The sequence below is a fragment of the Balaenoptera borealis genome, assembly GCF_965194805.1.
Source record: "Balaenoptera borealis genome assembly, chromosome: 6".
In the NCBI taxonomy this organism is placed as follows: Eukaryota; Metazoa; Chordata; class Mammalia; order Artiodactyla; family Balaenopteridae; genus Balaenoptera; species Balaenoptera borealis.
In genome coordinates, this window is record NC_138863.1 from 127,147,214 (window position 1) to 127,219,302 (window position 72,089).

Genomic DNA, 72,089 nt, shown 5'->3' on the forward strand with positions numbered 1-72,089 from the left:
ATAGTTCATGTAGGATACCTCAAGGAATCTACAAAAAACAAAAACAAAAAAAGACAACAACAAAAAACCCTTCAAACTAATGAGTGAGTCCAACAAGGTAACAGGATATACTTTCAATATAAAAAAAAAAACTGGATTTCTGTACACTAGCAATGAACATATGAAAAAATAATATTTAAAAATACAATAACATTTAAAATTACTAATAAAATGAAATAGGTAAATATCGAAAAAACATGTATAGGTTTTATATGCTGAAAATTGTAAAATGTTAATAAAACCAATCTAAGATGTGCTAAATTATTAGAGAGATACATTGTTTTCACAGACTGAAGGATTCAACATAGAAAACAAGTCAATATTCTCAAAATTAATATACAGGTTTAATGCATTTTTTTTTATTTTTTTTATTTTTAAACATCTTTATTGAAGTATAATTGCCTTACAATAGTGTGTTAGCTTCTGCTTTATAACAAAGTGAATCAGTTATACATATACAATATGTTCCCATTTCTCTTCCCTCTTGCATCTCCCTCCCTCCCACCCTCCCCATCCCACCCCTCTAGGTGGTCACAAAGCACCGAGCTGATCTCCCTGTGCTATGCGGCTGCTTCCCACTAGCTATCTATTTTACATTTGGTAGTGTATATATGTCCATGACACTCTCTTACCCTGTCACATCTCACCCCACCCCCTCCCCATATCCTCAAGTCCATTCTCTAGTAGATCTGTGTCTTTATTCCCGTCTTGCCACTAGGTTCTTCATGGCCTTTTTTTTTTTTTTTTTTTTTCCTTAGATTCCGTATATATGTGTTAGCATACTGTATTTGTTTTTCTCTTTCTGACTTACTTCACTCTGTATGACAGACTCTAACTCCATCCACCTCAGTACAAATACCTCCATTTCATTTCTTTTTATGGCTGAGTAATATTCCATTGTATATATGTGTCACATCTTCTTTATCCATTCGTCTGTCGATGGACATTTAGGTTGCTTCCAGGTCCTGGCTATTGTAAGTAGAGCTGCAATGAACATTGTGGTACATGACACTTTTTGACCTATGGTTTTCTCAGGGTATATGCCCAGTAGTGGGATTGCTGGGTCGTATGGTAGTTCTATTTGTAGTTTTTTAAGGAACCTCCATACTGTTCTCCATAGTGGCTGTATCAATTTACATTCCCACCAACAGTGCAAGAGTGTTCCCTTTCCTCCACACCCTCTCCAGCATTTATTGTTTCTAGATTTTTTGATGATGGCCATTCTGACCGGTGTGAGATGATATCTCATTGTAGTTTTGATTTGCATTTCTCTAATGATTAATGATGTTGAGCATTCTTTCATGTGTCTGTAAGCCATCTGTATATCTTCTTTGGAGAAATGTCTATTTAGGTCTTCTGCCCATTTTTGGATTGGGTTGTTCGTTTTTTTGTTATTGAGCTGCATGAGCTGCTTGTAAATCTTGGAGATTAATCCTTTGTCAGTTGCTTCATTTGCAAATATTTTCTCCCATTCTAAGGGTTGTCTTTTGGTCTTGTTTATGGTTTCCTTTGCTGTGCAAAAGCTTTTAAGTTTCATTAGGTCCCATTTGTTTATTTGTGTTCTTATTTCCATTTCTCTGGGAGCTGGGTCAAAAAGAATCTTGCTGTGATGTATGTCATAGAGTGTTCTGCCTATGTTTTCCTCTAAGAGTTTGATAGTGTCTGCCCTTACACTTAGGTCTTTAATCCATTTGGAGTTTATTTTTGTGCATGGTGTCAGGGAGTGTTCTAATTTCATACTTTTACATGTATCTGTCCAATTTTCCCAGCACCACTTATTGAAGAGGCTGTCTTTTCTCCACTGTATATGCTTGCCTCCTTTATCAAAGATAAGGTGACCATATGTGTGTGGGTTTATCTCTGGGCTTTCTATCCTGTTCCATTGATCTATATTTCTGTTTTTGTGCCAGTACCAAACTGTCTTGATTACTGAAGCTTTGTAGTATAGTCTGAAGTCAGGGAGCCTGATTCCCCCAGCTCCATTTTTCGTTCTCAAGATTGCTTTGGCTATTCGGGGTCTTTTGTGTTTCCATACAAATTGTGAAATTTTTTGTTCTAGTTCTGTGAAAAATGCCAGTGGTAGTTTGATAGGGATTGCATTGAATCTGTAGATTGCTTTGGGTAGTAGAGTCATTTTCACAATGTTGATTCTTCCAATCCAGGAACATGGTATATCTCTCCATCTATTTGTATCATCTTTAATTTCTTTCATCAGTGTCTTATAATTTTCTGCATACAGGTCTTTTGTCTCCTTAGGTAGGTTTATTCCTAGATATCTTATTCTTTTTGTTGCAATGGTAAACGGGAGTGTTTTCTTAATTTCACTTTCAGATTTTTCGTCATTAGTGTATAGAAATGCAAGCGATTTCTGTGCATTAATTTTGTATCCTGCTACTTTACCAAATTCATTGATTAGCTCTAGGAGTTTTCTGGTAGCCTCTTTAGGATTCTCTATGTATAGTATCATGTCATCTGCAAATAGTGACAGCTTTACTTCTTCTTTTCCGATTTGGATTCCTTTTATTTCTTTCTCTTCTCTGATTGCTGTGGCTAACACTTCCAAAACTATGTTGAATAATAGTGGTGAGAGTGGGCAACCTTGTCTTGTTCCTGATCTTAGTGGAAATGGTTTCAGTTTTTCACCATTGAGGACAATGTTGGCTGTGGGTTTGTCATATATGGCCTTTATTATGTTGAGGAAAGTTCCCTCTATGCCTACTTTCTGCAGGGCTTTTATCATAAATGGGTGTTGAATTTTGTCGAAAGCTTCCTTTGCATCTATTGAGATGATCATATGGTTTTTCTCCTTCAATTTGTTAATATGGTGTATCACATTGATTGATTTACGTATATTGAAGAATCCTTGCATTCCTGGGATAAACCCCACTTGATCATGGTGTATGATCCTTTTAATGTGCTGTTGGATTCTGTTTGCGAGTATTTTGTTGAGGATTTTTGCATCTATGTTCATCAGTGATATTGGCCTGTAGTTTTCTTTCTTTGTGACATCTTTGTCTGGTTTTGGTATCAGGGTGATGGTGGCCTCGTAGAATGAGTTTGGGAGTGTTCCTCCCTCTGCAATATTTTGGAAGAGTTTGAGAAGGATAGGTGTTATCTCTTCTCTAAATGTTTGATAGAATTCACCTGTGAAGCCATCTGGTCCTGGGCTTTTGTTTGTTGGAAGGTTTTTAATCACAGTTTCAATTTCAGTGCTTGTGATTGGTCTGTTCATATTTTCTATTTCTTCCTGGTTCAGTCTCGGCAGTTTGTGCATTTCTAAGAATCTGTCCATTTCTTCCAGGTTGTCCATTTTATTGGCATAGAGTTGCTTGTAGTAATCTCTCATGATCTTTTGTATTTCTGCAGTGTCAGTGGTTATTTCTCCTTTTTCATTTCTAATTCTATTGATCTGAGTCTTCTCCCTTTTTCTCTTGATGAGTCTGGCTAATGGTTTATCAATTTTGTTTATCTTCTCAAAGAACCAGCTTTTAGTTTCATTGATTTTTGCTATTGTTTCCTTCATTTCTTTTTCATTTATTTCTGACCTGATCTTTATAATTTCTTTCCTTCTGCTGGCTTTGGGGTTTTTTTGTTCTTCTTTCTCTAATTGCTTTAGGTGCAAGGTTAGGTTGTTTATTCGAGATGTTTCCTGTTTCTTGAGGTAGGCTTGTATTGCTATAAACTTCCCTCTTAGCACTGCTTTTGCTGCGTCCCATAGGTTTTGGGTCGTCGTATCTCCATTGTCATTTATTTCTAGGTATTTTTTGATTTCCCCTTTGATTTCTTCAGTAATCACTTCATTATTAAGTAATGTATTGTGTAGCCTCCATGTGTTTGTATTTTTTACAGATCTTTTCCTGTAATTGATATCTAGTCTCATAGCGTTGTGGTCGGAAAAGATACTTGATACGATTTCAATTTTCTTAAATTTACCAAGGTTTGATTTGTGACCCAAGATATGATCTATCCTGGAGAATGTTCCATGAGCACTTGAGAAAAATGTGTATTCTGTTGTTTTTGGGTGGAATGTCCTATAAATATCAATTAAGTCCATCTTGTTTAATGTAACATTTAAAGCTTGTGTTTCCTTATTTATTTTCATTTTGGATGATCTGTCCATTGGTGAAAGTGGGGTGTTAAAGTCCCCTACTATGATTGTGTTGCTGTCGATTTCCCCTTTTATGGCTGTTAGTACTTGCCTTATGTATTGAGGTGCTCCTATGTTGGGTGCATAAATATTTACAATTGTTATACCTTCCTCTTGGATCGATCCCTTGATCATTATATAGTGTCCTTCTTTGTCTCTTGTAATAGTCTTTATTTTAAAGTCTATTTTGTCTGATATGAGAATTGCTACTCCAGCTTTCTTTTGATTTCCATTTGCATGGAATATCTTTTTCCATCCCCTCACTTTCAGTCTGTATGTGTCTCTAGGTCTGAAGTGGGTCTCTTGTAGACAGTATATATATGGGTCTTGTTTTTGTATCCATTCAGCCAGCCTGTGTCTTTTGGTGGGAGCATTTAATCCATTTACATTCAAGGTAATTATAGATATGTATGTTCCTATTCCCATTTTCTTAAATGTTTTGGGTTTGTTATTGTAGGTGTTTTCCTTCTCTTGTGTTTCTTGCCTAGAGAAGTTCGTTTAGCATTTGTTGTAAAGCTGGTTTGGTAGTGCTGAACTCTCTCAGCTTTTGCTTGTCTATAAAGGTTTTAATTTCTCCATCACATTTGAATGAGATCCTTGCTGGGTAGAGTAATCTTGGTTGTAGGTTCTTCTCCTTCATGACTTTAAGTATATCCTGCCACTCCCTTCTGGCTTGCAGAGTTTCTGCTGAAAGATCAGAGGTTAACCTTATGGGGATTCCGTTGTGTGTTATTTGTTTTTTTTCCCTTGCTGCCTTTAATATGTTTTCCTTATATTTAATTTTTGACAGTTTGATTAATATGTGTCTTGGCGTGTTTCTCCTTGGGTTTATCCTGTATGGGACTCTCTGTGCTTCCAGGACTTGATTAACTATTTCCTTTCCCATATTAGGGAAGTTTTCAACTATAATCTCTTCAAATATTTTCTCAGTCCCTTTCTTTTTCTCTTCTTCTTCTGGGACCCCTATAATTCGAATGTTGGTGCGTTTAATGCTGTCCCAGAGGTCTCTGAGACTGTCCTCAGTTCTTTTCATTCTTTTTTCTTTATCCTGCTCTGCAGTAGTTATTTCCACCATTTTATCTTCCAGGTCACTTATCCTTTCTTCTGCCTCAGTTATTCTGCTATTGATCCCATCTAGAGTATTTTTAATTTCATTTATTGTGTTTTTCATCATTGCTTGATTCCTCTTTAGTTCTTCTACGTCCTTGTTAAATGCTTCTTGCATTTTGTCTATTCTATTTCCAAGATTTTGGATCATCCTTACTATCATTATTCTGAATTCTTTTTCAGGTAGACTACCTATTTCCTCTTCATTTGTTAAGTCTAGTGTGTTTTGACCCTGCTCCTTCATCTGCTGTGTGTTTTTCTGTCGTCTCATTTTGCTTATCTTACTGTGTTTGGGGTCTCCTTATCACAGGCTGCAGGTTTGTAGTTCCCGTTGTTTTTGGTATCTGTCCCCAGTGGCTAAGGTTGGTTCAGTGGGTTGTGTAGGCTTCCTGGTGGAGGGAACTAGTGCCTGAGCTCTGGTGGATGAGGCTGGATCTTGTCTTTCTGGTGGGCACGTCCACGTCTGGTGGTGTATTTTGGGGTGTCTGTGGCCTTATTATGATTTTAGGCAGCCTCTCTGCTAATGGATGAGGCTGTGTTCCTGTCTTGCTAGTTGTTTGGCATAGGGTGTTCAGCACTGTAGCTTGCTGGTCATTGAGTGATGCTGGGTCTTGATGTTGAGATGGAGATCTCTGAGAGATTTTTGCCGTTTGGTATTACGTGGAACTGGGAGGTCTCTTGTGGACCAGTGTCCTGAAGTTGGCTCTCCCACCTCCGAGGTACGGCCCTGATGCCTGGCTGAAGCACCAAGAGCCTTTCGTCCACACGGCTCAGAGTAAAAGGGAGAAAAAATAGAAAGAAAGGAAGGAAGGAAGGAAGGAAGGAAGGAAGGAAGGAAAGAAAGAAAGAAAGAAAGGAAAGAAAGAAAGAAAGAAAGAAAGGAAAGAAAGAAAGAAGCTATAATATAGTGAAGTAAAATAAAGCTATTGTAAAGCAAAGCTATACAGACAAAATCTCCCTCAGAAGCATATACATATACACTCACAAAAAAAAAAAGGAAAAGGGGAAAAATTAATATATCCTGCTCCCAAAGTCTCCCCGCAAATACATCAGAAATACATCTACATGTGGAACAACTCCTACAGAACACCTACTGAATGCTGGCAGAAGAACTCAGACTTCCCAAAAGGCAAGAAAGTCCCCACGTACCTGGGTAGGGCAAAAGAAAAAAGAAATAACAGAGACAAAAGAATAGGGATGGGACCTGAACCTCTGGAAGGGAGCTGTGAAGGAGGAAAAGCTTCTACACACTAGGAAGCCCCTTCACTGGCCGAGACGGGGGGTTGCAGGGGGGAAGCTTCAGAGCCATGCAGGAAAGTGCAGCAATAGGGGCAGAGGGGGCAAAGTGGAGACATTCCTGCAGAGACGATCAGTGCCAACCAGCACTCACCAGCCTGAGAGGCTTGTCTGCTCACCCGTCAGGGCAGATGGGGGCTGGGAGCTGAGGCTCCAGCTTTGGAGATCAGATTCCAGGGAGAGGACTGGGGTTGGCTGCGTGAACACAGCCTGAAGGGGGCTAGTGCTCCACAGCTAGCCAGGAGGGAGTCCAGGAAAAATCCAGAACTGCCTAAGAGGCAAGAGACCATTGTTTTGTGGTGTGCGAGGAGAGGGGATTCAGAGCACCGTCTAAATGAGCTCCAGAGATGGGCACAAGCCGCGGCTATCAGTACAGACCACAGAGACAAGCATGAAATGCTAAGGAGACTGCTGCAGTCACCAAGAAGCCTGTGTGCAAGCACAGGTCACTATACACACGCCCCCACACCCCACCCCTGGAGCCTGTGCAGCCTACCACTGCCAGGGTCCCATAAACCAGGGAGAACATCCCCTGGAGAACACACAGCGCACCTCAGGGTGCTGCATCGTCAGGCTGGGCTCTGCAAACGCAGGTTTGCCCCACATTCCGTACCCCTCCCTCCTCCCGGCCTGAGTGAGGCAGAGCCCCTTAATCAGCTGCTAATTGAACCCCGTCCTCTCTGAGCAACGAACAGACGCCCTCAGGCAACCTACACGCAGAGTCAGGGCCAAATCCAAAGCTGAACCCCAGGAGCTGTGTGAACAAAGAAGAGAAAGGGAAATTTTGCCCAGCAGCCTCAGGAGCAGCAGATTAAATCCCCACAATCAACTTGATGTACCCTGCATCTCTGGAATACATGAATAGACAATGAATTATCCCAAAATTGAGGCAGTGGACTTTGTGTGATTTTATCTGTATAGCTTTGCTTTTAACATTTGTCCTAGGGTTCTGTCTGTCCTTTTTTTCTTCTTCTTTTTTTTTTAATATAGTTTTTAGCTCTTGTTAACATTGGTGGATTTGTTTTTTGGCTTGGTTGCTATCTTCTTTCTTTCTTTTTTTTATAATTTTAATTTTTTTTATTTTTTAGTAACTTTATTTTATTTTATTTTTTTCTTTCTTTCTTTCTATTTTTCTCCCTTTTCTCTAAGCCATGTGCCTGACAGGGTCTTGGTGCTCTGGCCAGGTGTCAGGCCTGTGCTTCTGAGGTAGGAGGGTTGAGCTCAGGACATTGGTCCACCAGAGACCTACTGGCTCCATGTAATATCAAAGAGTGAAAGCTCACCTAGAGATCTCCATCTCAATGGTAAGACACAGCTCCACTCAAAGACCAGCAAGCTACAGTGCTGGACACCATATGCCAAACAAACAGAAAGACAGGAACACAAACCCACAAATTAGCAGAGAGGCTACCTAAAATCATAAGGTCACAGACACCCCAAAACATACCAAAGGACATGGTTCTGCCCACAAGAAAGACAAGATCCAGACTCATCCACCACAACACAGGCACCAGTCCTCTCCACTAGGAAGCCTAAACAACCCACTGAACCAACCTTAGCCACTAGGGGCAGACAGAAAAACAACGGAAACTATGAACATATAGCCAGCGAAAAGGAGACTGCAAAAACAGTGAGTTAAGCAAAATGAGAAGACAGAGAAACACACAGTAGATGAAGGAGCAAGGTAAAAACTCAAAAGACCAAATAAATGAAGAGGAAAGAGACAGTCTACCTGAAAGAAGAGAAATCCAAAATCTTGGAAATAGAATGGAGAAAATACAAGAAATGTTTAACAAGGACCAGGAAGAACAAAAGTGCAAACAAACAATGATGAAAAACACAATAAATGAGATCAAAAGATTCTCTAGAAGGATTCAATAAAAGAATGACTGAGACAGAAGAACGGATAAGTGACCTGCAAGATAAAATAGTGGAAATAACTACCACAGAGCAGAATAAAGAAAAAAGAATGAAAAGTATTGAGGACAGTGTCAGAGGTCTCTGGGACAACATTAAACTCACCAACATTCGAATTATAGGGGTCCCAGAAGAAGAAGAGAAAAAGAAAGGGACTGAGAAAATATTTGAATAGAATATAGTTGAAAACTTCCCAAATATGGGAAAGGAGATAGTCAGTCAAGTCCAGGAAGCACAGAGAGTCCCATACAGGACAAATCCAAGAAGAAACATGCCAAGACACATATTAATCAAACTACTAAAAATTAAGTACAAAGAAAAAATATTAAAAGCAGCAAGGAAAAACAACAAATAACATACAAGGGAATCCCCATAAGGTTAACAGCTGATCTTTCAGTAGAAACTCTGCAAGCCAAAAGGGAGTGGCAGGACATATTTAAGGTGATGAAAGGGAAAAAGCTACAACCAATATTACTCTACCCAGCAAGGATCTCATTCAGATTCAATGGAGAAATTAAAACCTTTAGAGACAAGCAAAAGCTAAGAGAATTTGGCACCACCAAACTAGCTTTACAACAAATGCAAAAGGAACTTCTCTAGGCAGGAAATACAAGAGAAGAACACGACCTACAATAACAAACCCAGAACAACAAAGAAAATGGTAGGAGAAACATACATATTGATACTACATAAAATGTAAAAGGATTAAATGCTCCAACCAAAACACATAGACTGGCTGAATGGATACAAAAACAAGACCCATATTATGCTGTCTACAAGAAACCCGCTTCAGACCTAGGGACACATACAGACTGAAAATGAGGGGATGGAAAAAGATATTCCGTGCAAATGGAAATCAAAAGAAACCTGGAGTAACAATTCTCATATCAGACAAAATAGACTTTAAAATAGACTATTACATGAGACAAAGAAGGACACTACATAATGATCAAGGGCACAATCCAAGAAGAAGATATAACAATTGTAAACATTTATGCACCAAACACATGACCACCTCAATATATAAGGCAAATGCTAACAGCCATAAAAGGGGAAATTGACAGTAACACAATCATAGTAGGGAACTTTAACATCCTACTTTCACCAAAGGAAAGATCATCCAAAATGAAAATAAATAAGGGAACACAAGCTTTAAATGATACATTAAACAAAATGGACTTAATTGATATTTATAGAACATTCCATCCAAAAACAACAGAATACACTTTCTTCTGAAGTGCTCATGGAACATTTTCCAGGATAGATCACATCTAGGGTCAGAAATCAAGCCTTGGTAAACTTAAGAAAATTGAAATCATATCAAGTATCTTTTCTGACCACAACGCTATGAGACTAGAAATAAATTACACGAAAAAATCTGTAAAAAATACAAGCACATGAATGCTAAACATTACAATACTAAATAATGAAGAGATCACTGAAGAAATCAAAGAGGAAATCAAAAAATACCTAGAAACAAATAACAATGAAAACACGACGACCCAAAACCTATGAGATGCAGCAAAAACAGTTATAAGAAGGAAGTTTATAGCAGTACAATCCTAACTCAAGAAACAAGAAACATCTCAAATAAACAGCCTAACCTTACGCCTAAAGCAATTAGAGAAAGAAGAACAAAAAAAAACCCCCAAAGTTAGCAGAAAGAAAGAAATCATAAAGATCAGATTAGAAATAAATGAAAAAGAAATGAAGGAATCAATAACAAAACTAAAAACTGGTTTTGAGAAAATAAACAAAATTGATAAACCATTAACCAGACTCATCAAGAGAAAAAGGGATAAGACTCAAATCAATAGAATTAGAAATGAAAAAGGAGAAGTAACAACTGACACTGTAGAAATACAAAGGATCATGAAAGATTACTAAAAGCAACTCTATGCAAATAAAATGGACAACCTGGAAGAAATGGACAAATTCTTAGAAAAGCACAACCTTCAGGACTGAACCAGGAAGAAATAGAAAATATAAACAGACCAATCACAAGCAGTGAAATTGAGCCTGTGATTCAAAATCTTCCATCAAACAAAAGCCCAGGACCAGATGGCTTCACAGGCGAATTCTATCAAACACGTAGGGAAAAGTTAACATCTATCCTTCTCAAAGTCTTCCAAAATATAGCAGAGGGAGGAACACTCCCAAAATCATTCTGCAAGGCCACCATCACCCTGATACCAAAACCAGACGAAGATGTCACAAAGAAAGAAAACTACAGACCAATATCACTGTTGAATATAGATGCAAAAAATCCTCAACAAAATACTAGTAAACAGAATCCAACAGCACATTAAAAGGATCATACACCATGGTCAAGTGGGGTTTATCCCAGGAAGGCAAGGATTCTTCAATATACACAAATCAGTCAATGTGATACACCATATAAACACATTGAAGGAGAAAAAGCATATGATAATATCAATAGATGCAGAAAAAGCTTTTGACAAAATTCAACACCCATTTATGATAAAAACCCTCCAGAAAGTAGGCATAGAGGGAACTTACCTCAACATAATAAATGCCATAGATGACAAACCCACAGCCAACATCGTTCTCAATAGTGAAACTGAAACCATTTCATCTAAGATCAGGAACAAGACAAGGTTGTCCACTCTCACCACTATTATTCCACATAGTTTTGGAAGTGTTAGCCACAGCAATCAGAGAAGACAAAGAAATAAAAGGAATCCAAATCGGAAAAGAAGAAGTAAAGCTGTCACTGTTTGCAGATGACATGATACTATACATAGAGAATCCTAAAGATGCTACCAGAAAACTACTAGAGTTTATCAATGAATTTGGTAAAGTAACAGGATACAAAATTAATGCACAGAAATCTCTTGCATTTCTATACACTAATGACGAAAAATCTGAAAGTGAAATTAAGAAAACACTCGCGTTTACCATTGCAACAAAAAGAATAAAATATCTAGGAATAAACCTACCTAAGGAGACAAAAGACCTGTATGCAGAAAATTATAAGACACTGATGAAAGAAATTAAAGATGATACAAATAGATGGAGAGATATACCATGTTCTTGGATTGGAAGAATCAACATTGTAAAAATGACTCTACTACCCAAAGCAATCTACAGATTCAATGCAATCCCTATCAAACTACCACTGGCATTTTTCACAGAACTAGAACAAAAAATTTCACAATTTGTATGGAAACATAAAGGACCCTGAATAGCCAAAGCAATCTTGAGAAAGAAAAATGGAGCTGGAGGAATCAGGCTCCCAGACTTCAGACTACACTACAAAGCTACAGTAATCAAGACAGTATGGCACTGGCACAAAAACAGAAATATACATCAATGGAACAGGATAGAAATCCCAGAGATAAACCCACACATGAAGGGTCTCCTTATTTTTGATAAAGGAAGCAAGAATATACAACGGAGAAAAGACAGCCTCTTCAATAAGTGGTGCTTGGAAAACTGGACAGCGACATGTAAAAGAATGAAATTAGAACACTCCTTAACACATTTTGAGGTTATATACAATAATAACCTCAAAATTGATTAAAGACCTAAATGTAAGGCTAGATACTACCAAACTCTTAGAAGAAAACATAGGCAGAACACTCTATGACAGAAATCACAGCAAGATCCTTTTTGACTCACATTCTAGAGAAATGGAAATAAAAACAAAAATAAACAAATGGGACCTAATGATATTTAAAAGCTTTTGCACAGTAAAGGAAACCATAAACAAGATGAAAAGACAACCCTCAGAATGGGAGAAAATATTTGCAAATGAAGCAAGTGACAAAGGATTAATCTTCAAAATTTACAAGCAGCTCATGCAGCTCAATATCTAAAAGACAAAAACCCAATCCAAAAATGGGCAGAAGACCTAAATAGACATTTCTCCAAAGAAGATATACAGATTGCCAACAAACATATGAAAGGATGCTCAACATCACTAATCATTAGAGAAATGCAAATCAAAACTACAATGAGGTATTACCTCACGCCAGTCAGAATGGCCATCATCAAAAAATCTACAAACAATAAATGCTGGAGAGGGTGTGGAGAAAAGGGAACCCTCTTGCACTGTTAGCAGGAATGTAGATTGATACAGCCACTATGGAGAACAGTATGGAGGTTCCTTGAACAACTAAAATTAGAACTACCGTACGAACCAGCAATCCCACTACTGGGCATATACCCTGAGAAAACCATAATTCAAAAAGAGTCATGTACCACAATGTTCATTGCAGCTCTATTTACAATAGCCAGGACATGGAAGCAACCTAAGTGTCCATCAACAGATGAATGGATAAAGAAGATGTGGCACATATATACAATGGAATATTACCCAGCCATATAAAGAAACGAAATTGAGTTATTTGTAGTGAGTTGGATGGACCTAGGGTCTGTCATACAGAGTGCAGTAAGTCAGAAGGAGAAAAACAAATACCATATGCTAACACATATATATGGAATTTAAAAAAAAGGAGAAAATGTTGTTCTGAAGAACCTAGGGGCAGGACAGGAATGAAGACGCAGATGAGGAGAATGGACTTGAGGTCAAAGGGAGGGGGAAGGGTAAGCTGAGATGAAGTGGGAGAGTGACATGGACATATATACACTACCAAGCGTGAAGTGGATAGCTGGTGGAAAGCAGCCACATAGCACAGGGAGATTAGCTCCATGCTTTGTGTCCACCTGGAGGGATGGGATAGGGAGGGTGGGAGGGAGACTCAAAAGTGAGGAGATATGGAGATATATGTATATGTATAGCTGATTCACTTCATTATAAAGCAGAAACTAACACATCATTGTAAAGCAATTATACCCAATAAAGGTGTTTAAAAAAAAGAAAAAGAAGCATAAATTAGGAGGATCAGCATACCTGATTTCACAACTTATTGTACAGCTACAGTAGTCAGGACTTTGTGGTATTGGTGGAGAGATAGTCATAGACATCAGTGCAATAGAACAGAGAATCCAGAAATAGACTCACACAACTATAGTCAATTGATTCTTAACAAAGTTGTAAAAGCAATTCAATGGAAGAAGGATAACCTTTTCAACAAATGGTGCTAGATGAAAACTATACAAAATGAAATGCAGAGAGACAGCTTGGGTGTCCACAGGCAAAAGAAAAATGGAACCTTACACATCTTACAAAAATTAACTCAAAATAGGCCATATGTCCGAGTGTAAACTGTGAAAATATAAAACTTTTGGAAGAAAACATAGGAGAAAAATCTTATTGGTGAAGAATTCTTAGATATGATGCTGAAAGCATGATCCATAAAAGAAAAAAGGGATAAATTGGACTTAAAGTAGAAAACTTTTGCTCTGTGAAAGACTCTGATAAGAGGATGAAAAGACAAACTGCATTCTGGGAGAAAACATTTGTAAACCATGTATGTGAAAAAAAACTAGAATATATTAAGAACTCTCAAAACTGAACAGTAAGAAACATTCAGTTACAACAAGGGCAAAAGATAAGATATGATGAGACATTTTATCAGAAATGATCTACAGAAGGCAAATAAGCACATGAAGAAATATTCAACATTGTCAGGTGATTGGGGAAATGCAGGTTAAAATCACAATGAGATATCTCTACATACCTGTCAGAATGGCTGACAAAAAGTGTTGACAACACCGAATGCTGGAGAGGATGCAGAGAGACTAAATCACTCATATATTCCTAATGGGAATATAAAATTGCACAGTCACTCTGAAAACCAGTTTGGCAGTTTCTTAAACAACTAAATATGCAACAATCATGGAACCTTGAAATTGTACTCTGGACATTTATCACAGAGAAATAAAAACATGTTAACACAGCAACCTATACACAAATGGTTATAGCAGGTATATTGTAACAGCCCAAACTGGAAACAACCAAAACACCCTTCAATAGTTGACTGATTAAAAAAAAAATGATGCATCCATACCATGTAATATTGCTCAGCAATAAGAAGGAACAAACTATCAACTTATACAATGACTTGGTTGAATCTCAAGGGAATTTTTTTGTGAGCCAAAAGAAGCCCGTCTCAAAAGATTGCATACGTTATTATTCCATTTCTATAACATTCTCAAAATTACAATGTTTGAGAGATAAAGAACAAATTAGTGGTTTCCAAGGGTAGGTATATAAGGGGTATATAAGGGTAGTAAAAGGGAATTTATTATGATGATGGATTATTTCTGTATCTTGATTGTTATGTACCTACAGGAATCTACACATATAATAAAATGGTGTTATACCAATGCCAAGTTTTTGATTTTGATATTGTGTTATAGTTATGTAAAAGTGTATTTTATAAGTTATGTATGTTATGTAAGTTATGTAAGTTGGGGAAAACTGGGTGAAGAATTTATGGGACCTCTCTATATTTGTCACTTTTTGCAAATCTAAAATAACTACCAAATAAACAGTTTCAAATTAGAAGACATAAAAACCAACCTAGGGATAACAATCATAGAAATCAGAATTCAGTAGAAAAAGACATTAAATCAATTGTTTTCACTGTAATCCATATGTTCAATAAAAGAGAGAGATTTTTGTACATATTAGGTAGAGAGAGGAGGATATTTAAAAAGTCCCCAATCAGACTATTGATGAAAATTATGATGTGTGAAATGAAACATACACTGGATGAAATTAAGAACACATAATATATCGCAGAAGAAATGATTAATGAACTTGAAAATATAGCAATACAAACTATATAAAATGAAATCCAGAGAGAAAGAAGAATGGGGGAGTGGGGAGAACAGAGTACCAGTGAACTGCGGGAAAATTCCAAGTGCCCAGATTTACATGATTTGAATTACCAGTTGGGGGGAGGGGTGTAAAACATATGAAAAAATAGTGACTAAAGTTTATAAATTAATAAAATCTGTAATTTCCTGCATCTACGATCTCAGTGACTGAAGCATAAGAAACGGGAAAAGAGGGGCAGCAAAGCACATCATAATCAAATACCTTAAAACAAGGGATAAAGCAAAAAACTAATAATAAGGTGACCAGAGAAACACAACACATACACTTTGTGTACAGTTAAAACGGGAAGTGAGATAAGGATGGTAGCAGATTTCTCACTGGAAACGATGTAAGCTAGAAGACAGAGAGGAACAATATCTTTTTAATACTAACCAGAAAACAAAGCAAAATAAAACACACTTCTCAACGAAGAAATCTTTATCCAGAGAAATATCTTTCCAAAAGAAATATGGAATACTTTTTCTAAATATATAAACCTAGAAAATTTTATTATCAATAGACAAGTGCTATAGAAATATTAAAAGAGTTCCTTTAAGCAGAAGGAAAGTGATGCCAGGTAGAAATCTGAAGTTAATAAAGAAATAAAAGTACAAGGAATGGTAACTACATGTGTAAATATAGAGGAATCAGTTCTGTGTTTATTTAAGAGATAATTAACTATTTAAACCCAAAGTAATAACAATGTGTTGTGAGGTTTAGGACACATATATAAGTAAAATGTATAACAACAGAACAAACTCTTGAAGACAGAAGTGCATCATGTGGTAAGATACTTATGTTGATACTATGCATGAAATAGTATCACATAACTTGAACGTGGACTGTAATAAGTCAAAGATGTACAAACCCTAAGATAATCACTAAAATAACACATCAAAGAATCAAAGAGCCCACCAAGAAGATAAAATTAAATTATAAAAAATGTTCAAATAATTTGAAAGTAAACAGAAAAACAGGAAAGGGGGAATAAAGCACAGATGGAAATAAAAACAAGAAAATTGTGTTAAATGTAAATCGTATAGAAATCCAATTAAAAGGCAGAGAATTTCAGACTAAATAAAAAAGCAAGACTTAAGTATATACCACCTAAATGAAGCCCCCTTAAAATAAGGACTTTAATAGGTTAAAAGTAAAAGGATGAGTAAATGTTTATCATATTAATTTAAACAAAGCTATAAGATGAGATGTAACTGGATCTACAGCTCAGTCTAGAAACTTATGACAACCTCTCAAAGGTAACCTAGGGTCCCCCTGGGCCTTCCTCCTCTTTGAGGTTTGCTGCTGTTGCCGCTGTTGCTTTGACAACTGAGGGTTTCAGAAAATGGTGCACACACAGTGAGTCTGGCCCCTCCAGAGGGATTCTCGGCCTAAATGGCTGTCTTAGGTTTGAACCCATCTCAGACACAGACCCAAGGCTATGACCCTTCACTTATCTGTTAGCGCCAAAAATTAAAACACACTTGGAGTTTAATGCACACGATCATTTTATGAAATCTCTGAGGACTTGGCAGTGGGCTCCCACGCTGCCCTGCACAGCCTTCCTTCATCTTGCTGTGACAGCATCCTCTCTGTTTCCTTTGGCATTGGTATCCCTGGGCTCCTCCTCTGTCCCAGCTCTTTCCGGTATCATAATTCTCCCTCTATGTTCAGTGCCCCAGGGAGTATATTCAAGTCCCAAATGCTTCTCCTGAACTGAGCCATCCAGCCAGAATGGTCTGCCCTTTTCAGCTTCCTTCTGTCTTTACTTACTGCTAATTCTCAGAAATGCAAGGCAGAGTAGACTGGGACCATCAACTCACTTTGGGGCTCTAAGGTAGTTGTGTTCCCCAGTTGAGCATCAAGTTTCATCCCCTGCTATGTTTCACTGTCAGGCTTCAGCTCTCCAAGCAGTGGTCACCTTCCTGGTTGTCACCTCAGGCCTTGTTCCTGGTCATCAGGGCTACCTTGTGCCTGTCAGGTTTGCTGATACTGTTTTCCTCCTGAGACTGACAGCATGTCTTCTGATGCAACACCTGGGTGTACAGAGAAATGATCTTCCTGAGCTGTTGGGAATGTTTTTGGTCAATGAAAAGATATCAAAAGAGAGAGGGGGACAGGACTCATGTGCTGAAATTGTATTCTGTGATGAGCACTTTTCCTCAAGGCTGTGGTCTCACACCTGAAAGCCTGGCCTCACATGGAGACCTACTCCTTGTCCACACTGAGCTCTGACCTTGGAACTTTGGGGCCTTTTTTTTTTTTTATCATACTTCTATTTTCATTCCATTTGGATCTCAAACTCTTCCCTTGGCTTCCCTTCAGACTGCCTCTGTGCTGTCATGGTCTTTCTAAGGAAGTCCTCCCTCTTTTTCTCTGGAATAACTCTGCCAGGTGTAGCTGTCATTCCCAAGGTTGTAAATTGGCCCAGGACTCTGCCATATGGCATCTCAGCAAGGATAGAGCCCAAAGCTAAGATAGAGGATCTCATTCTCACACTGAGATCTGTGCAGAGCTTGGCAATACCATCCAAGAAAGGGGGCATCTTAAGAGGTATTGGAACAGGTGGAGGTAATTCTGATCAAGTCAGCACTCTGACCCCACTAGATTCTGTGATAGACACATGATATGGGGGCTTCCAGCTGTCAAATCAGAGCTACATGTTCATGAACATCTCTGGAGATCTTTGGTGCATTTTGTGTGATTTTTTAGGAAGAATAATATTTTGTTTTCTTATTCATTTTTTCTCTTTTGCAAAGCATGCCATGGCTTTTAGTGGTTACTTGGTTAAGGAGGACTACTTGAATAAGCAGATTTAGATTTTGGGTATTTTGATCATATTCCCATCCCCTCCCCATCCCTCTGAGCCCCACCGTAAGCATAGGCCCACTCACTGCCATATCACCTCACCCTCTTGGACTTGACTCAGTGTCCATATTAAGTTTTCACAGCTTTTGGTGAATTCATTGACTCTATAATATATCATCCACTGAAAACATTTTAGATTAAGCTACAATTTATGTCACTTCAGTGTGAATTACTATTGTATTTCCACTGGAAACAAGCTTGCAGAAAAATAGTCTGATGCAGGAAAATGATATACAAAGGCTTTTTAAAAATCACTTTATTGAGTAATAATTTAGATGTGATGGAATGCACCCATTTTAAGTGTAGTTAAATGAGTATTCACAATCTATTCATCCATTAATAAACCAAACCAATCAAAATAGAGAACATCTCCATCACACCATAAAGTTCCCTCCTGCTCTTTTGCGGTCAGTCCCTCCCACTCTAGACAACCACTGATAAGATTTCTGTCAACATAGCTAGGTGTTGTCTATTCTGGGTTTTCACATAAATAACATCATACAGTATGTACTTTTTTTTTTGGACTAGCTTCTTTCATTTACCATAATGTTTTCTGAAATGTTCCATATTGTTTCAGGTAACATATTTCCTGTCTTTGTATTACTGAGTAGTAGTCTATCATGTGTATTTACCACAATTTGCTTATGCATTCATGAGCTGGAGGACAATTGAATTGTTTCCAAATTTTGATTATTGTGAGCAAAGCTGCTATGAAAATTCATGTACAAGTGTTTGTGTAGATATATGCTTTCTTTTCTCTTGGGTACATATCTAGGAGTGGAATTACTGGGTTCTATGGTAAGTGTATAGTCATCTTTATAAGAAATTGCCAAACTGTTTTCCAATGTATTTGTACAATCTTATATTCCTATGAGCAATATAAGAGAATTCCAGTTCTTCAACATATGGCTGACACTTAGTATTAAAACTTAAGTTTTATTTTTAGCTATTCTTGTAGATGTGTCATTACATCTCACTATGGTTTCATTTTGCATTTCCTGGTAACCAATGATGTTGAGCTTATTTGCTATCTGTACCTCTTATTTGCTGAATCTATCTGTTCAAATGTTTTTCCTATTTTCAACTTTCCATCATATCATTGAGCCCGAAGAATTCTCAACCTATTCTAGATATAAATTCTTTGTAAGATATAATTATTTAGAATCATATTTTCTCCCACTTTATGGTTTGCCTTTCTAAGACCACAAGTTTTTTATTTTAATGAAGACTAATTGTCAAAACTAAAAACTGAAAAACAAAAAAAGCACTAACTTTGACACAAAACTATCACCTAAACTTTAGACTTTATTCCAATAATGTCTTTTTTTTCTGTGTCCGGATCTAATCAAGGCATTGATTGCATTTGGCCATTGTGTCTCCTTAGTCTTCTCTAATCTGTGACAGTTTCTCAGTCTTTCCTTGTGTTTTTGTGAACTTGACACATTTGAACCTTGACATAGGTATTATGTAGTATGCATTTCCATTTGTGTTTACCTGATATTTTCTCATGCGTAGACTGGGGTTATGGAATTTAGGGAAGAATACCATAGAGGTGAGATGCCCTTCATAGCTCATCACATCAGGGGGGATGTGATAACAGTATGACTTATTACTGGTGATGCTAAGCTTGACTTAAGGTGATATCTGTCAGTTATCTCCACTGTAAACAAGCTTATCTCCTTTCCACACTATTATTAGAAATAAGTCATTAAGACCACTCCACACTCAAAGAGGGGGGAATTAACTCCACATCTTGGATGGAGGCATATCAAATAATTTGTGGATATACGTTAAAATTATTAGAATAATTAATAAACATTTCAATAGCTTGAAGCTATACAAATATCCTGTTTCTCCTTAAAGTTTAGCTTTCTCATTTTAGAATTCATTAGCGGATCTTGCCTGCAATATTAATTACAGTGGTGTTCTAATGGTGATCTTCTGTTTCCCAAATTCCTTGTACATTTATTATTTGGGATTCTTCTGTAAGAAAGATCTGTCCTTTCCCCCAATTTGTACATTTAATCATTTATTTAAATTAGCATGGACTCATATACATTTATTTTCTATTTCAAGTTATAATCTAATAACACATTATTTACTTTGTTGCCCATATTATTTCAGCTTTGGTCTTTGGAACTCTTTCAGGGTTGGCATTATGTCCCTTTTTTTAAAGCTCTTCCTTAATTTTTAGCATAAGATGCTTCAGACTCATTCTGTATTTTCTAAGTCCCAGCCTTAGAATAGTTTATTTCTCCAGGAAGCCTAATTCCTTTTATTGGAACATGGTATTTAGAAATCAAGATCTGGGTTCCAGGTCTGCTCATTATTCCTGGAATGTCACTTCTTTGAGTTCCTCTCAGTAGACAGAGCTAGGAAATATGTATATACATTAATATATATATATGCATATAGGTGTAAGCATATGTGTATACTAATACAGTCATCTCTCAGTATCCATGTGGGATTGGTTCCAAGACCCCTAAAGTATACCAAAATCCATGAATGCTTGAGTTTCTTATTAAAATGGTATAGTATTTGCATATAAGCTACATCCTCCTGTATACTTTAAATCATCTCTAGATTACTTCTAATACCTAATACAATTCAAATGTTATGTAAATAGTAGTAAATACAATGTAAATGTTATGTAAATAGTTGCCCATGTGTGGCAAATTCAGGTTTTGTTTTTGCTTTTTGGAACTTTCTGGAATATTTTTTCAAATATTTTTGATCATAAGATGGTTGAATCCACAGATGCAAAGCCTGTGAATATGGAGGGCAGACTGTGTTTTTATATCTAGTTAAGTGTATACATATATTAAGATAAATTAGGTCTTGGGGCAAGGAATAGTGACTTTATTCAGAAAGTCAACAGACTGAGAGGATGGCAGACTAATGTCCTACAGAATCATCTTGGAATTAGAATTCAGGCTTCTTTTATACTAGAAAGAGTGCAGGTAAAGTCCTGGTTCCAATCAGTCTCTGGAGGAGTTAATTTTTTCCTTATTGCAATCATTCACCAGTGGGCTTGGTCAGGATATTTCCTGTGAGCCAAACAAAGGTATTTTACATTAGCTTTCATTACCTGGGAGGCAGGGTTCCCAGAGGTGGGCCATTATGTATAATCTAAGCTTATAGGCAACATTCCTCTAGTGATTAACTTGTAATAGAATACCAAGTTTCTTCCCAATTACATAAATGTGAGTTAATACTAATATCAATGACTGATCCAGCAGAGTAGGATTTATTCTAGTATTTCCTGCCCTTGCTTACTTGTAACTTTTTTCTTATGTACAGATGTTTGGTTTCAACTATATACAATTTGACTTCTTTTACAACTCTAATATACATGGAATGTAGTTTCAGAATTGCTTACCTGTACTTGTAAGAGAAACATATTGACCAACTAGAGTTCAGTGTTTATATAAATTATTTTTGTCTTTAATCTTAGAGTAGCCAGTCAAAACATTTTCCAAAGTTAACTTAGGTCAAGTCTGTTTTATCCCCCAAATCCTTGAATGGGATTATATCACACATTTCTAATACTGTTAGACTTATTTGTCAGTCTGCATTCCATCTGGGAGATCCCTAACATCTTCGTTAATGATATTTTCCAATTTGCATACAGGAAAATTCACTCTGTGGTGTATAATTCTATATTTTTTCTGCCATCAAGATTTTTTTAATTAAAATTTTTATTTTGAGATCATTGTATATCTACATACACTTGTGAGAAACAATACAGATATGCCTGTACACACTTTACAAGTTTTCCTCAATGTTAGCCTCTTGCAAAGCTACAGCACAATATTACAACCATGAAGTTGACATCAATCCAGTCAAGATAGAAAACATTTCCATCACAAGTATCATTCATGTTGTCCTTTTACAGTCATACTCTCTTCCCTGCTACTCTCCTCCACTAGTTAATGCTGGCAACCACTAATATCTTCTTCGTTTCTATAATCTATTATTCTAGAATTTTATGTAAGTGGAATCATGCAGTGTATCATTTTGAGTTTGGCTTTTTTTTAACCACAGTAATTCCTTGGAGAGTCATTCAATATTCAGTTTCTGTTTCTTTCTTGAGTATTCTGTTTTATGAATATAGCACAGATTGTTTAACCATTTGCCCATTGAAGTTCATCTGGCTTCATTCTAGTTTTTAGCTATTAAGAATAAAGTTGTTATAAATATTCACATGTTGGCTTTTGTGTGAATGTAAGTTTTAATTGCTCTGGGATCAATACTCAAGAGAGAAAGTTCTGGGTTGACAGTTGTTGCATATTTAGCTGTCCAAGAAACTATCACGCTTTAACAGAGTGGCTGTATCATTTTACATTCCCATCAGCAATGTATTAGTGATCTAGTTTCTGCATGGGTTTTAGGATTTGGCATTACCACTATGTTTATGTTATTCTGATAGGTGTGTAGTAATATTTCATTTCATTTTTCTATGCTCATTTTTCATCTGTACATTCTCTTTGATAAAATGACTTCATGCTTTTTGACCATTTTCGAATTGGATTGTTTTTTTACCATTGACTTTTTTTTTTTAACATCTTTATTGGAGTATAATTGCTTTACAATGGTGTGTTAGTTTCTGCTTTATAACAAAGTGAATCAGTTATACATATACATATGCTCCCATATCTCTTCCCTCTTGCATCTCCCTCCCTCCCACCCTCCCTATCCCACCCCTCTAGGTGGTCCCAAACCACCTAGCTGATCTCCCTGTGCTATGTGGCTGCTTCCCACTAGCTATCTATTTTACATTTGGTAGTGTATACCATTGACTTTTTGAGAATTCTTTATATAATTCATATACCAGTCCTTTGTCAAATATCTGGGTTTCAAATATTTTCTCCCAGTCTGTAGCTTCTATTTAATTCTCTTAAATAGGACTTTTACAGGGGAGAAGTTTTTAATTTTGATTAGGTCCATTTGTTTTTCTTTTGTGGATCATGCTTTTGGTGTTAAGTCTACTAACACCTTTTTTTTAAACATCTTTATTGGAGTATAATTGTTTTACAATGGTGTGTTAGTTTCTTCTTTATAACAAAATGAATCAGCTATACATATACATATATCCCCATCTCTCCTCCCTCTTGCAACTCCCTCCCACCCTCCCTATCCCACCCCTCTAGGTGGTCACAAAGCACCGAGCTGATCTCCCTGTGCTATGTGGCTGCTTCCCATTAGCTATTTTACATTTGGTAGTATATATAAGTCCATGTCACTCTCTCACTTCATCCCAGCTTACCCTTCCCCCTTCCCCTGTCCTCAAGTCCATTCTCTACATCTGCATCTTTATTCCTGTCCTGCCCTACCTATCCTTCTCAAACTAAACTAACTCTTTGAATAACATAAGACTGTGATGATTTTCTCTTATTTTTAAGAATTTTATGTTTAAAGCCCATGATCTAATTTGAGTGAACTTTTGTATAGGTGTGAGGTCTAAGTTTCATTTTCTTTGTGTTTGCTTTGTTTTGTTTTTCTATGGATATCCAATTTCTCTAACACTATTTGTTGAAATGGCTGTCTTTCCTTCATTGAATTCCTTTGCACATTTGTCAAAAAAAAAAAACAAAACAGCTGGACATTTTGTGCTCTTTACTGATTCATTGGCCTATGTGTCAAGCTCTCCCTCAATAACACACTGACTTGATTACTGAAGCTACATAAGTGCTAAAATTGGGTAGATTTATTCCCCCCACTTTGTTTTATTCACAATTGTTTTTAATATTTAAGTTTGTCTCTTTTAATTTTTCAGTATTATTATATTTTATGGAGGTACCACAGTTTACTTATTCACCTTTTGAAAGTAATCTTGGTGGTTCCCAGTACTGAGACATTATGAGTAAAACTGATATAAATATTTGTGTACTGAGTTTTGTGTGTACATATGTTTATAATTCATTTGGGTAAGTACCAAGGAGAGGAATTTCTGGGTTGTATGGTGAATGTATGTTTAATTTTATAAGAATTGTTGTGGAACTTCAAGATGGCAGAAGAGTAAGACCTGGAGATCATCTTCCTCCTCACAAATACATTAGAAATACATCTCCATGTGGAACAACACCTACAGAACACTTACTGAACACTGGCAGAAGACCTCAGACCTCCCAAAAGGCAAGAAACTCCCCACGTACTGGGGTAGGGCAAAACAAAACAGAAACAAAAGAATAGGGATGGGACCTGCACCAGTGGGAGGGAGCTGTGGAGGAGGAAAGGTTTCCACACAGTAGGAAGCCCCTTTGTGGGCAGAGACTGCGGGTGGCAGAGGGGGGAAGCTTCAGAATCATGGAAGAGAGCACAACAAAGAGAGTGTGGAGGGCAAAGCGGAGAGATTCCCACAAAGAGGATCGGTGCCAACCAGCACTCACCAGCCCGAGAGGCTTGTCTGCTCGCCCGCCAGGATGGGTGGGTCCTGGGAGCTGAGGCTTGGGCTTTGGCTGGATCCCAGGGAGAGGACTGGGGTTGGCTACATGAACACAACCTGAAGGGGACGAGTGTGCCACAGCTAGCAGGGAGGGAATTCGGGAAAAGGTCTGGAACTGCCGAAGAGGCAAGAGAATTTTTCTTGCCTCTTGGTTTCATGGAGAGCGAGGAGAGGGGATTAACAGCGTTGCCTAAATGACCTCCAGAGATGGGCACGAGCCGCGGCTATCAGCACAGACCCCAGAGACAGGCATGAGACGCTAAGGCTGCTGCTGCCACCACCAAAAAGCCTGTGTGCGAGCACAGGTCACTCTCCACACCGTCCCTCTCAGGAGCCGGTGCAGCTCGCCATGGCCAGGGTCCCGTGATCCAGGGACAACTTCCCTGGGATAACACATGGTGCACCTCAGCATGGTGTAACATCACGCTGGTGTCTGCCACTGCAGGCCCGCCATTCACTCCGTAACCCTCCCACCCCTGGCCTGAGTGAGCCAGAGCCCCTGAAGCAGCTGCTCCTTTAAACCCGTCCTGTCTGAGTGAAGAACAGATGCCCTCAGATGACCTACACGCAGAGGTGGGTCCAAATCCAAAGCTGAACCCCAGGAGCTGTGCAAACAAAGAAGAGAAAGTGAAATCCATTCCAGCAGCCTCAGGAGCAGTGGATTAAATCTCCACAATCTACTTGATGTACTCTGCATCTGTGGAATACCTGAATAGAAAATGAATCATCCAAATTGAGGAGGTGGACTTTGGGAGCAGCAATATATATATATTTTTTCCCTTTTTCTCTTTTTGTGAGTGTGTATGTGTATGCTTCTGTGTGTGATTTTCTCTGTATAGCTTTGCCTTTACCATTTGTCCTAGGGATCTGTCTATCCATTTCGGTTTTTTCTTTAGTATAGTTTTTAGCAATTGTTATCATTGGTAGATTTGTTTTTTGGTTTGGTTGCACTCTTTTTCTTTCTTTCTTTCTTTTATTACTTAATTTTATAAGTTTTTATTTTAGTAACTTTATTTTATTTTATTTTATTTCATTTTATTTTATTCTATCTTTTTCTTTCTTTCTTTCTTTTTTTCTCCCTTATCTTGTGAGCCATGTGGATGACAAGCTCCTGGTGCTCCAGTGAGGCATCAGGGCTGTGCCTCTGATGTGGGAGAGCCAAGTTCAGGACACTGGTCCACCAGGGACCTCCCAACTCCAAGTAATATCAAATGGCAAAAATCTCCCAGAGATCTCCATCTCAACATGAAGACCCGGCTCCACTCAACGACCAACAAGGTACAGTGCTGGACACCATATGCCAAACAACTAGCAAGACAGGAACACAACCCCACCCATTAGCAGAGAGGCTGCCTAAAATCATAATAAGGGCACAGACACCCCAAAACACACCACCAGACGTGGACCTGCCCACCAGAAAAACAACATCCAGCCTCATCCACCAGAACACAGGCACTAGTCCCCTCCACCAGGAAGCCTACACAACCCACTGAATCAACCTTAGCCACTGGGGGCAGACACCAAAAACAACGGGAACTATGAACCAGCAGCCTGCAAAAAGGAGACCCCAAACACAGGAAGTTAAGCAAAATGTGAAGACAGAGAAACACACAGCAGATGAAGGAGTAAGGAAAAAACCCACCAGACCTAACAAATGAAGAGGAAATAGGCAGTCTACCTGAAAAAGAATTCAGAATAATGATAGTAAAGATGACCCAAAATCGTGGAAATAGAATGGAGGAAATACAAGAAACATTTAACAGGACCTAGAAGAACTGAAGAGCAAACAAACAATGATGAACAACACAATAAATGATATTAAAAATTCTCTAGAAGGGATCAAAAGCAGAATAATGGATAAGTGACCTGGAAGATAAAATACTGGAAATAATTACTGCACAGCAAAATGAAGAAAAAAGAATGAAAAGAATTGAGGACAGCCTCAGAGACCTCTGGGACAACATTAAATGCACCAACATTCAAATTATAGGGGTCCCAGAAGAAGAGCAAAAGAGAGGGACTGAGAAAATATTTGAAGAGACTATAGTTGAAAATTCCCTAATATGGAAAAGGAAATTGTTAATCAAGTCCAGGAAGCACAAAGAGTCCAATACAGGAAAAATCCAAGGAGAAACATGCAAAGACACATATTAATCAAACTATCAAAAATTAAATACACAGAAAAAACTTTAAAAGCAACAAGGGAAAAACAACAAATAACATACAAGGGAATCCCCATAAGGTTAAGAGCTGATCTTTCAGCAGAAACTCTGCAAGCCAGAAGGGAGTGGCAAGACATATTTAAAGTGATGAAAGGGAAAAATCTACAACCAAGATTACTCTACCCAACAAGGATCTAAGGTAGATTTGATGGAGAAATTAAAAATTTTACAGACAAGCAAATGTTAAGAGAATTCAGCCCCACCAAACCAGCTTTACAACAAATGCTAAAGGAAATTCTCTACGCAAGAAACACAAGAGGAGGAAAAGACCTAAAATAACAAACCCCAAACAATTAAGAAAATGGTAATAGGAACATACATATCAATAATTACCTTAAATGTAAATGGATTAAATGCTCCAACCAAAAGACATAGACTGGCTGAATGGAAACATAAGCAAGACGTGTATATATGCTGTCTACAGGAAACCCACTTTGGACCTAGGGACACATACAGACTGAAAGTGAGGGGATGAAAAAAAGATATTCCATGCAAAAGGAAATCAAAAGAAAGCTGGAGTAGCAATTCTCATATCAGACAAAATAGACATTAAAACACAGATTATTACAAGAGATAAAGAAGGACACTACACGATGATCAAGGGATCAATCCAAGAAGAAGATATAACAATAGTAAATATTTATGCACCCAACATAGGAACACCTCAATACATAAGGCAAACGCTAACAGCCATAAAAGGGGAAATCGGCAGTAACACAATCATAGTATGGGACTTTAACACCCCACTTTCACCAATGGACATAGCATCCAAAATGAAAATAAATAAGGAAACACAAGGTTTAAATGATACATTTAACAAGAAGGACTTAATTGATATTTATAGGACATTCCGTCCAAAACAACAGAATACACTTTCTTCTCAAGTGCTCATGGAACATTCTCCAGGATAGATCATATCTTGGGTCACAAATCAAGCCTGGGTAAATTTAAGAAAATTGAAATCATACCAAGTATCTTCTCTGACCACAACGCTATGGAACTAGATATCAGTTACAGAAAAAAATCTGTAAAAAATACAAACACAAGGAGGCTGAGCAATACACTACTGAATAACCAAGAAATCACTGAATAAATCAAAGAGGAAATAAAAAAATACCTAGAAACAAATGACAATGAAAACACGGTGACCCAAAACCTATGGGATGCAGCAAAAGCAGTTCTAAGAGGGAAGTTTATAGCAATAAAACCCTGCCCTAAGAAAAAAGAAACATCTCAAATAAACAACCTAACCTTACACCTAAAACAATTAGAGAAGGAACAAAAAAAACCCCAAAGTTAGCAGAAAGAAAGAAATCATAAAAATCAGATCAGAAATAAATGAAAAATAAATGAAGGAAATGAAAGCAAACACCAATAAAACTAAAAGTGGTTCTTTTAGAAGATAAACAAAATTGACAAACCATTAGCCAGACTCATCAAGAAAACAAGGGTGAAGACTCCAATCAATAGAACTAGAAATGAAAAAGGGGAAGTAACAACTGACACTGCAGAAATACAAAAGATCATCAGAGAATACTACAAGCAACTATATGCCAATAAAATGGACAACCTTGAAGAAATGGACAAATTCTAAGAAATGCACAACCTTCCAAAACTGAACCAGGAAGAAATAGAAAATATAAACAGACCAATCACAAGCACTGAAATTGAAATAGTGATTAAAAATCTTCCCACAAACAAAAGCCCAGGACCAAATGGCTTCACAGGCGAATTCTATCAAACATTTAGAGGACAGCTAACACCTCTCCTTCTCAAACTCTTGCAAAACGTAGCAGAGGGAGGAACAATCCCAAACTCATTCTACAAGGCCACCATCACCCTGATACCAAAACCAGACAAAGATGTCACAAAGAAAGAAAACTACAGGCCAATATCACTGATGAACATAGATGCAAAGCTCCTCAACAAAATACTAGCAAACAGAATCCAACAGCACGTTAAAAGGATCATCCACCATGATTAAGTGGGGTTTATCCCAGGAATGCAAGGATTCTTCAATATATGCAAATCAATCAATGTGATACACCATATTAACAGATTGAAGGAGAAAAACCATATGATCCTCTCTATAGGTGCAGAGAAAGTTTTCAACAAAATTCAACCCATTTATGTTAAAAACCCTCCAGAAAGTAGGCATAGACAGAACTTTCTTCAAAATAATAAAGGCCATATATGACAAACCCACAGCCAACACCATCCTGAATGATAAAAACCTGAAACCATTTCCACTAAGATCAGGAACAAGACAAGGTTGCCCACTCTCACCACTATTATTCAACATAGTTTTGGAAGTGTTAGCCACAGCAATCAGAGAAGACAAAGAAATAAAAGGAATCCAAATCGGAAAAGAAGAAATAAAGCTGTCACTGTTTGCAGATGACATGATACTACACACAGAGAATCCTATGATTCTACCACATAACTACTAGAGCTAATCAATGAATTTGGTAAAATAGCAGGATACAAAATTAATGCAGAGAAACCTCTTGCATTCCTATACACTAATGATGAAAAATCTGAAAGTGAAATTAAGAAAATTCTCCCAATTACCTTTGCAAAAAGAATAACATACTTGGAAAAGGCCTACCTAATGAGACAAAAGAACTGTACGCAGAAAATTATAAGAAACTGATGAAAGTAATTAAAGATGATACAAATAGATGGAGAGATATACCATGTTCTTGGATTGGAAGAATCAACATTGTGAAAATGCGTATACTACCCAAAGCAATCTACAGATTCAATGCAATCCCTATCAAACTACCACTCACATTTTTCACAGAACTAGAACAAAAAATTTCACCTTTGTATGGAAACACAAAAGACCCCAAATAGCCAAAGCAATCTTGAGAAAGAAAAACGTACCTGGAGGAATCAGGCTCCCTGACTTCAGACTATATTTCAAAGCTAAAGTAATCAAGACAGTATGGTACTGGCACAAAAACAGAAATATAGATCAATGGAACATGACAGAAAGCCAAGAGATAAACCCACGCACATATGGTCACTTACCTTTGATAAAGGAGGCAAGAATATACAGTGGAGAAAAGAGAGACTCTTCAAAAGTGGTTCTGGGAAAACTAAACAGGTACTTGTAAAAGAATGAAATTAGAGCACTCCCTGACACCATATACAAAAATAAACTCAAAATGGATTAAAGACCTAATGTAAGGCCAGACACTATCAAACTCTTAGAGGAAAATATAGGCAGACCACTCAATGACATATATCACAGCAAGATCCTTTTTGACCCACCTTCTAGAGAAATGGAAATAAAAACAAAAATAAACAAATGGGACCTAATGAAACTTAAAAGTTTTTGCACAGCAAAGGAAACCATAAACAAGCTGAAAAGACGACCCTCAGAATGGGAGAAAATAGTTGCAAATGAAGCAACTGACAAAGGATTAATTTCCAAAATTTACAAGCAGCTCATGCAGCTCAATATCCAAAAAAAAACCAAACAAAAACAAAACAACCCAATTCAAAAATGGCAGAAGACCTAAATAGACATTTCTCCAAAGAAGATATACAGATTGCCAACAAACACATGAAAGAATGTTCAACATCATTAATCATTAGAGAAATACAAATGAATAATACAATGAGATATCATCTCACACCGGTCAGAATGGCCATCATCAAAAAATCTCCAAACAATAAATGCTGGAGAAGGTGTGGAGAAAATGAAACCATCTTGCACTGTTGGTGGGAATGTAAATTGATACAGCCACTATGAAGAACAGTATGGAGGTTCCTTAAAAAACTAAAATTAGAACTACCATATGACCCAGCAATCCCACTAAGGGGCATATATCCTGAGAAAACCATAATTCAAAAAGAGTCATGTACCACAATGTTCATTGCAGCTCTGTTTACAATAGCCAGGACATGGAAGCAATGTAAGTGTCCATTGACAGAAGAATGGAGAAAGAAGATGTGGTACACATATAATGGAATATTACTCAGCCATAAAAAGAAATGAAATTGAGTTAATTGTACTGAGGTGGATGGACTTAGGGTCTGTCATACAGAGTGAAGTAAGTCAGAAAGAGAAGAACAAATACCGTAGGCTACCACATATATATGGAATCTAAAAAAAAAAATGGTCATGAAGATCCTAGGGGCAAGACAGGAATAAAGATGCAGACCCATTAGAGAATGGAGTTGAGGACAGGAAGGGGGAATGATAAGTTGGGACAAGTGAGAGAGTGGCATGGACATATATAAACTACCAAATGTAAAATAGATAGCTAGTGGGAAGCAGGCACATAGCACAGGGAGATCAGCTCCCACCTAGAGGGGTGGGAGGGTGGGAGATGCAAGAGGGAAGAGATATGGGGATATATGTATGTGTATAGCTGATTCACTTTGTTATAAAGTAGAAACTAACACATCATTGTAAAGCCATTATACTACAATAAAGTCGTTTAAAAAATTTTTCAAACAATTTTTCACAGGAACTGTCCCATTTCACATTCCTCTAACAATTAATGGGTGCTCCTCTTTCTCTGCAGTCTCAGCAACATTTCGTATTGCCAGTTTTTAAAAAAATTTGCCATAATAATACATCAGTAGTAGTATCTCATCATGATTTTAGTTTTTTAGAAGTTTTCAATTTTGATGAATTATATTGTATCATTATTTTTCTCTTCTGGTGTGTGCTTTTGGGTCCTATTTATGAAAACTTGGACTGACACAAGGTCCTGAAGATTTTCTTTCTTTCTCTCTTTCTTTTTTTTATCTCTCTCTCTCTTCCTTCCTTCCTTCCTCCTTCCTTCCTTCCTTCCTTCCTTTCTTTCTTTCTTTCTTTCTTTCTTTCTTTCTTTCTTTCTTTCTTTCTTTCTTTCTTTCTTTCCCTCTTCCTTCCTTTCTTCTTAATTATTTAACATCTTTAATGGTGTATAATTGCTTTACAATGGTGTGTTAGTTTCTGCTTTATAACAAAGTGAATCAGCTATACACATACATACATTCCCATATCTCTACCCTCTTGTATCTCCCTCCCAGATGATGGTCATTCTGACTGGTGTGAGGTGATACCTCATTGTGATTTTTTTTTTTATAAATTTATTTATTTATTTATTTTTGGCTGTGTTGGGTCTTCATTTCTGTGCGAGGGCTTTCTCCAGTTGTGGCTAGTGGGGGCCACTCTTCATCGTGATGCGCGGGCCTCTCACTGTTGCAGCCTCTCCCGTTGCGGAGCACAGGTTCCAGACGCGCAGGCTCAGTAGTTGTGGCTCACGGGCCCAGCCACTCCGCGGCATGTGGGATCTTCCCAGACCAGGGTACGAACCTGTGTCCCCTGCATTGGCAGGCAGAATCCCAACCACTGCGCCACCAGGGAAGCCCCCTTATTGTGATTTTGACTTGCATTTCTCTAATGATTAGTGATGTTGAGCATCCTTTCATGTGTTTGTTGGCAATCTGTATATCTTCTTTGGAGAAATGTCTTTTTAGGTCTTCTGCCCATTTTTGGATTGGGTTGTTTGTTTTTTTGATATTGAGCTGCATGAGCTGCTTGTATATTTTGGAGATTGATCCTTTGTCAGTTGCTTCATTTGCAAATATTTTTTTTCCATTCTGAGGGTTGTCTTTTCATCTTGTTTATGGTTTCCTTTGCTGTGCAAAAACTTTTAAGTTTCATTAGGTCCCATTTGTTTATTTTTGTTTTTATTTCCATTTCTCTAGAAGGTAGGTCAAAAAGGATCTTGCTGTGATTTATGTCATAGAGTGTTCTGCCTATGTTTCTCTCTAAGAGTTTGATAGTGTCTGGCCTTACATTTAGGTCTTTAATCCATTTAGCATTTATTTTTGTGCATGGTGTTAGGGAGGGTTCTAATTTCATTCTTTTATATGTAGCTGTCCAGTTTTCCCAGCACCACTTATTGAAGAGGTTGTGTTTTCTCCATTGTATATTCTTGCCTCCTTTATCAAAGATAAGATGACCATATATGTGTGGGCTTATCTCTGGGCTTTCTATTCTGATCCATTGATCTATATTTCTTTTTTTTGTGCCAGTACCATACTGTCTTGATTACTGTAGCTTTGTAGTATAGTCTGAAGTCAGGGAGCCTGATTCCTCCAGCTCCGTTTTTCTTTCTCAAGATTGCTTTGACTACTTGGAGTCTTTTGTGTTTTCATACATAATGTGAAATGTTTGTTGTAGCTCTGTGAAAAATGCCAGTGGTAGTTTGATAGGTATTGCATTGAATCTGTAGTTTGCTTTGGGTAGTATAATCCTTTTCACAATATTGATTCTCCCAATTCTAGAACATGGTATATCTCTCCATCTATTTGTATCATCTTTAATTTATTTCATCAAGGTCTTATAGTTTTCTGCATACAGGTGTTTTGTTTCCTTAGGTACGTTTATTCCCAGGTATTTTATTCTTTTTGTTGCAATGGTAAGTGAGAGTGTTTACTTAATTTCATTTTTACATTTTTGATCATTAGTGTATAGGAATGCAAGAGATTTCTCTCCATTAATTTTGTATCTTTCCACTTTACCAGATGCATTGATTAGCTCTACTAGTTTTCTGGTAGCATCTTTAGGATTCTCTATGTATAGTATCATGTCATCTGCAAACAGTAACAACTTTACTTCTTCTTTTCCGATTTGGATTCCTTTTATTTCTTTGTCTTCTCTGATTGCTGTGGCTAACACTTCCAAAACTATGTTGAATAATAGTGGTGAGAGTGGGCAACCTTGTCTTGTTCCTGATCTTAGTGGAAATGGTTTCAGGTTTTTATCATTCAGGATGGTGTTGGCTGTGGGTTTGTCATATATGGCCTTTATTATTTTGAAGAAAGTTCTGTCTATGCCTACTTTCTGGAGGGTTTTTAACATAAATGGGTTGAATTTTGTTGAAAACTTTCTCTGCACCTATAGAGAGGATCATATGGTTTTTCTCCTTCAATCTGTTAATATGGTGTATCACATTGATTGATTTGCATATATTGAAGAATCCTTGCATTCCTGGGATAAACCCCACTTAATCATGGTGGATGATCCTTTTAACGTGCTGTTGGATTCTGTTTGCTAGTATTTTGTTGAGGAGCTTTGCATCTATGTTCATCAGTGATATTGGCCTGTAGTTTTCTTTCTTTGTGACATCTTTGTCTGGTTTTGGTATCAGGGTGATGGTGGCCTTGTAGAATGAGTTTGGGATTGTTCCTCCCTCTGCTACGTTTTGCAAGAGTTTGAGAAGGAGAGGTGTTAGCTGTCCTCTAAATGTTTGATAGAATTCGCCTGTGAAGCCATCTGGTCCTGGGCTTTTGTTTGTGGGAAGATTTTTAATCACAGTTTCAATTTCAGTGCTTTTGATTGGTCTGTTTATATTTTCTATTTCTTCCTGGTTCAGTCTTGGAAGGTTGTGCTTTTCTAAGAATTTGTCCATTTCTTCCAGGTTGTCCATTTTATTGGCATATAGTTGTTTGTAGTAATCTCTCATGATCCTTTGTATTTCTGCAGTGCCAGTTGTTACTTCTCCTTTTTCATTTCTAATTCTATCGATTTCAGTCTTCTCCCTTTTTTTCTTGATGAGTCTGGCTAATGGTTTATCAATTTTGTTTATCTTCTCAAAGGACCAGCTTTTAGTTTTATTGAAATTTGCTATTGTTTCCTTCATTTCTTTTTCATTTATTTTTATCTGATATTTATGATTTCTTTCCTTCTGCTAACTTTGGGGTTTTTTTGTTGTTCTTTCTCTAATTGCTTTAGGTGTAAGTTTAGGTTGTTTATTTGAGATATTTCTTTTTTTTTTTGAGGTAGGATTGTATTGCTATAAACTTCCCTCTTAGAACTGCTTTTGCTGCATCCCAGAGGTTTTGGGTTGTCGTGTTTTCATTGTCATTTGTTTCTAGGTATTTTTTGATTTCCTCTTTGATTTCTTCAGTGATCACTTGGTTATTCAGTAGTGTATTGTTTAGCCTCTATGTGTTTGTATTTTTTACAGAACTTTTCCTGTAATTGATATCTAGTCTCATAGCATTGTGGTAGGAAAAGTTACTTGATACAATTTCAATTTTCTTAAATTTACCAAGGCTTGATTTGTGACCCAAGATATGATCTATCCTGGAGAATGTTCCATGAACATTTGAGAAGAATGTGTATTCTATTGTTTTTGAATGGAATGTCCTACAAATATCAGTTAAGTCCATCTTCTTTAATGTATCATTTAAAGCTTGTGTTTCCTTATTTATTTTCATTTTGGATGATCTGTCCATTGGTGAAAGTGGGGTGTTAAAGTCCGCTACTATGATTGTGTTACTGTTGATTTCCCCTTATGGCTATTAGTATTTGCCTTATGTATTGAGGTGCTCCTCTGTTAGGTGTCTAAATATTTACAATTGTTATATCTCCTACTTGGATTGATTCCTTGATCATTATGTAGTGTTCTTCTTTGTCTCTTGTAATAGTCTTTGTTTTAAAACCTATTTTGTCTGTTATGAGAATTGCTACTCCAGCTTTCTTTTGATTTCCATTTGCATATAATAACTTTTTTGTTTCCATTCAGCCAGTCTATGTCTCTTGGTTGGAGTATTTAATCCATTTACATTTAAGGTAATTATCGATATGTATATTCCTATTACCATTTTCTTAATTGTTTTGTTATTGTCGGTCTTTTCCTTCTCTTGTGATTCCTGCCTACAGAAATTCCTTTAACATTTGTTATAAAGCTATTTTGGGTGCTGAATTCTCTTAGCTTTTGCTTGTCTGTAAATTTTTTAATACTCTTTCAAATCTGTATGAGATCCTTGCTGGGTAGAGTAATCTTGGTTGCAGGTTTTTCACTTTCATCACTTTAATTGTGTCCTGCCACTCCCTTCTGGCTTGCAGAGTTTCTGCTAAACATCACCTATTAACTTTATGGGGATTCCCTTGTATGTTATTTGTGGTTTTTCCCTTGCTGCTTTTAATAATTTTTCCTTGCATTTAATTTTTGACAGTTTGATTAATAAGGTCTTTGCATGTTTCTCCTTGGATTTATCCTCTATGGACTCTCTGTGCTTCCTGGACTTGATTAACTATTCCCTTTCCCATATTAGGGAAGTTTTCAACTCTAATCTCTTGAAATATTTTCTCAGTCCCTTTCTTTTGCTCTTCTTATGAGACCCCTATAATTCGAATGCTGGTGCATTTAATGTTATTCCAGAGGTCTCTGAGACTGTCCTCCATTCTTTTCATTCTTTTTTCTTTATTCTACTCTGCTGTAGTTATTTCCACTATTTTATCTTCCAGGTCACTTATCCGTTCTTCTGCCTCAGTTATTCTGGCATTGATTCCATCTAGAGAATTTTTAATATCCTTTATTGTGTTGTTCATCATTGTTTGTTTGCTCTTTACTTCTTCTAGGTCCTTGTTAAACGTTTCTTATATTTTCTCCATACTATTTCCAAGATTTTGGATCATTTTTACTATCATTACTCTGAAATCTTTTTCAGGTAGACTGCCTATTTCCTCTACATTTGTTAGGTCTGGTGAGTTTTTACCTTGCTCCTTCATCTGCTGGTTTTTTCTCTGTCTTCTCATTTTGCTTAACTTACTGTGTTTTGTGTCTCCTTTTTGCAGGCCACTGATTCGTACTTCCCGTTTTTTTTGGTGTCTCTCTCCAGTGGCTAAGGTTGTTTCAGGGCGTTGGGTAGACTTACTGGTGGAGGGCTCTAGTGCCTGTGTTCTGGTTTATGAGTCTGGATCTTGTCTTTCTGGTGGGCAGGTCCACGTCTGGTGGTATGTTTTGGGGTGTCTGTGACCTTATTATGATTTTAGGCAGCCTCTCTGCTAATGGGTTGCATTGTGTTCCTGTCTTGCTAGTTGTTTGGCATAGGATGTCCAGCCCTGTACTTTGCTGGTCGTTGAGTGGAGCTGGGTCTTCACGATGAGATGGAGATCTCTGGGAGATTTTTGCTGTTTGATATTACGTGGAGCTGGAGGTCTCTGTTGCACCAATGTTGTAAACTAAGCTCTCCCACCTTAGAGGCACTGCCCTGAGGCCCGGCTGGAGCACCAAGACCTTGTCATCCACACGACTCAGAATAAAAGGGAGAAAAATAGAAAGAAAGAAAGAGAAAAATAAAATAAAATAAAATAAAGTAAAATGTAAAGTTATTAAAATAAAAAAAAATAATAATCATTAAAAATACTTTAAAGTAATAAAAAAAAAGAAAGAAGAGAGCAACCAAACCAAAAAACAAATCCACCAATGATAACAAGCACTAAAATCTATAAAAAAGTAAACAAAACAAAAAAACAATGGACAGACAGAACCCTAGGACAAATGGTAAAAGCAAAACTATACAGACAATATCACACACAGAAGCATACACATACACACTCACAAAAAGAGGAAAAGGGAATAAATATATATATATAGTTGCTCCCTAAGTCCACTGCCTCAATTTTGTGTGATTCGTTTGTCTCTTCAGGTATTCCACAGATGCAGGGTATATCAAGTTAATTGTGGAGATTTAATCCACTGTTCCTGAGGCTGCTGGGAGATTTCCCTTTCTCTTCTCTGTTCACACAGCTCCTGGGGTTCAGCTTTGGATTTGGCCCCACCTCTGCATGTAGGTTGCTGAGGGCGTCTATTCTTCTCTCAGACAGGACAGGGTTATAGGAGAAGCTGATTCAGGGGCTTTGGCTCACTCAGGCTGTGGGGAGGGAGGGGCATGGAATGTGGGGTGAGCCTGTGGCAGCAGAAGCCATTGTGACATTGCAACAGCCTGAGTCATGCCGTGTGTTCTCCCAGGGAAGTTGTCTCTGCATCATGGGACCCTGGCAGTGGCAGTCTGCACATGCCCCCGGGAGGGGATGTGTGGATAGTGACCTATGCTTGCACACAGGCTTCTTGGTGGTTGCAGCAGCCTTAGCGTTTCATGCCTGTCTCTGTGGTCTGTACTGATAGCCATGGCTCGCGCCTGTCTCTGGAGCTCGTTTAGGTGGCACTCTTAATCCCCTCTCCTGGCGCACCGCAAAACAAAGAGGCAAGAAAAAGTCTCTTGCCTCTTTGTCAGTTCCAGACCTTTTCCTGGATTCCCTCCCAGCTATCTGTGTCACAGTAGCCCCCTTCAGGCTGTGTTCAGGCAGCCAACCCTAGTCCTCTCCCTGGGATCCGACCTCCAAAGCCCAAGCCTCAGCTCCCAACACCCACCTGTCCTGGTGGTGAGCAGACAAGCCTCTCGGGCCGGTGAGTGCTGCCCAGCACTGATCCTCTGTGTGGGAATCTCTCTGCTTTGCTCTCCGCACCCCTGTTGCTATGCTCTCCTTTGTGGCTCTGAAAGTTCCCCCCTCCACCAGCCCTAGTCTCCTCCCGCAAAGGGGTTTCCTAGTGTGCTGAAACCTTTCATCCATCACAGCTCCCTCCCACTGTTGCAGGTCCCGTCCCTATTCTTTTGTCTCTTTTTTTCTTTTGGCCTACCCAGGTACGTGGGGAATTTCTTACCTTTTGGGAGGTCTGAGGTCCTCCATCAGCATTCAGTAGGTGTTCTGTAGGGTTTGTTCCACATGTAGATTTATTTCTCATGTATTTGTCAGGAGGAAGGTGATCTCTACCGTCTTACACTTCCGCCATCGTGAAGTTCCTCCTCTTTCTTTTTTTTCACTCACTGAAGTATAGTTGACTCACAATATTATATTAGTTTCAGGTATACAACATAGTGATTTGATATTTTTAGTAATTACACATCAGACAAAGTTATTATAAAATATTGACAAATTTGTTGTGCTCCATTACATTCTCTGTGATTTAGTTATTTTATAACTGGTAAGTTATACCTTTTAATATCCTGCATTTATTTTGTTCCTCCCCTGACTCCTCTCCCCTCTAATAACCAATTGTGGGTTTTTTTGTACCTTTATATAGTCTCTGTTTGTTATATTTGTTAATTTGTTTTATTTTTAAAGTTTCCATATGTAAGTAAAAGCATACAGTATTTGTCTTTCTCTGTCTGACTTATTTCACTAAGTATAATACCCACTAGGTCCATCCATGTTATTGAGAATGGCAACAGCTTATTATTTTTTATGGCTGAGTAATATTCAATATATACATACCACATCTTTATCCATTCATCTGTTGATGGGCCTTTAAGTTGCTTCCATATCTTGGCTATTTTAAACAATGCTGCAATGAGCATTGGGGTGCATGCAACTCTTGAATTAAAGTTTTCATTTTCTTTCTCCTTTTTGAATCCATAGATTGCTTTGAGTAGCATGAATATTTTAACCATATTAATTCTTCCAATCCATGAACATGAAATATCTTTCTGTTTATTTGTACTACTTTCTATTTCTTTCATCAATTTCTTATAGTTTTCCTAGTATAGGTCCTTCATCTCCTTTGTTAAATTTATTTCTAAGTATTTCATTCTTTTTGATGCAACTCTAAGTGGGATTGTTTTCTTGGTTTCTCTTTCTGATAGATCATTATTACTGTATAGAAATCAACAGATTTATGTATATTAATTTTTGTATCCTATAGCTTTACTGAATTCATTTATTAGTTCTAAGAGTTTAGGGTGGAATCTTTAGGGTTTTCTATATATAGTATCATGTATTCTGCAAATAGTGACAGTTTTACTACTTCCTTTCCAATTTGGAGGTCTTTTATTTCTTTTTCTTATCTGATTGCTGTGGCTAGGACTTCAAATATTATAATAAATATAAGTGGTAAAAGTGGGCATCCTTGTCTTGTTCCTGATCTTAGAAGAGAAACACTCAGCTTTTCACCATTATGTGTGGTGTTGGCTGTGCATTTGTCATAAATGGCCATTATTACATTGAAATATGTTCCCTGTATACACACTTTGATGAGAGTTTTTATCATGAATTGATGTTGAATTTTGTCAAATGCTTTTTCTCCTTCTACTGAAATGAATTTGGTTTTCAAATATTTTGTTGAGTACTTTTGTATCTGTGTTCATCAGTGATATTGGTCTATAATTTTCTTTTTTTGTAGTGTCTTCATCTGGTTTGGTATCAGGGTTATGCTGGCCTTGAGAATGAGTTTGAAAGTATTCCCTTTCAATTTTTTGGAATAGTTTGAGAAGTTTAAGCATTAACTCTTCTTTTAATGTTTGGTAGAATTTCCCGGTGAAGCTATCTGGTCCTGGACTTTTGTTTTTTCTGAAGATTTTCTCTGACATTTTCTCCTGGAAGTTTAATAGTTTTAGCTTTCAATTTTTATATAAGAGCCTTAAAAATTAAATACTGTATATGCTATGAGGTAGTATAAAAGTTTAGTTTTTTTAATCTCATATGGATATCCTATAGTCCAAGCACAATTTTTCTGAAAAGGCTATTTCTTTCCACTGAATTGCCTTAAAACTTTTGTTGTGAAGTCAGTCATGATCCAGTGAGCTATGTCTATCAATACACAAAAGTCATACTGTCATTATTATGTAGTTTATAGTAAGTCTTGAGATCAAGTAGTATAGTGTTACTGAGTTGAAATTTTGAATATATATGTTGAGTATAGACCTTCTTGCGAGTTTGACAACTTTAGGGAAATAGCATTCAGTCTTTCATCATTAAGTATTATGTTAGCTAAAGGTTTTCTAAGATACCCTTCATCAAGTTGTAAAGTTCCTTTCTATTCTGAGTAGTCTGACAGTTTTTATCATACGTTAGTATTGGTATTGAATATATATATGGTATTGCATCTGTTGAGGTGTGGATTTTCTTTTTATTCTGTTGATATGGTGAATTACAATGATTGATTTTCAAATGTTAAACCAATCTTGCATTCCTTGAACAAACCCAAGTTTCTCATGATGTGTCATGAAATAAATTTGTGAATCTTTCAGAGAATTTTTGTATGTATGCTTATAAGAGATATTAGTATTTTTGTCTTCAAATGTTTTTGCTCTTGATATCAGAGTAATAAAGTCCTCATAAAATAAATTTGCAAGAATTTTCTCCTTTCCTATTTTTCAAAGAGATATTTTGTAGAAGTGATATTATTCCTTCCTTAAATGTTTGGTATAAATCTTCAGTGAAGTCATCTGAGCCTGTAGTTTTCTTTGTGGAAATCATTTTCATTACATATTTCTATTTAAAATATTTCTATCAGATTTTTTGTTTCATATTTCTGTAAGTAATATTTTTCAAGGAATGTGACCCCTTCATCTGTATTGTCAAATTTGTTGACATAAAGTTATTAATAATATCTACCTGATATTCCTTTAATACCTAAGGAATATATTGTGATATCCTTTTTTATTGTTGCTCCTGATATGGTATTTTTTGTCTTCTTTTATTTCTTCCTGGAACAGTCTAGCTATAAGTCTAACAATTTTATTTATATTTTAAAAGAAATACTTTTTAGTGTTATTGATTTTTTTAATTGAAGTATAGTTGATTTACAGTGTGTTAGTTTCTGGTTTACAGCCCAATGATTCATATATATATATTCTTTTTCATATTATTTTCTGCTGTGGTTTATTGATTTTTTTCTCATGATTTTTCTGTTTTGTAATTGAATTCTACTTTTGTTTTTATTATTCCTTTCCTGTACTTTGTGTTTAATTTGCTATTTTTCTATTTTATCAAGATAGAAGTTTAAGTCATTGACTTTATATATTTCTTCACATCTCACAAAAGCATTTAAAACTAGATATTCCCTAATAAGGCCTGATTTGTCTGAATTTTAATTGTGATGTGTTGTTTTTAATTTTTATTCAGTTGGAAATACCTTTTAATTTCTCTTGTAATTTCTTTTTTGTTTCTTGAATTTTTAGAAATGTGGTGTTCAATTTCTAAATATTTGAGAATTTTACACATATATTTCTGTTTGATTTTTACTTTCATGGTGTTATGGTCAGAGAATATTCACTCTATGATTTTCTTTTTTCACTTATTTGAGACTCATTTTAAACCCCATGGTATGATCTATTTTGATGAATGTTTTAGTTACAAAAGGAATTCAGTTATTATCTAAAAGAATCTGAACTCTGCTGTTTGAAGGACATTCTATAAATGTCAAGTAGTCCAGTTTGGTAGATACTGTTATTCAAGTTTTCTTTCTCCTACCATCTTTCTATCTACTTGTACTAATTTCTGAAAATGCAGTGTTAACGTGTCCTAACATAATGTTCTATGTCTACTTAAAGTTGTAGCAGTTTTTGCTTCATATGTTTCTACACTTTGTCATTTAGTGCCTGCACATTATGAAATGGTTTGTCTTCTTGATGAATTGACCATTTTATCATAAAATCGTCCTTTTTTTCCCCAGTAATATTCTTTGTTTAGAAGTCTAATTTGTTTTTATACTATAGTTCCTATGATTAGTCTTTGCCTAGTATATCGGTTTACATTATTTTGTTTAGTCTATACTTTATATTTAAAATATATTATTTTATACTGCATATAGTTGATATTGTCTTTGCCATTTAATTGGGATATTTTGACAATTTTCATTCAATATTATCAATACAATCTTGGTATTTGTTTTCTATATCTGCTTTTTGCTCAGTTCTTGCTCTTTTTCTTCCTGTTTTATATTGAGTATGCTTTAATTTTCCTTCTTATCTATTTAAATTAGTGACTTATTAACTGAATCACTGTTTATTCATTTCTTTTAATGTAGTTGCTCAAGGGTTTATAATATGCATCTTTAATTTACCAAAATCTTCCTTCTAGTAATATACTTGTTTATTTTATACCCCTTCTTCCAAACTTTGTGTGTTATTGTTAGATATTTTACTTCTAATATAAGTCTCACAAAATGTAACCATTATTTTTGCTTTAAGCCACCAATTATATTTTAAAAATAAAACTTAGGAAAAACTTTTTTTAATATTTATATATTTTATACTTAACATACATTTGGTTGTGTTTATATACACATTTAGAATTTTCACACTCTGTTCCTTGTTAAGATTCGAATTTCTCTTTAGTATCATTTTTTTTTCAGTCTGAAATATCCTTTAATGTACTTAAAGTGCAAGTCTGCTACCTACCAACTCTATCAGTGTTCTGTTTCTTTGAAAAAATTTTTTGTTTTGTCTTCATTTTTAAGCATAATTTTTGCTGTAAATAAAATTCCAGGTCAACATTTTTAAAGTGGTACTATAAATATGTAAGTATATTGTCCCTGGTCTTGCATTTGTTTCTGAAAGAAGGCTTTGTCATTCTTATTTTGTCCCCATATATGTAATGTACATTTCTTCTCTGGATGTTTTAAGAATTTCTATTCAGCACTGGTTTTCAGCAATTTTAGTTTGAGGTGATTTTGTGTGGTTTTCTTTGTATTTATCCCACTTGGGTTTTGTTATCTTCTTGGATTTATGGGCTTATAATTTGTATCAAATTAGGAAACTTTTTGGCTTTTATCTATTGAGGGATTTTTTTCTCCCCCCTTCCTTCTGGAACTCTAATTACACATCTGTTGAAACTTGAAACTATCCCAGAGTCACTAAATCTTTACATATTTTTAAGTCTTTTTTTCCTTTGTGTACTTCAGTTGAATAGTTTCTATTTTAATGTTTTAACTTTCCTAATCTTTTCTTATGTAGTGTCTAGTCTTGTATTAAGCCCATTTGTTAAACTTTATACTTCATATATTGTAATTTTTTTTCATCCCTGGAAGTTTCATTTGATTCCTTTTTACATTTTTAATCTCTTTCTCATTATGTTTTATGTTTTACTTTAAACAATCATATTTATAATGGATGTTTTAAGGTCCCTGTTTTCTAATTCCATCACCTCTGTAATTTGAGTCTGTGAATACACTGATTTTTCTTCTGGCTATAGATGGCATTTTTCTCTTCATTTTATGTCTAGTAATTGTTTTGTTGGATGCTGAACATTGTGATTGTTATATTGTTGAGCATCTGGATTTTGGGGGTCATTTTTTAAAGTTTATTGATTTAAGTTTTGGCTGACTATTAATTTACTTGAGGATCAGTTTGTTCTACAACAAACTTGATGTTGAGGTTTGTTTTAAGGTTTGTCAGGTCACATATAGAGTAGTTTCTATTACAGGTATAGTTTATTTTTACTGCTAAGATGTGGTTCTTCTGGGGTTTTGACAGACTGTCCTGGGTTTTTTTTACAAGGTAACTCCACTTTGGCTCTTTGGAATTTAAAGCCTTCCTATATTGTGTGAGTTCCAGGAACTATTCAGACTTCATCACCCTGGTAGTTCTTTGCCTGGCCTGATAGCATTTTATCCAAGCCAGGCATAGCTTAGTATTCAACAACAAACTCAAGGGGACCACTCTCCATTACCTTCCCCTATAATTTTCAGCCACCTCCACATTACAATTCCATTTATTTCCAAAGTGAGACTCCAGTGTTCTGCTTGGGGTGCCCTCTCTGTGCTATTATCTGGAAAGTATCTCTGGCAGAAAACTGGGGAAACTAGAGGTGTCACTTCATTTTTTCCTTTATCTTAGTGATCGTATTTTTGTGTTGTTTGTTCAGTGATTAAAAACATTTTTGTTTATATGTTTCCAGTTTACTAATTGGCCAGTAGAGTGGAATGGTGGAAGGAGAAGCCCAAATACATTGCTCTTTACAGTACTGCTCTCAAGACAACCCTAAATTCCAGCCCTGAATTTACCTGTATTAGGTATGACTTTGGAATTATTTAAAATACTTGACTCTCAGTTTCTTCATATATAGACTAAAAACAATAATACAAATGATGATTAATTTATAGACATATAACAGTGTTGTTGATAGGAATATATTAAAATACTTTAGAAAAATATGGTTAAGACTGCCTAGCCCAGTACCTGGAATAAACATAGTCTATCAAAAATTATCTGTTTATCTACCACATAACACTTGCTGTCATCTAGGATTATACTTAGATGTGATGAATTACATCTATTTCCCTGTTTCTGTAGATTGTTAAAGCAAGAGTTGAGAGCTTATTATACAAAGTGTATTTTTTCTGTCATGTACAATGAATATTTCTTAACATTGGCAGGCATCCCCCTCCTCCTTCCATTGGTGATATATTTTTAAATCATATTCATGAAGTGGCTTTATGGCCAAACACATTTCTTTCTTTCTCCCTCCTTAGGTTACTATTCCAGTCATGGCCATTTGAGAAGTTCTCATTCAAAGATTTATTCAGCTCATCTGGATAAATTTGGGGTACCAAAATACAAAATAACTATTCCAAATCCTGTCAGTTAAAGAAGAAGAGATTTATTCATTTAGGCCAAAAGGTTATTTTACCACAGAGACTATCTGTGTGAGCAATGCGCAGGCAGCCTCACCTTCTTGGTAAGCTCTCCAGACTCCTCAGACCCTTCAAACTGTCACACAGGCACCAGTCCTTCTGGTGTCAGACCATCGAAAGATAGGCTCAGGAGCCTTGGAATCCAACACACACCACTCCTGCACATAGAACTTGGAAAGAAGGTTTCTTACAAGTGAAGAGGAGCCTTCTACAAAATGGAGAGCAGTACATCAAAGGCCTTGGCCCTCATCACCAGTGGATGTTCTGTCTATGGTAGTGTGGCTGCTCCTTTCAGTCGTGAGCCCAGCAAGAGAGGCTGTTGTGATGAGTTGTTTTTCTGTGCTTGGGCAATGTGTAATGTCTGAGACTGGCTTCCCTCGAAATGTGGTCAGCTCGTAAGCAGGCCAAGAAAAGTATTAGGTGGTGTCAGGGGTAGATGTTGAACCACGAAGACAAAAGGTGAAGAAACCCCTGTTCATTCTATCTCCCTGACAACACTCTCAAGGCTCCTTCTAAAGTGATAACTTTTAATGGGCCTGAAAGAAGGGTACAAGCCCACCAGGATAGATAACTCAAATCTGGTGGGTTCTCGGGGACAGACTGGGGTTATTTATTGCGTTGGAGGCTATATTTGGCAAACCTACTGCACTTCTATGCATTCCAAGTATGGAAGAACAAAGTTACACAGAAGTCTGGTTGTTTGGTACAGATATAAATAAAAATTGCAAGGGACACGTTTTAGTAAGTTGGCAAAAATATTCTAAACATGGAAACAGAGCCTCTGTTTACAGGGGCACACTTTTTAAGATAAAGGAAGCAGTTACACATTTTGTGTACAGTGGTGAGAAAGAGGTGGCACTGAAGCAGACCTGTGTTGACCACAGAGGAATGACCCTGTTTATACTCCAGAGGTCACAGGGGACATCAGGGAATAAAGTTAACCAGTTGGGCCTCAGGTGAGCAGGAGAGCCCACGTTCCTTGTGAAGGTAGAAGCTCCCAAAACTCCAAATCAGTTCAACAGCCCTGCCATTTTATTTAAGAAAAGCTGGAGCTTCCATTTTTGATGTGAAATATCCCATTTTCTAAATGATGGAAACTGCTTTTAAAAAATATGGAGGAATAATATAAATGTGGAAAGTACATATATAATTAGTAAATGTAAAAAGAAACAAACTTAAAATACCAGTGTTACCAGAACCCAGTCAAGAAACGGAAAATTGTCAGTTCCACAGAAACTCCACTGTCCGTCCTTCCACTCATGACCCTTTCACACAGTATAGAGTTTCCTGGAAAATACATGTTTTAATTAAAGAAGGAAAAGAGAAAGGAGGAAGATGAGGAAGATAAGGGGAAGGAGGAGAAGGAGGAGGAAAAGGAGAGAAAGGAAGAGGAAGAGGAAGAAGCAGAGAAGAGATGAAGGTGAGGAGAAGCCATGTTAGGAACACAGCTTACTTCCCAGCCTCAGTTGTCAATCTCTGATTTGCTTTTCATTCCAACACCCTTCCTGAGTTTCTAATGGAACCTGGGAGTTTGAGGCAAGACCCAGGGCTTTGTATGTTCTTTCATTTTCCAGATCTATTCCGGACCAGAGTCTCTTAAGCAGGTAAGCAAGAAAGGGCACTGAGCACATCCAGTATGTTGGGCTCACCTGAGAGAGTAATTTAATTGAACCTACAAATACCAAGCACTTTTCAGTGTAAAATTAATCCCATTTGTAGTCACTGGAGAAGATGATCAAATATGTGTGTGATGAAGTGATTGTGCTCGGATGGACTGTTATTAAGCCAAGATAAGTGATGTGATTTGGTGCTGAAGCTGGAGTGCAGAGCTGTGTTTGGGCCACTACATTTAAAGCCTGTTAAAGATTCTCTGTGACTCGCATCTTCTCGTAGTATAAAAAGACTCTTTTTGTGCTTCCCAAATATCTTTGCCTTAAATTATACTTCTGTGACTTCCTTTAGTTTCCATTTACCTTATGTTTTAGTGCCCAATTTTATGTTTAACAATTCCATGATATTGTTTTAATCATGCCTCTTGTAAGATGCATGGTATTGGATTTTCAGTTTTGCTATAGCAATCTGAGAATCTGTTTTTGATTCAGAGAGTTAGATTCCTTTATGTTTACTATGAAAACTAAAATGTCTGGACTTTTGTCAACTGTTTTATATGTTTTGATGAATAAATAATGGCATTTTTGTCATGATTTCCTTCTGAGATTTGAAGTAGATTTGTCTTGTTTTCAGTATTAGTGATGATTATCATCAGTATTAGTGATGATTATCATCAAGTTTTCAAAAATATTTTTGATTACAATTCTATACTTATCAAAGATAGAAATCAAATGATATATTTTGAGTCTCACAATGTAAGACAGGATATTTAGTAGAGTTTTAGTCCCCGAGATATCTCTGTACTTTGCAGGCTTCATTAATATAACATAAGACGTTAGTCTCAAAATGCTACTATTAATTTTTTTTACATTAGATGTCTGCTTTGCCAAGAATAATGTTCTGCATTGGCGTTGCATAGCACAGCAGCGACATTCACCCCGATGACTCAGAATAACTGTTTACTCATTTATTGCTTAATCAGTTGCAGTTGGTCTCCAGATAACTTTTTTCAGGAAGAGACTTGGGTAGTATCATTTGAACTCCTGCATATCTGAGAATGCCTTTCATATGAAAACTAACCAGACTAGTACAGCCTTTCGCTCCTGGAACCAGCACAAGACCCCGTGCCAGTGTCCCCTTTTTTTCCAGCCTTTGTTGAGCAAGGAAGGTAGTGCCAGCCTCAGTCTGGTTCCCTTTTAGGTTGTCCGTTTCCCTCTTTCTGCCTGAGTGACTAAAGTGTTTTTTCTTTTTTTTTTTTTCTTCTAAACATCTTGAATACAAATATGTTTTCAGATATGTTCAGGGTCTAAAATTAAAATGATCTTTTCAATTTTCATGCTCAGACTCTTTGTCATTTTGGAAAAAGGATACTGCTCTGGTTATCTTGATTGCTTTTGGGAGGACTCCTGACTGTTGGGTCACATTTATGTCCTTTGCCCTACTTGAATTTCATCTTCCCCCTCATCATTTCTATGCATTTGTCCCTTAGCTCTTCCTTGTGCAAAAGCTACTCAGGTATGTATTCTACCTCATTGAGTTGTCTCAAGTGCTAAGTTTGCTTTACACTCCCTCGAAGGTATATTCTGTGATAACACATATTCATTGCTTTGCAGTCCTAAGGATTCTACTCACCTTCCCTTTCATCTCATCCTGTGGTCCTAAAAAGGTCAACCTGTTTCCCTTAAGAATATTTTGTTCAGATTCTTCCACCCTATTGAAAAGCTGAACATTTTTCTAAAATGCACTAGTTTATATTTTCCCCGTATCCCTTGTTTTGTCACTTTAGGAACTGCACTGTTTTGGTAATTTATCAATTCTTAAATTAGAAAAGATCTATTTGGTTCAACAGCCAAGTTATGTGGCTTGTCCATCTCTTCTCTTGTTTACTTGGATGCTCCCAAATCCCCGTCAACTCTGAAGTCAATGTCCGTGCTTGTGTGCGCTGTTCCTGGCTCAGTCCCGGATGTCTTGGTAAAGGTTCTTGTGATTGAGAGAATCTTCTCCTGGCCTCAACATGGCCTTGGTTTTCTGGACCAAGAGAGGACATGAAGAGGTACAGGCCCAGCACACAGACACATCAGAGTTTCCAGTTTGTATTTAACTTGATACCCTTCTCCCAGGAAGCTGTGCACCATGGCTGGTCACTTCCTATGTCTTGGTGAATGCGATGAGGTATAACTGGCAGTGAGCAGAGTGAACGGAGCGATGAGGATTGTGCCATCCTTTGTGTGATGTAAAATGCAGCACTTGGTCAGCAAAGGGACATCTGCTCAGTCTGCCATACACACAAGTCCTGCACCTCCGAGCCGAGTGTCGGGAGGAGCCTTTGCCCTGCTGCAGACAGTGAGCTACTTGTCCCCCAGTGAGGTGACACTTGGCTCAGCTTCATGGGTCTTGAGGGAGATCACTCACAGGTTGGCAATATTTCATTTTCAGTATTGTTGTGAGTCATTGTTTCCTGGATCTCTGTGCTCCTCCAACTTGTGAATGTAAAATTAATATCCAACTCGTGATACTGTTGATGCCCTCCACTGATGTGGAATTGGCTTTCCCCATGGCTAAACTTGGAACACACCTCTTTCCAGATAAAGCAGAGGAAAAGCAAGAAGCCCTCCATACTTTGACCTCCCCCCGACTCTGTGGCAGACCCCAGGTAAGGTGTCCGACACACTGTCTCCTGAAATTTCTCTTCTCCCAGTCCCTCCATCCAAATTCTCACTCAGTTCTTTTCTGTTCTGTCATTCTGCTCAAAGGAACATTGAATCAGGAACATAAGACCCCAGCTTCACTCATTTTTTTGTCCCTTGGCAACCTTTCTCCCGGGGAAGTCAAGCACATCCATGATTTTCACATTGCTTAGAGACACAACCCCAAACGTACATCCCCAGCCCAGCGTCTGCCCAAGCACCCAGATCCTGACATCTGGACCCTAGTGGACTACGTGGACATGCCAGGGGTGGACCTTGATATCCTGACCCTTCTGGACATGTGCACCTGAACATCTCCTGGGCATCCACATGTCCTATAAACTGTATTTTCTATAGAGTTTACTTTTCTTCCAAGACCTAACTTGTAAAGTGATTTTAACAATTACATTAAATAATGCTAGAGAAAGTCTTTTCAAGTCTAATTGAGCACACAGATGATAATTGTTTTTACTGCCCACCTAGTTTCACCAGGTAGAAATCCCTGAGGCTTCTCAGACTGCCGCGTTCTCGTTCTCCTTGCCTCCAAGTCCATTTGGAATCTAAAGGACCACTGACTTCCCAGCTCCTCTTCTGGTACTGCCCTCACTGGGCCTCCTCATTTTTCAGGTGGGCTAGGGTAGAAGCCAAGTAACAGTACTCCCAGCCCTGGCATGGCAGGTTCTCTCTGTGGACATCACACCATGTCCTGCCCAGTCTTCGATGTGCTGCTGGTCTCCTGGTCCTTGCGTTAGAGTCCCAGCTCTACTCCTGGATACAGAGCCCAGGAATAGGCCCTCTGTCCTGCTCCCTGCATCCAGGTGACAGTGGTGAAGAGTAGGCTCAGTGCTGAAGGCCACAGAGCACACACCATCAGTGACTAAGAGGCAGACTGCACCTCCAGAAAGTAAGAGGCCTCCCTCCAGTCTGCTGCTGTAAAAGAGTAAAACTGGAGCAAGTGGAAAGCCTGTTGGTAATTTCCAAGTCAACATTTAGTTTCATTCATACCCATTCACCTTTGAAAATGGAGCACGTAAAGCACACGTGACAATGCTCTGATTTTGCCTGGCACATTTAAAATGTGAAAATGAACGCCTTTATTGACTTTTCTTCACCACAAAATAAGCCATAAAACACAAATAAATCAGCCTTCCAAGCAGAGCCTGTTTTCAGTGGGAAAGCAGCATGGCTGACATAGCTCATCCATTATAAGTCCCCGCTGGGCTCCGAGTCATTTCTGAGCTTAAGTAGAACTTATGGTTTGAGCTCTGACTCCATAACAGCCCTTCTTCGACAGTGATTCCACCTTCTGAGGTTCTTTTAAGCCCTAGGTCAATCAAGAGGAGCAGGCCCTCCTGACAGGGCCGCAGCTCCCTGGGAGCTCTCTGGAGGAGCGGAGTTGTGTTCTGGACCAGGGCACAAAGAGAAACTTGAGGTGGACATTGTCACACTCCTCACCACACGCATCCCTGGGAGCTGGCCTGGTTTGGATCTGATCACTCCTCTCCCTGCAGTTTACTCCTTCTTCCGTGCGCGTGCCCTCCACTCCCTCCCAATTAAACATTTTTTCATCCTGCATCAGAGGCTTGCATCCGAGAAGCAAATATACTACCCGTGGTGTAGAATAAGGGATTTACTATAGGAACTAGCGCTTACACAGTGTGGGGCTGGAGGAGTAGTCTGCGCAGGCTACTGTATCCGGTATTGACCTGAGGCTGCCCACCTATAGGTCAGCCCAACGGGGCAGTGGTAGAAAAACAAGAAACTGGGTGTAGACAAGGTCAAGGTGAAGAGAAACTGGGATGGGAAGGGCACACTGGAATGCAGGTCTGCCTCTACAACTCCCACCAATGCTGTGGGCGACCTGCAAGGGAACCCGGCTCCCTTTGCCATAGAGTTAGCCCTGCACCTGGCCCAGACTTTGGAGAAGCTGAAGGAAGAGACCCAGTGGAGACCAGAGACATCGTGTGGATCCAAATGCTGATCCCTGCCAGCCAGGTATGCCAGCAGATCGATAACAGCATGTGTGAGCTGCACACATTGTCCCCAGCTTCAGAGCATAAGGATATGGCTACAGAATGTCCCTTGAGGGCAACACTAACTGGCAGCCATACAGGGAATCTGGGGGCTGTGGTTCCAGCTTAGCTAAGTCAGCACAGCCACAGTCACCACACGAGCCACAGGCTCTCAGGTTCTCCTCATCCACATGACTGACTTTACCCCTGGAATGTGCAATGATAATCTTTAAAGTGATAGGAACTGATGAAAAGTTGCCCTTGGCCAATTCCCTATCATCTGCAGCATGAAATCCACCTGTGACTGACTATGTTCCCTCTCCTGGGTGATATACTTAGGATGCACTAACCCCGCCGTCGTCCTGACACCTACAGTCCACACGATCAGGATACCCAGAGGTGCTGCAGGCCTAAAGATGCACGTTGTGTCAGCCAGGGCCCGACAGTAAAGGAGAAACCACTCTGAGTTCTTAAACTCCTCCTGCAACCTGGGAGGCAAGGCAACCCAGAGATTTATGATGCAAGAAATTGCCTCCACCTGTAGCCTGAAGGGACAAAGGAAGGAGGTGTGTTGCTGGAGCCCAGCGGCCAGGGGCCCCTTTGAGAGCCAAAGCCACTTCTGCTGATCATCTTAGCACCCACGCAAGGTGGACGGTGTCTTCTTCTGTCTCTCTGCTCTCCCACCAGGGCTTCCACAGGGGCTGCCCACCCCCAGTACAGATGGATCAGGGAAAAGGCAAACAGAGATCTGCCTGCAAACAGGCCAGCTCCACCCCCCAACCCCCGCCCCACATTGCCCTCTCTGCCCAATGCAGCTCTAGACGGGTCCAGCAGGAGGTGCCGTGGCTCCTACTCTTAAGAAGCTTGAAGGTGTGAGAAACAGTTTTTACAGAGAAGAGGCCACAGAGAAGGGAGCATGGAGAGGTGCCCATAGCAGCCTGGAGGAAGGCAGGGCTGGGGCTATACCTGAGCCCAAACCTTGATATCAGTCCGAGAGAAACCTCAAGTCATCCCCCAATATCAGGAAAGGAGACCTATGAATGCACCATAGACATTCACTGATGCAACTAATATTTTATTGGGCACCTAGTATGTGCCAAGCATCATGTTCCTTATAATCATCTCTCCTAGGCATACTTGGCTGTTTCTCACTGTGTCACAGGCCCCCATGACCATCCTCAGGCCTAGTAATTTGCTAGGACTCATAGGACTGAGAAAGCCACTGTATTCATGATTTTGTTTTGTTTTGTTTTGTTTTTTTTACAGGGAAAGGACACAGATTAAAATCCACAAAGGGAAAGATGGATGAAGCAACATCCAGGAGAAACCAGACACAAGCTTCTAGCCTCTCTCTCTCAGTGCAGTTGCACAGGAACACACTTAATTCTCCCAGCAATGATACGTGACCACAAAGGTGAAGTGTTCTCCACTAGGGAAGCTCACCCCAGACTTGGTATTGGACTTTTTAATTGAGGGTAAATCACATAGGCAGGCAGTGCTCACAGGGCTGACCTTGTCTACTGTCTCCAGCCCCAGGAGAGATAAAACTGATACAGCATGGCCCAGGGCTTGAGGCATCAAAAAACAGGTATGCTACCTCTCACCAGGTAGCACATTCCAAGGGCTTAGAGGTTACCTCCGAGGAGGTGGATAAGTCAATCCTGAACAAACCTTAACTGTTGCAGGGTTTGAGCAAACCATGCCTGCCGAGCTAAGCCTTTACTGCATACTCAGGTATTCCCATTTTGATCCAATTTTCACCTGATCTCTGGTCTTTGCTGCATCTCTCTGTGCTGCTTCACCCCTGACCTCCTGGACTTGGGGTTTGCATTTAGGCCACCTCATCAGAATCACTGAATTATGTATGATTCTTGAGGTCCAGTGTGTGATAACTTCCTATTCAGAGACATTGCCTTGATTGGGATTGGGATCCATTTATTTATTCATTCAGTCACCATTGACTGCACACATAGGATGTACCAAGAATTGTAGGCACATTTGTTACAATAGTGAGTGTAGTAAACCCCAATCCCACCCTAGCAGAGAGTATGGTCTAGTAGAGCAGGGCAAATTAATAAGAAAATATAATATTGATAGTTTACTGGATTGAATACTGTCCCCCTAATACTCATGTCTACCCAGAACCTCTAAATGTGATTTTATTTGGAAATAGAGTCTTTGCAGATGTAATCAAGTTGAGATGTGGTCTTACTGGATTGGAGTGGGCCCTAATCTAATGACTGGTGTTCTTATAAGGAAAAGGAAATGTGGACACAGAGACATACACAGAGAGAAGACAATATGAAGACCCACAGGGGAGAACTCCCTGTGATCATGAAGGCAGATAACAGACTGATGTGTCCACAGGTCAAGGAATGCCAAGGATTGCCACTAACCACCAGAAGCTGGGAGGGACAAGGGAGAATCCTGTGCTCTCCAGAGCCTTCAGGAAGAGAGTGGTCCCATCCACACCTCGATTTTGGACTTCCAGCCTCCGAAACTGTGAGAATAAATTTCTTTTAAGTTACCAAGTTTGTGGTAGTTTGCTATGGCAGCCCTGGAGAATGAATACAGATAGCACGGAATTAAAAGAAAGACAGGGCATTGAGACACCAGAGGAGGAACACATGAAATCCAGCTCAGGAGGCCAGAAATAAACTCCAGTGGGAGTGACAGCTTCCAGAAAGAAGGTTTATGCTGTGGAGGTGGCAAGGAAAAGCATACAGGGAGAGAATTCCAGACATAGGGAAGAATGTATGTAAAGACATGAAGGTAAAAGAGAGCATGACCCACTGGAGGGTCTGAAAGAAAAGAAGGAGAACTGGACCATGGAGTGCGAGACATGGTTGGGAAGATTGAAGCCTTATGTGGGGAACAGCTGAGTGTCAATCCCTTGTAAGTTGTATAGATGTGATGCACCTGTATGTCTAGTCCCCTGTTGGGCCTCAGAAATCAGGGATAAATCTTCTGACAGATTTGGTATCATCTCTGGTTCATGTTTTACCTCCAGGTCAGGGGATAACATGACCAGCAAGGAAGGGGTTGGGAAGTCAGCCTATTCTATAAGAACATGCTGACTTTGGTACCTGTTTACAACATTGGTGCCTTGCTTGAAATCGAATGGCATCATGGCCATTATTGATTTCCTTTCCAGCGCACAGCATTGTAGATTTTCTGGGCTGGCATTAAAACCCTGCGATGTCACTGCACATGACTCAACACCATCAATTCCGATTAGAACTGTTGGTAACAGGCGGAAGAGCTTCACTTTTTCCATGTGAACAGTGTCAAACTGTTTCAGTACAGGAAAGCTGTCAGTGCTGCCCGTGAATACGGTCCTCACTCTTCATTTCTCTTTGAATGTTGTCAATTTAGACTCGGGTTTGGGCTTACGATTTGCTAATTCTATCATGATACTGCTTTTGAACTATATTTTAAGTGAACATATCATGACTGTGATGATACCATTCACCATTTAAGACTCTTAATTAAACAAACAAACTAGAAAACACTTGAGTTATCACCGTCATTCAGCCAGCTGGGAAATCATGAGAAGGAAGCAGAATGAGAACCTATAGACCCAGTTGGCTTCCATTTCTCTGCTGACTAGTGCGATTGAAGTTGACAGTGATGTGTTCTAGAGGAAACACAGGAAACTAGACGTGTGCCAGGATGCAGCCACCCAGCAACGGGGCACTTACGGGAATGTCGGTGCAGTGGATGCCTCCAGAAAGGCCCTGTAGTAAAGTTCAAAGAGCGCACTCAAGGGTAGAGAGGTTTGGGGTTGAATCCTGACCCAATGACTTTTTTATGGGATGACCAAGAGGAACCCATGGAAAAGAAACAATAATATCCCCCTCAGAGGAGAGGGCTGGGGAAATTTATATATATTATGTAAATATACATATATACATTACATATATAAATAATATGTATAATACGTGTACATGTATTCACACACGTGAATAATATGCATATAAATCACACACATATAAATATATGTATACATATATTTGTACACAAATGAGTATTTGTATACATATACATAAATGTATGTGTATATGTGTACATATATAAATTTACATGTATATGTAAAATTTTTCAAGTTTACACACACACACACATACACACACACACAGTTTGGAAGAATTCCTGGCATTCAAACCCACTTTTGTCTTCACATTTTATTTTCTTTTCACTACATGGTCTTACCTCACTCTTTGAAGTATTTATGTAGCCTCCTATTAAGTGGAGATCATTGGCAGAGAAACCAAAGATAGTTTAAAAGTGAGTCCAAGTGGGCAATAAAGACTGGGGAAACTTTGCTACCAGGCAGACTAGAGAGAGGTTCTCAGCTCTGCTTCTCACCACCATGGGACAGAGACAAGTCACTTTGCCTCTTTTTAAGCCTCAATGTCCTCCTCTAAAACTTGAAGGTCCAGGTCCATGGAGGGAATTAAAGATAATGTGTCCACATTACAATATGGCACAGAGTAGGTGCTCTACAAATAAGGGCACCCTTGAAATTGCACCCTGTAGGGACCCACCTGCACAACCTCCACCACCATCCCACACAGAGGTTTATGTCTGGGTGGGGGGCACATGCTGCCCGTTCAGTCAATCATATATGTGATCATACGTGTGTTCATTCTGCAAACATTTTACTAAATACCTCTGCCTGGCTCTGCGAGAGGTGGTGGAACACCAAGAAGAGTGTCACATGACCCCATACTCAAGAAGCTCAGATTTGGTAAAGGAGAAAGGTAAGAAAATAAATATTATTAATACATGTGTTAAGTTTGTAAGATAGCAATACAGATATGCACTGGGTATTTATTAACTCCTATTTTATTTCAAAGCCTACTTTTAAAGAGACGTGCTTAGAAAATATTAGGGCTTGCATTTTTAATTAAGTACTATCTGTTTTGCTACAGAATTGTTTTTGTAAAGAAAATTAGCTCCTACGTGATTAGTAAATAAGAGACTCTCAGTATAAACTCGAGGTACTTCAGTTTATATGTGATTGTCCTGAGCACTTTATTGTTTTGTGTCACCTAGTCATAGCAGTTGAGCATTACAGACACTAAAAAACGTGGACACAGCAAACCATGGGGGATACATGCTCTACAGAGCATCTGTTCCCTGAAGTCCTCCTTCTAGCTGAGTTTGGCCATTTTTAGATGGGCTTATAGTGCTCTAAGAAACCATCACAAATCAGTGAGCCAGAGCCATCCATCTCTGGATCGTTTCATGTTGTGCAAAACCACCAGCAGCTGCTTTGCACCTGAATCTCCTGATAACGAGAGTATCTCTTTGCTTCTGCTCCATAACTCCACACCCTTAGCTGTTCCTTACACCTGTTTCCATCAGACTACCTTCACATGTTCTTTTTCAGTAAAATTTTATCAATTATAGCTCTTCTATTAATTTGCAAGCTAATTCTTTTAAATGAGATTGGTATTTTAATCAGGATTATTGTTAATTTTTTGTAGGGTCTGGTTTAAAAGATACATTTTCAATGGTCTGGCCCAATACATTCTCCCCTTACAGGTGTGATTTTGCAGAATGTAAGGTTTTTAAGGATCACATAGTGTGATATAGAAAACTCTTGCAGTTTTCTACCATTCTTCATAACATGATGCAATGTGGTGTTAGAAGAAGTAGTGTTCACATCAGGGAGCCAGTGTTTAAGTCCTGTATTCCTTACTATCTCTGTGCTTACTTATTGTTGCAGGAAATTCTCCTGACCAGATGCTATGCTCCCAGCTGCAAACCTTCCCCACTATCTTCCTCTTCACTCCCATCTTGCCTGTATCTTCTGAGTTCTTTATGACCTCAGAATGGACATTGTGAGTGTTTCTGCCTGGTTTGGTTCTATGCTTCCTCAGAAATGCTATTTCTCAACCCAGAAAGCAATGATATCACAGACGTCTTCCAGTCCAAGCCTCTGGGATTCAAGACCCTAGCTAAAGGCCTGGTTGTTTCCTTCCTCACACTTTATTTCCATGGAATTTGACAAACTTATAGCACAATTACAGTTTTTATTTTTTCTTTCTTTTTTTAAATTGCAACTAGAGCTTAGCAATCTTTTCTGTTAGTTCTGGATATTTGTTTGGAATGTGAAACTAAAATGATGGAGATACAAGTCCTTAGAATATCATTTCAGAAATCTCTCTCTAGAATTACTATGAGTTTTACACCATAACTGACCCATCAAATACGATAAAATTCCAGATTAAACTTTTTTTTAAAGATCACATTTTAGAGCTTTTAATGAGTTAACAAGAAAAAAAGGGGAACAATTACAAGATAAAACTTAAAAGAAAAAAAAAGAGAAATCAGGAAGGTGAGATGTGCAATGAATCAGGCTTTTACTCTGAGAAAACTGACAAAACTTTAGTAAATTGAGGGTTTATTTTCACTGCCATGTAGGCCTCATGATTTAGGGCACAAATATTAGGGGAATCCCAGGTAGGGACACCCAATAATAGATCCCTACATTTCTGGGATCCCAAAGGGCTACAAAGTCAATGTAAGTGTGAACTAGATAAAACCTCCTCCAACATACACCAAAAGCTAGGAGGAAAATTCTCTGCCCAGGATATTTGTGATAAGTGAAGGTTTTTTAAATTACCAAACAATCCATAATTACAGTGAGACCTTTATGCCACTTTGCAGCCCAAATTCATACTACATAATGAGCTATCACCTCATGGTTATTAGAGAGGCTGTCATCAAAAAGCCAAGTGTTGGTGAGGATCTGGAGAAAAGGGAACCCTGTACACTGTTGGTGGGAATGTAAATTGGTGCAGCTACTGTGGAAAACAGTATAGAGGGTCCACAAAAAATTAAAAATAGAACTACCATATGATTGAGCAATCCCAGTTCTGGGTGTTTATTCAAAAGAATTGAAATCATTACCTTGAAAGACATCTGCACCCCCATGTTCATTTTAATATTATTTACAATAACCAAGACATGGAAACAACATCTATCAATGAATAAATGGATAAAGAAAATGTGACACACACACACACACGCACACACACTCAGGGATATTGTTCAGCCACAAAAAAGATGAAAATCCTGTCATTTGTGACAACATGAATGAACCTGGAGGGCATTATGCTAAGTGAAATGTCAGACACAGAAAGACAAATACTGTATGAAAGTGGTTGCCAGAGGCGGGGGGTGGGGGATGGACAATGTGTGAAGGTCAAAAGTTCAAACTTCCAGTTATAAGATAAATAAAACTGGAAGTTTTAACTTTTGACCACCTTCGTACATTCTGGAGATGTACTGTACAGCATGGTGACTTTAGCTGACAATACCATGTTGTACATCTGGAAGTTGTTGAGACCAGATCTTAGAAGTTCTCATCACAAGAAAAAAATTGTAACTGTGAGATGATGCATGTTATCTAAACTTACCGTGCTAATTATTTTGCAATATATACGTATATCAAATCATTATGCTGTATACCTGAAATTTATATGATGTTATGTCAATTATATCTCAAACTGGAAAATTTAAAAAAGAATCGTTTAAATCATTTTAAAAGTGTTTTTTATATACATTTCAAAGATCATTCAGCAAGTAGGATATAATAGGCATTTCTGAATTTTGTACACATCCCAAAAAAAAACTATATAACATTTTTTTAAAAATCATGGGGCATTTATATTAATTGATCACTTACTTATAAAGCAAGCTTTAAACGTATTTATCAGATTGATAACTTATTGTGTAGATTGATTGTATTAATAGGCTAATAGTTCACCCCTCCCTGTATCTTTTGCCATTCCTCTTAGTAAAGAGGTGAACTGCAGTTCACTCCCACTTTAATGTGGGCTGATACTGTGCCTTATTTTGGTATATTTCCACATTCTCTCTTGCCAACTGCCATCACCATGAGAACATGCTTGAAGATGAAATATATGTGGGCTCGAGAGGAATCAGCCTAGTGATCCAAGTGAAGATCATTCTAAATAAGAAGACAACAAACTAACCTCCAGAAATGTGAGAAAGTTGAGTCAAGACCAACAAAACTTCTCAGCTAACTTGCAGACCCATAAGCTCAATAAAATCTTATTATTATAAACCACTTAGTTTATTACACAGCATCATTCTGTCATAGATGACACCCCATGTATACTAAGTATGCTCTCAGATCAAAATGAATATGTCAGAAGTGCCTAATAAAAGTTGCTTTAAAATCTCATACATTTGGAAATTAAGAGACATACTTTTAAAGAAATTGCAAGTCAACTAAAATAATAATGAAAATTTAAAAATTTAGACATAACATAAAATATTATGTTTCAAATCTTGTGAAATATAAAGACTTTTAACATTAAATGTTATAGTATAAAAAGAAGAAAAGGTTACAATAAAATAACTTTCTAATTTAAAGCTTAGAAAAATAACCAATAAAGATACAAAGGAGATAGAAAGAAGGGAATGTAAATATTAGAGCATAAAGTATTTATATGAAAAGAAAGCATACAATAGAATCAACAAATTCAAAAGTGTGTTCTTTGAAAACAACCAGAAAAATCATTAAACCTCTGGTGAGTCTGACCAAAGAGAAAGAGAACAGTATATGTAAATGATATTACCAATAAAAAAGGACATAAGGATAAAGAGAAAATGTGTAAAAAATCCTTAAGAAAAAGATATGTTGACCAATTTCATGTCATTATATATAAGCTTTAATTTAGATAAAATAGACAGATTTCTAGCAATGTTACCTACCAAAACGGACACAAAAAGTGAGGAAAAAACTTAAAAATATCTATAACCAGTAGATATACTAATTTTTCTAATGAGAATATATTTTGAAATCTACATAAAGATAATTGATCCAAATCCAGCAATGTATAAAAAGGTAACACGTCAAGTTAGAATTATTCCAGAAATGCAATTTTAGTTTTCATTAACAAATCAATTAATATAATCCACTACACTTTCAGATGGAAGGAAATTGATTATATAATTAACTCAATAGTTTACATAAGCCAAAACCTTTTGGCAAATTCAAAATCCATTCAGTAAAAAAAAGAAAAAAATTAAGGAATCTATTGAAGATGTGTAAACTAAGAAACAACAAAAAAAACCCAAACAACCTAATTGAAAAATGGGCAAAAAATATTAAACATACATCTCACCAAAGATTTTTAGATGATGATTATGTATGTGAAAAAATGCTCACATTATTTATAACTAGGGAATTACAAATTAAAACAACAATGCAGGGCTTCCCTAGGTGCGCAGTTGTTGAGAATCTGCCTGCCAATGCAGGGGACACGGGTTCGAGCCCTGGTCTGGGAAGACCCCACATGCCGCAGAGCAGCTGGGCCCGTGAGCCACAACTACTGAGCCTGCGCGTCTGGAGCCTGTGCTCCACAACAAGAGAGGCCGCGATAGTGAGAGGCCCGCGCACTGCAAAGAAGAGTGGCCCCCGCTTGCCGCAACTAGAGAAAGCCCTGGCACAGAAACGAAGACCCAACACAGCCAAAAATTAATTAATTAATTAATTAATTAATTAATTAATTAAAAAAACAACAACAATGCAATACCACCATGCATCTATTAGTATGGCTGAACTACAAAAATATTGATTGACAGTATTAATTGTTGGCAAGGATGTGCAGCAACAGAACTCTTATTCATTGCTGGTGGAAATACAAAATGGTACAGCCACTATGGAAGATAATACAGCAGTTTCTTACAAAGCTAAACATACGATAGAATTCAGCAATTGTATTCTTAAGCATTGTCCAATTGAGTTAAAACTTATATTTACACAAAACCAGCAGGCAAAAGTTTATAGGAGTCTTATTCATAATTACCAAAAACTGGAAGCAACCAAGATGTCTTTCGGTAAATGAATAATCAAAGTGTGGTGAGGTCATAGGATAAAATACTATTCAGAAATTTATAAAAAGGAATAGACTATCAATATATGCAAAAAGAGATGAATTTTAACTGCATCTTGCTAAAGGAAAAGGCCATATACTGTATGATTCCATTTACATAACATTCAGGAAAAGGCAAAAGCTAAAGATGGTAAACAGATCAGTGGTTTTCAGATTTTGCTTTGTTTTGTTTTGGGGTTGGGTTCTTGAATAGATGAAGCACAGATGTTCTGAAAGGTGAAACTACTCTGTGTGATATTCTAATGTGGATATATGAACTACATTTGTCAAAACCCATAGAATTTTACAGCTCAAGGAAATATTTTTATGCAAATTAAAAAAATGATTTAGGAGGTTGGGAGAATCCAAGATAGAAAGCAAAATGTGACAAAATACTGCAACTGTATTACAGATGAATGAAACAACCTTACTAAAGAGGGTGGCAGGAAAAGGTGCTGACCAAGTTACATTTGAAAATGAATGGTGTGTCTAAGACTAAAGGCAAATGAAACAATACAACTGTACACCTCTACTCCAGTTGATAAAGATATTTCCCATGTAGGAATGAATTAAAAATCTGATACCACTCTTCTAGAACTGAACAACTGAATGAATGCATGGCAGGTGGTGAGAGTCAGGTTTGAATGAGAATTACAAATAAGCAAGGAGAGAACAGAATGATTAGAATAATGCATGTTATAGTGAGTTAGAGTTGGAAAAATCAATATGAACTGATGTTTAGCTTAAAATAGATTCAGATGGGTATGTTTAGCCATATTTATAGATATATATATAAAGGTTAGTATATACCCATATATTTACTTGATCCGTCATCTGAGGGTCTATAAACAATGACAAAACACACAGCAATGAGTACACCTAGGGCCCACATTTTGGTTTCTAATGTCATTCTTTAATAAAAGGAACCAAGGTTCCTTGGAGAAATGGCTGATTCTAGGGCTGGGACAGGGAAAGTACCAAATGAGCCTACAGCATCTTGTAGTAGCCAGAAAGTAAGTGATAAACACACACACACACACACACACACACACACACACACACAATCATGAGGATATGTCAAAGTGATACCAGAAACCAACTGATAGAGCTCCCATAACTAAACTTTGAATAATTTGAATAACAAAATTTAAAAAGTACCTAGTGGATTATAGCCCAAAGTATAAAATAAATATCCATATACTGATATTTTAAAAATGATAGGATAAATAAATTAGGAATAATAGAAAAATCAATTTTGCAAAAATAGTTCCAATAATTTATGCAAATATTTCTATCTCAAGGAGCTGGAGCATAATCCTTCAGTTCTTCTGTGTAGACTATGCATTGTGACCTCTTCCCAAGAAGTACAGCATGGAAAGAGGTAGAGGAAGTTTACAACGGAGAAACTGAACAACCACTACCTCAGTCAGGTTCCAAAGGTCAGCATCAACAATAGGTTATGATGATAAAGTGTGTCAATAGTACTCTGGATATGATGTGATGAGAATAGCACTTTGCTTCAGTGGTTTTCCTTCTAAAAACACCAATCTAATCATGAGAAAAAATATCAGACAAATCCCAACTGGAGAACATTCTACAAAATACCTGACCAGTCCTCCTCAAAAGTGTAAAGGTAATGAAAAACAAAGCCTGAGCCACTGTGAGTGATACAGGTGAAACTAATATAAGATGTTAGCAACTGGGGGACCTGGGTGTGGGATATATGATAATTCTTTGTACTATCAAAACAATTTTTCTGTAAATCTAAACCTATTCTAAAGCTAAAAGCTTATTTTAAACGTATACAACAAATATTTTATATGCAGTAAAAGTGTGAAAGCTTTCCTTTATTATTAGAAAGTAGATTTTCACTATCATTACATTTTATTTTTTTAATTGTACTAAATATCCCTTTTTTTTTTTTTTTTTGGTTCAAAACGGTTTTATGGAAAAAAACTGATCTGTAACAACAACTTGGGATTGAGTGCGAAGGCTCCACCGTTTGAGCAAAGCGTACAAAGGGTCCTGGGGGACGGGACAGGCGGGAGGGGCCCGGACATTCACAACAGCAGGCATTTTCTCTTCCTCTTCTTGACAGGGGGCGGGCAGAGAACCGCCCGGATAGCTTCATCAAACACCGTCTTGAGACCTCGCTGTGTGAGCGCCGAGCACTCCAGGTATTTGACCGCACCGATCTCCTTGGCCATGGCCAAGCCCTGCGGGTAGGTGATGGGCGTCAGCTTCTTCTCCTTCAGTTGAGTAAAATGAAAATAGATATCAAAGACTTTAATATTGTAAAAGTAACAAAACTGTCATTATGCATCTGTCTTTTAATTGTCCATATAGTAAATCCCCAAATATTCTAGGATAAAATACTAGAATAAATGAAGTTATTTTAGCAATGTTGCTAGATACAAAATCAATTGCATCTCTTTACATAGCAAAAAATAAGTAAAATATATATATATGTATATATATATATATATTAAAAGACCTGATTACAATAGCATCCAAAAAATATAAGCACAAAAGAAAGCTGCTTAAACTATAGCTAAATAAGACAATAGATTTTAAGGATGAACCCTTTTGCATAGTAAAAAGAGTTTCAATTTACCAGAAATATTTAATCGGGGGAAAAAATCTAACAAAAGAAGTGTAAGATGTTATGGAAAATATGTATATATATTTACTGACATATATTAATAAAATTTGAATAAATAAAAATTCACATAGTGTTCAAAAATAAGAAAACTCAACTTCAAATGACTCAAATCATCCTTAAATTAGTAAACAAATTCAAGGAAAATCCATCAACATATTGAAGTTGTTTTGGGTGTGTGCGTGTGTGTATACCTTGAAAGGTTAGCCTTAAAATTTAAATGTAAACACAGAATTCTAAGAATAATCTAAGTACTCCTGAAGAATAACATATGAAAACTTAAATACTATAATAATTTACAGAGTGTAAACAAGAATGGACAACTGGACCATCAGAACAGACACCATCATATAGGAAAACTTGTTTTATGGGAGAACCATGAGGAAAAGATGGAGTTCTTAATAAATGGTGCTGATCCACTTGATTATCCATATAGAAAAATAAGTTGGACCTCCGTATCACATAACAAACGCTCCCTCCATGCCGCATCGTCTGCACAATTCCAGATGGATAAAAGACTTACATATTAAAGGCAATATAATAATTTGAAAGATGATATCTTCATCTTGGGGCAGGGGAGTTGGAATTCCTTAAATAAGAATTTTAAAAGTGCAAAACCTAAAGATAAAAATATGTAAATTCTATCTCGTAAATATAAATATTTCAGAAAGTAAGTAAAATGGCAAGCCATGGACTGGAAGATGAGCTCTTATAAATTAACTAAAAAATAAAAACAACCAGTAAAGACACCAAAAGATGAAAAGACCCAAACAAGACCTTCAAAGTAGAAAGCAACTGGCCAAAAAACAGTAACCCCATTAGTAAATGTAAATTAAAACCACAATAAGATGTCTTTTAATATCCACCAGCTTAGAAACAAAATTGAAAAGTCTGACAATACCAAATTTTGTCAAAGGTATGCAGAACTCTCATGCGTTGCTGGTGGATGTGCGAATTGTTCAGCCTCTTTGAAAAACTACTTGTCATAATCTGTTAGTGCTAAAAATGTGCACTCTCTATGACCCATCGATCCTACTCCCTAGAGAAACCCTGGAATATGTGTACAAGGAGGTATAAAGGACTGCACAATTGCACTACTTGTAATAGCAAAGAACTGGAAATAAACTGAATGCTAGCCAATATGTCACAACTGAATACTCATACAAATCTAAGGGACATAATATTTTTTAAAAAGTTTGAGAAGTTTTGTAGTATGCAGTATGCGTCCATGTATACAAAGTTTAAACGATAACATGGCAAATAAAACAACATATTATGTAGAGGTACAAGCTTTTTTAAAATAAAATTATGAGGAAATAGTAAGGAAAATTTAAGCACAAAATATAGGAAGGGGCTTACTTCTAGAGGGAAAAGGTAATAAGATGCCCCCTCTGTAATTAGTTTAAATATGATGGTGCCTTACACATGCACACACACACACACCCTAATTTTCATCTGCTCAACGTTAAGTAAAACCCATTCCTAAAAAATTATTCTGAGAATTTCATCAGACACTTGGAGATTGAAATAGAGTAGGAGGTTAATTCTTAGTCCCCCTGTGTTATTACATTAAGCAATAAGCTTCATTTCCTTGATCTGCTGCAGGAATTGGATATGGTTTTTAAATATTTCCTATAAGACATCCTTAATTTCTTTATCGGAAGATCAAAGGAAACATTAAGTGCTGAGAATGAGTCAAACCCAATGACTGAAAAGTTTGGACCACATTTTAGTCTTCTTACAAAAATCTGACCATCTTGAGCTTTAAAGCTTCTTCAGCTCTAAAAGTGATAGTTTGAGGCTTTCAAGCTACTCAATCTACTGATGTGATATAGTACCTGAACAAACCTCTTAAAACCATATAAATGGCTTCTGCTGACATTTTCAGTATCAGGAAGAAATATCTTTTCATCTTCCTCCTCATTCTAAAAAGTCATATAAACAACTTTCTACCAGACAGCCAGGGTACTTTTATGTGGGAGAGCAGAATTTTATACTCATTGCCCATTTCTTGGAAGAGGATGCTGAATAAAAACATACATTTAGTGACCACAATTTTATGTATTCTCAAATTTAACTATTTTCTTCATTACTGAATCAAAGCATATGTTGATTTGTAGATATTGTTAAATTACAAATGTGGCTACTGTAACAAGAGACTTCAAAGCTGAGTTGCTTAAACAAGGCAGAAATTTATTTTCTATGGAGTAACAGTGGGGACAGTCAGTCCATGGCAAGTGTGATGGATCACAGGTGCTGAACCCCAGGCTCCTTTCCTGGATCTCTGCCAGGCCTAGGACATTGCACTCATTCACAAAGCCCAGGGTGGCTCAGAACCTTAGCCACATCCTAGCCGTAAGCTGGTGGAGAAGAAAGGAAGGAGAGCGCATGAATACTCACACGGTTGAGCAGAACGTTGTTAGGTGGCCACGCCTATCTGCAAGGGCAACAAGGGCTCAGGGAAGTCAAGAGTTCTGTTATGGACATAGGGGCCAGTCCACCTCTTTGAACCCTCAAATACCCATGAATACTCTTGTTCCCATCAGATACCATACTCGTTCCCTCTGCAAGGAACATAACCCAAGTCCCCATCCAGTTACTGCAGGGATCATAGTTTTCAAGAATAACAGTCACTTGCTGCCTTGTCAGTGGAAAGAAATGCCCATCTGGCCATGCCAAGTTTTGCCTTCTGAGAAGTTGTTCTTGGTCTATTATTCTCCACACCCTAGTAGGAAATGGACATTGGAGACAAGGCCCTTTTTGGGGACTGTTTACCTTTCATAGGCTGTTTCCTAGAGGTGAATGTTTGTATCCTGGAGATCTAAGGCCAGACTTGGAATTGTTTCTGAAATCAATTCCTTCAGACATTGTTTATGCATCTACTTTATTTGCATCTACAGCCAAAGAGATCCCTTCTAAATATAGTTTCCAGTCTTGAAACATCTGGTTTTTAATTAATGGCTTTCCTCCTCCTCTCTCTTTCTCTCTTTCCCTCTCTCTCTCTCTCAGTGGTGCCTGTCTTAATGTCGTCTGAAGCCATAGGCTTGATGGGAATTAGAATCCCTTATCTGATTTATGCCACAGTGATAACCCCATTGTCTAGCTGAGGGTTTATAACAGGAACTACTACCTAATGGCTTGAAGCCACAACCTATTGACTGAAAAGACCCTTCTTCCGAGATATTTCTTCAAAGGCTCAATTTTGTCTTCCTTGAAAGCTTTGGTGAAGATGGCAAGAAACAGATTATTCTTCTTTCAACATTCTGAGTTTCATCAGCAGGCCCTGTCAGAATTGTGGTCTCCCTTCCAGGGTTTTGCAAGAGACAGTTTTGTGAAATGATTTTCTATGACATAATGAAGGTCATAAAACAGAAGAAATGATTTAACAAGGAGTTAACATGTTGTGGGTCTGAATCCTACTTCAGTTTATTCATTTGGTATGCTGCTCTAACAAAGTACCACAAAAACTTAGTGACTGAAAAACAACACAACGTTATCATCTTAATGTTCTGGAGGTCAGAAGCCTGGAATATCCGACAGGGCTAAAATCAAGGTATTGGCAGGGCTGCCAACCCTGCCAACCTTTCAGGAAGCTCCATAGGGGAATCCATTTCTTGTTGTCTCCAGTTTCTACAGGTTACCTGCACTAAGGCAACGCTACATGCGCATTTATTTGGTTTTACTTAGTAGCAACGCACTCAGTAATAAATCTTATATTAATCAAGGTACAGATCAGACTGTAAACAAGAAGTCTTCACCTGCAATGGCTCGAATAGAATAGAAATGCATCCTCTCTCATGCTACATCTGGGTATGTGGCTTAGGGCCAGTACAATGGTTTCACGGCATCTCTAGAGCATGGCTTTTTCCGAATGGTGAGAGAGGGCTCAGCACCACAGTCACATTCCAGCCAACGAAAAGGTGTGGAGAAGAAGGGGGGCGTGGCCATCTCTTCCACAAAATGACTCAGAAGTCTCACACATATCTTCTGGGCATTTGTAGCTGAAAAGGAATGGGAATTATATATTTCAGTTGTCCACATAAAATTTGGAAGATTTCGTGTTAAGGAAAGAAGAGGAACATTAACCAACCATTGATCCCTGAATAAAACAGTAAGTGATTGGTTTTCAGGTGTATCTTCAAAACCCTTCATTCTACACACTTACCTCACAGTTTATACATTAATCTTGGGGAATTCTGCAGCAGTGGTGCACTAAGCAATACACTCCCACTAAGGACAGCCATAAAAGCAAATTAAGGTATATTTAAAGGCTGCTTGAATACATTGGAGAGACTGAAATAGTGAAGAACTACCATGCAATGGTCTAGGGGAAGATGAGGGTCCAGGGAAGTAAGCACAGAATTTGGGGCATCTTTTTCCCTGGGACTGTTTGTTGATTTCAAGGAGGTGGCTGAGGTGACTCACAGAAGGTTTTTTGTTTTTTGTTTTTTGTTTTTGTTTTACAGTCAGCCAAGTTGGAGCCATGATAAACCCCATAAATTTAGGTGGGAACACTAAAGGAATACACTCTAGCAATAAGAATTAACTAAAAGTAAGTTGAGACTGAAACACAGCTTTAAATGATCTCAAACCTTGCAACTGGACTTTGGTGACTCCATGTTACTTGGAAAATTTAAAAAATACAGGTCTTTTCTGGAAGAATATAACACCATCCTAGGCCTCAAATCATTTTTACAAATGAACTAACAAAATATACGTCACATAACTAAAAATAAGCAAACACATGAGGAGACAAGCAATAGGAACAAATCAAACAGAAACTTTATACTTTATTTATTGAAATAAATAAAAATAATGATGCTGAAAATTTAAGCACATAATTAGAAACTATCAAAAGGACCAAATAGAAATTTGAGAAATGAAAAATGGAATAACTAAAATGACAAGCTTATTGAATTAGTTTCATAAATGTTTAGATCCAGCTGAAAAGGGAAATAAAAACTACCCAGAAAGAAGCACAAAGAGGAAAAAAAAGTAATGAAAAACAGAAAAGAAATGGTAGAAAGTAGAGAATACAGTGAGAAAATCTAAAATATGGACTATTGTCTTCAGTGACAAGTGAAGGGGGTGGAAAAAAAATTGAAGACAGAATGTATAAGAATATTCTAAAACTGATGATATAAACATACATATTTAAGAAGTCTTGTGTACTAAGAAGAGTAGAAAAATTTGCCCTTAGAAATACTGCTGAGAACATTTAAACAGCAGCCAGAAAATTTCCAGGCCTGCTATGATCATATAAATATATTACAATATATATTTCTTGCTCACAACGAAAATCTCAGGACTATCCACATAAAATCTCAGGACTATCCATATCCAGCTACCTAAGGGCTAATAAAAGTAAACTAAAGCAGGAAAAATGTGGAAGAGAATTAAAACGTAGAGAAGTGACCTTCATGGAACTGATGCCATATTTTTCTCATGCCCCTGTCCCATGACAGGCCCAGGCGTGAGGCAGTACAGTAGGATGAGCAATTAAAACTCAAACAGAAAGCTCTGTGGTCTGAGAGTATTGATGGGTGTTCCCTGATAGGAGAAAGGAATCCATTATTCTTTACATAAATCCAGACTAGTCTCAGTGTCACCAATGAGTGACACATGCATGGTACACACCAAACCAGCATAAAGGTTTTGAGAACTGAAATAATGTTTAAACCATAGTGCAAGTAAGACTACACCCTGAGTGGTACATGTGTGGGACAGACCCACAGTAGCACAGAAAAATCTTTGAAAACTAAACTCAGATTAGACGAAACACCTGTGGTCTGAAACTACCGTCTAAAGGAGAATAAGAAATACATTTCAGTTCAGGAATGACAGCACCAAAATGACAGTATATGAGACCCCAGCCTCCAACTCTCCACAAAGATCAGCAGTCGACAGCAATCCACAACAGAAACGGCTCTGGAAGAGCTCTGGAGTCAACTTTAGAAACTTCAGCAACACCGTTCACCAGAATACCAGAAAATAACGGCTCAGAAGGAGGAGGAAGACAGCTCCTTTCGACCAGCATCATCCCAACTCCAAGTCGACATTGCTCAGCACCAAGAGGAAACCCTCACTGGAAAGAGTTCCCCTCACCGGGAAAGGAAGAGTGAGGTGAGCAACTAGCTTCCTCAGCCTTTCAGGGTACTGCACAAAGGTCCCTTCATATCACCCCACCCAGACGGGCAAAGCTGAGATGTATAGAGATGGCTAATAACAAGGAAGAAAAGTGGGGCTACCAATAGCAGCCACTCAGCAAGGGTGATCGTGGTTCACAGTGACCTAGTCTTACAAACCCAGCAGATTTCACCACCCAAGAAAGAACCAAGGGTCAGCACAGCTGCTGCAGACACCCTGCTGATTTCACTGGTTATTGGTCCACAGGTATTTGTATTTGCTGACACCAGCCACTTGAGTCCCTCCTTGCTACCGTCCCACCCCTCCCCACTGGAGACTGGGAACTGCACTGGAAGCCAGCCAAGGCCTCTGTGACTGCGCAAATGCAAGACACCGGCCTAGATCCTCACAGCTGTCTTCCACCACCATATGCATATGCCAAGCTAATCCCTATAGCTGCGGACTTGCATGCAGCTGGCCTGACACCATTCATCAGCCTCCACTGTATGCATGACCCAGGAGGAGACTGTGCAGCCAGCAGCCAGGCCCGTCACAGTAGCTTATGGGACTAGATCAGGACCTGCCTTCTGTCACTGGCCTATGCCACTGCACTCACCTAGAGCCAGCCCCCCCAGCTGGGCACCCACATGGCGCTGATTCAACGCCCATCATCAGCCAACACTGCCATGTGCTGATGGTGAGACTCAACCGTCACAGTAGTATGGTTAGTAGTAGTAGCTGAGGGGCCCAATAGCAAGGGCCTCTCAGCTACTCGTGTGTGTGAATTTGGCCCAAGCCCTTGCTGCCTGGCCTGCCCCCACCACCGCATGTGTGTCAGCAATTAGCCCCCGACAATACACAGCTGTCTCTGGCTGGCCCCTGAAGCTGTGTGTACGTATACAACACCAGCTCTGGCCTCTACCACTGCCTGCTCTGGTCCCTAGCTGTTGTACCTAGAAGTGCCACTGAGGACCCTCACAGCCTTTGCAGCTACTGTGGATTCCCCATAGGGTGTTCAACAAGTAGCACACAGTTGTTGATGCTATAGACCCCAGAATCCTGATCCAGACATCATGCCCTCCTGGACCTAGTGCTACTATACACCCCTGAACATGGTGCCCAGCACCACTGGAGCAGGGTCACAGCATGCTCCAGCATGCCTCCACCCACAGGTGTATAGGTCTTTCACCCCCTTGATTAAATTTGTTCCTAGGTATTTTATCCTTTCTGTTGTGCCTGTAAATAGGATTGTTTTCTTAATTTCTCTTTCTGCTAGCTCATGGTTATTGTATAGACATGTTACGGATTTTTGTATATTGATTTTGTATTCTGCAAATTCACTGTATTCACTTATTATTTCTAGTAGATTTTTGGGGGGAATCTTTAGGATTTTCTATATATAGTATCATGCCAACTGCAAATAGTGACAGTTTTACTTCTTCCTTTCTAATTTGGACGCCTTTTATTTCTATTTCTTGATAATTGCTCTGGCTAGAACTTCTAATAATATGTTAAATAAGAGTGGTGAGAGTGGGCTTCCCTGTCTTGTTCCTGATCTTAGAGGAAACACTTTCAGCTTTTCACTGTCGAGTATGATGTTCACTGTGGGGTTGTCATGTGTGGCCTTTATTATGTTGAGGTATGATCCTTCTATACCCACTTTATTGAGAGTTTTTATCGTAAATGGGTATTGAATCTTGTCAAATGCTTTTTCTGCATCTATTAAGATGATTATATGTTTTTTATCCTTCATTTTATTAATGTGGTGTATCACGTTGATTGATTAGTGGATGTTAAACCATTCTTTCATCCCTATGATAAATCCCATTTGATCATGGTATATGAGCCTTTCAATGTATTGTTGTACTCGGTTTACTAATATTTGGTTGAGGATTTTTGCATCTGTGTTCATCAGAGATATTGGCCTGTAATTTTGTTTTATTTTTTGACTGGTTTTGGTATCAAAAAATTGTCCTTTGAAATGAGTTAGGAAGTATTCCCTCCTCTTCAGTTTTTTTGTAATGGTTTGAGAAGTATAGGTATTAAATTTTCATTGAATGTTTAGTAGAATTC